This window comes from Phaethon aethereus (assembly GCF_964289735.1).
Source record: "Phaethon aethereus genome assembly, chromosome: 1".
Classification (NCBI taxonomy): domain Eukaryota; kingdom Metazoa; phylum Chordata; class Aves; order Phaethontiformes; family Phaethontidae; genus Phaethon; species Phaethon aethereus.
Window position 1 is genome coordinate 94140773 of NC_138575.1, and position 70819 is coordinate 94211591.

At 45.3% G+C, this 70819-nt stretch overlaps 5 protein-coding genes across 5 annotated transcripts; 2 read left to right on the forward strand and 3 right to left on the reverse strand.

Moving 5' to 3' along the window:
- Positions 1–1759: 1759 nt before the first annotated feature.
- On the reverse strand, positions 1760–18534 carry LOC309409516 (protein spire homolog 1-like; the record flags this gene model as incomplete). The annotated part of the gene is given in 18 exon segments (XM_082005683.1): positions 1760–1931; positions 3083–3225; positions 3661–3688; positions 4529–4593; positions 5933–6064; positions 7241–7392; positions 7944–8019; positions 9351–9475; positions 9921–10050; positions 10528–10596; positions 12696–12857; positions 15769–15834; positions 16121–16246; positions 16956–17120; positions 17609–17650; positions 17652–17687; positions 17957–18012; positions 18417–18534. Coding segments are annotated over 18 exon segments (1863 nt in total).
- A 1656-nt stretch (positions 18535–20190) lies between these two features.
- RMP64 (ribonuclease MRP subunit p64) lies at positions 20191–25766 on the forward strand. The gene is made up of 9 exons (XM_082008069.1): positions 20191–20284; positions 20497–20651; positions 21400–21476; positions 21579–21710; positions 22056–22133; positions 23070–23431; positions 24145–24206; positions 24633–24877; positions 25307–25766. The coding sequence occupies exons 1-9, from the start codon at positions 20194–20196 to the stop codon at positions 25701–25703; spliced, it is 1599 nt and encodes a 532-aa protein (XP_081864195.1). The 5' UTR covers positions 20191–20193; the 3' UTR covers positions 25704–25766.
- A 1331-nt stretch (positions 25767–27097) lies between these two features.
- On the reverse strand, positions 27098–29090 carry TAF13 (TATA-box binding protein associated factor 13; the record flags this gene model as incomplete). Its single annotated transcript, XM_082005646.1, has 4 exons — positions 27098–27268; positions 28172–28269; positions 28797–28875; positions 29064–29090. The coding sequence occupies 4 exons, from the start codon at positions 29088–29090 to the stop codon at positions 27098–27100; spliced, it is 375 nt and encodes a 124-aa protein (XP_081861772.1).
- Positions 29091–38726: 9636 nt separating this feature from the next.
- GTPBP8 (GTP binding protein 8) lies at positions 38727–41746 on the reverse strand (the record flags this gene model as incomplete). The annotated part of the gene is made up of 6 exons (XM_082014078.1): positions 41380–41746; positions 40898–40996; positions 40256–40386; positions 39823–39922; positions 39256–39374; positions 38727–38811 (listed from the first exon to the last, which is right to left on the reverse strand). Exons 1-6 carry the CDS (start codon positions 41701–41703, stop codon positions 38727–38729), a joined length of 858 nt encoding a protein of 285 aa, XP_081870204.1. The 5' UTR covers positions 41704–41746.
- A 10459-nt stretch (positions 41747–52205) lies between these two features.
- LOC309409619 (cell surface glycoprotein CD200 receptor 1-B-like) lies at positions 52206–55074 on the forward strand (the record flags this gene model as incomplete). The annotated part of the gene is made up of 4 exons (XM_082005799.1): positions 52206–52326; positions 53542–53850; positions 54471–54722; positions 54923–55074. 4 exons carry the CDS (start codon positions 52206–52208, stop codon positions 55072–55074), a joined length of 834 nt encoding a protein of 277 aa, XP_081861925.1.
- Positions 55075–70819: the final 15745 nt, after the last annotated feature.

Consider the following 70819-nt stretch of genomic DNA (forward strand, 5'->3'; position numbering starts at 1 on the left):
TCAGGGCGTAAACAGGGAAGGTCAGGCTGTCTCTTACAATCTACCCCCATCCCCCTCCCCTGTGCCTGTTTGTTCTACAGTGAGGGCATTTCCTCACCCTGCTCACAGTCACAAGGCAGGGAAAGGGGAAGCCAGTAAAAAGAGCCCATGTGACACCAGAGCAGTTGTGCAAGAGACAACCTAGAACCGCCTTTGGTCTCCAGATAGATAAACTGACATCTACCTCAGTGCGATGTAGACACCTTCTCTCCATACCACTGCTCCCAGGCTCTGAGAAGCATTTTGGACTTGCACACTAATCAGAACAGGCTGATCTCAGCTCATTTCTATCTCTGTCTAAACTACTTCACTCAGCAAAGCATCCAAGAGCACCTCATGCCCCCGGCCCCACACTGTGCCCATCCTGCCAGCAAGCGCAGCTGTGTCTTGGCTGCCATTCCCTAGAGCCTGCACAGAGCCCACCTGCCTGATATGGATGTGCCTCCCAGCAGCACCAGTGATTAGCACATGCAGGAGAGGACCTAGGCAGGCAGGCTGCACCCCTCCTAAATGACTGAAGGAAGAGCAACACTTGAACTTGCACCAAAAGGAAGCACAAGCTCCAGCTTCCCCACGTTCATTTACTTGCAGAGCTTGCCCAAACCTGCAAGCAGGCGTCAGCTTGCAGACAGGCAGTTTAGAGGAAGCAGAATTAGGCCAGCGCAAGTCAGCTGGAGGTATTCGCCCTTCTGGCAGTTTGGATGCAGACCTTGGGCTCAGCTTAAACATGCCTTATCTTCCCTGGTCCTCTATCTAGAAGAGCTGGCCCTTCCCAGCCATTATTTTCTTCAGCATGACTCATTCCAACTGCAAGTCCATTGTATGCTTCGACACTGCCTACCCAGGCCCTGTAACACACACCAGGAAGCACTCCATTAGAGCACCTACACTCCTTCCATACAGGCTGTTCCTGGGGAGAAACATATACTATCAAATAGCCTATTTTTGGTTTTAACCACACAAAGGATTTACCAAAACATTCTTTATTTTTCTAGAATGTCATATGTTGTAATTGTCCAGTTTAGCTTAGGTTTGCCCTAAGGCCAATACAAAGAGCAAGAATCTCTCAAGAACAACCAGCTGCCTCTCAGGTGATGGCATTGAGATATACTAGGTAGTTCAGTGACAGGCACCAGAGAGGTCTGGTGGCAACACATGGATAGCACACAGACAAAAACCAGAGCTAGCTCCCTAAGCAAGCAGACTGGGCAGGCTGCCTGACAGCCATCACTACAGTGTTACATGCATCAGAGCAGTGAGGTTTAAGTGCTTTTTAGTGAGTTAATCAAGAAGGAGTAAGTGTTTGCAAAATGCATAACTGAGAGCTCCACTTTCCAAGCACCTGAGAAATAGAGGTTTTAGGTTAAAACTTTCCATGTACTCATTACATAGGGCAAAGTCTGCTCAGCAATGAATGCAAACGGTGCCACAGAACAATGACAACTGCAGGTGCAAAGGAGGAAATGCTAGAGGCATGATAGTGCTTCAACATTTATTTTCCCCAAAGACACATAAAAAGAATTAAAACAGTTCTAAAAACCACAAAGCTTTATAATACTTCACAATACATAAATATTAACTGTGCTTCCTGCTTAGACTAACCAGCAGGGAGGTCTTTTATTCAGGCCTTTATGTCAGTAGGTGCATAAAGCTGTTTCATTCACTTCAGGTACAGAACAAGGTACAGGAGAAATCTATGGTAGAGTCATTCCAGTTTGGTTCAAGGCCAGGAAATTCTCCTGAGATGGGTGCTCTGCTGTTCACTGGAAGCCATATTCAACAGATACTGCTCACAGTGTGTGCAGATGTCCACAGTCAGCCAGTTTGCCATGGTCCCTGTGTAACTCCACAGAGGCTGTGCTAGGCAATGGGGTTCCAAAATAATAGGTACACTAGAGTGGGAGAGGGAAGAAGAAAAGCAGGAAAGCTGACCCAAGGTTTCTGTTAGAGGGCATGGTGCTCTTCCACCCTTCCCCCGTGGATGATCCAACACTGCTAAGTGATTTAGCTAAATGCATTAGTTCAAGAGAGCAGTCAGCTCCACTTTGGAAGCCTACTAAGCACCAGAACAGCTTCATTTACCAACACCTTCTCTCTATTGACAGTATGTCAGCCATAGGGCTAATGGATATCTGTGGTTGATCCAAGGTTATGGCTGCATCCTGATGCTGTAGGATTATTTTTTTTTTCCCCGCCCTGAAGTATAGCAGTGACACAGCCACTCAAACCTCTTCTGCGTTACAAAGCAGACCAAACCACTGCCCCACACAGTTAACTTCACTAGTGAGTACTACCCCTGATTTTTGGCAGCTGAAGTGCAAGCCTTTGAACGAGAAACTGCTGCGACTTTATTTTTGGCTACATTAAAGAATTGGTTTCAGAGAGAAAAAGATAACTGTTCCCCAGTCGAATATATAACTGATTTGGAAAGAACAGATAATGTATGTTTCTAGTCCTAGATACTGCACTTATACGCACAAAGTCTGTCTTTTCCAACCAGACCTGTCAAATGCTCTTTTTGAAATAGTTCCCTTTCTGGGGGAAAAAAAAAAAAGGAAAGGGTGTCTCTATGTGTGTGGAAGGACTGAGAAACCATTTGTGCCATTACTCTTCAGTCAGTTATACCCGAGACCATTATTTCTAGGTATAAGAGGGCTACTCCTGGGTTGTAGTGACAAACCCCCAACTGCGGGGGATAGAATATAATGGGGTCTGGAAATTTTCATACAAACAAAGCTGTTGCAAGGAACCTTCTATGCCTGAGCTAATATGGACATTTCTGAATCCATGTCGGCAACCTAATAGCTAAAAAGCAAAATAGATTTCACAGCACCTACATGTCCTCCCTTTTGGTCATCTAAAATCCACAATACTTCCAGAGAACTGTAGACTAGTTAGACCAGTGGCTAATCCAGTCATTCAGCATAACATCCAGCTGACCAGCTTAATACTACATCCTATTGTCTGCATGTTTGTAGACTTGCATATACAACTAACGGTTAACATCTTTCAAGGTAAAAACAACACCCCTGTCCTAGCTTACCCAAAACACTCCCAGTGCTCTACCGCATGCAGCAACTCTGATTTCTTCTGCTCTTGAGTAGCTGGGTCCTCCTCTCTGGAGAGTCTCAAAAATTTTAGGAAGTGAAGTGGGAGATGTACACATGTTCTGAAGGGCATGGACATCTACAATCACAACACAAATCACCTGAGTTCTCAGGGAAACACATCTTCCTCCTTAGCAGGAAAATTTGCATAGCATGCAATTGATTCATTGGTGCACTTAGAAGACAGACATTAATGCAGTGAACTTTTTGACCCTTGTATAAATAGAGCACAGAGTAATCCCAACCACTTTACAGAGGATGAAAGAAAGGAACCAGGGTTTTTTTATCCGAGTATGACAAGAATTGGTCTGTGGCACCCAGGCTGCTTTTGTACCTTGTGATATTCCCCCTTCTATTTTCTTAGAAACAAGTTAGAGTGTAGATCTGAGCTATCAATGGGATGAAGGAAAGCATCCTATGACTAGGGGAGGTCCAGGGAAAACAGAAAATGTAAAAAAAACCCCACCCAAAACCAAAACCCAAAACCGTAAGCTGTTGTAAAGACTAGACTTGCCTTGATGCAGCAGTCACAGCAGATAACACTAAGAGAAAAAAGTTCCCAGCATTATCACTTGAGTAAAGCTCAGCAGATACCAATATTGCAGCTAAAGGTGACTTTCCCAAGTAAGTCTTAATTTGTGATTGTGACACAATCACTTGATGGCAAAGCAAGCAAGCTTAGAACTCCCCTATTCAGTTTGCCAGGCCTCCTGTTTATCCTAGTTTAAATCATCTGAAATGTGTCAGCATCCATAGCTTGAAGGCTTTATCTGCAAATGCCCATTACTTTTCACCCAGCTCCACCACTAGACAGTTACTCAATTCCCAGTGGTTGTTTACTTGTTGCTTGTAATCAATCCAGTGCTTCACCACTGCTTCAAATAGATTTAAGTGAGCCTTAATGAGCCTGAAGTTCCTCTTTTCCTCTCCCACAAACAGAAAACCTCTAACAAATAAGTGGATACAAGTAGGTCCAACTGCTTTCCCAGTCACAGGGTCTGGAGTTCACTTTTTCAGTCCTCAGAAGATGATTCTGGTGAAGACCCCCTCCCAGAACCTGCTCAAGCCCTTGACTGAAGTTAAATCCAACCTTTAGAGCAAAATGCAGAGTGTGGTCTCAGAGAAATTGAGTCTAATACTTGCACAGTAAATTTGGTTATTGCTAGCTTAATACGAAGAGTTAAAATCGAGATACCACTTCAGAGGCAAGTTTTTCCTCTGCAGCTGTAGACACTTCAGCCTGGCTTGTGCAGTAAGGCAAAACTGAAGGGCTCAGCAACCTGTTCCTATCCAGTACTACAACTGTTTGAATACTGAGTATTTTCAGCACTGTTCTTTCACTCTTTTCTCCCTCCTCATTCAATCCTTTTGTACCAGCTCACCTGCTGCAGAGGTAACAGCTGTAAGGCCACTTAAGAAACATCTGCTTATGGCAGCTGAAACAGATCTGTGGAAAGGAAAGTTACTTGTGAATACAAATGGGAAATATCTTTGTACCAAGAGTATCCACTGCCTGCCAAAGAGAAAGCACATAAACCAACCTTCTAAAGGCTTTAGATCCACATACAATAACAGAGATCCAGTAAAGGATAGCAAAGACACAGGAACTAAAAGCTAAAAAGGCAAAAAAAGAGTCTTACTTGTAGGTCAGTGTTTTTATGATGCAGAGGTTTGGGGCAGCTGCCAGACAACAGGAGTTTAAAAAAAGGCTCTTGAGCAAACAATAGCTGTATTGTGCAAGAGTGTAACAGTAGCTAGTTAAGAGAGAGGGAAGAAGAGAGACATTCTTTGAGGTAGACTGCAGCAATCCCAGAGAGATTAAGTCAGGGCAAATTTGAATCCAATCCTGAAGCAAAAAAAAAAAAAGAGTCATAAGGAAGCTGATGAGTCGCTTGAACTTTATAAAAAAAGAGCACATTCATACACAGCTGGCAGTCAGAAGTGATATTATCTTGAGAAGTAGAGCTTGAGAAAGCTAAAAAAACTTCAGCAGCAAGAACACAAAGGGGGTAAGAGAGCCATTTTAGAATAGGCAGAGAACAGGCAAGTACAAGCAGGGTTGATAAGTAAAGTAAGATAACAAGGATTCATTCTCAGGAGCATCAGACAGACTGTGGAAGTAGCATAGCTCTACTGGTAAAGCCCTTTGGCTCTGTCTATACTGCTAAGTCTGTGAGGGCAAGAAGCTGACCCCTAAGCCAAGTAGCGCAGGCTTCCTCGCAACTGTCTTGCAAAGGGCTTGTACTCATGACCTCAGCTCTAGAAGGTCTGGCTGCAACACCCTCTCTAAAGGAGACTCAGTGAATAAGCCAGCAGTTAAGGAGAGTAGACAGCCAGCAGTCCTGTGCTGCAGATCACTCCCTGTCCCCCTCATCTGCCTGACCATGTCTACTCAGCAAGGTGGTTTGAGTCAGCACAATTCAGGTGTGGGAGCCTGAGTTGAGAGCCTTTGTTTCACTTTTTAGCAGTACCAAATCCCAGTTAATTACTTTGTGATTTCAGAGCTGGCCAGTCATGGCAGTCAGCTCTCCTTGCATGGAAATAACAGACAACAAGTATCAAGCAAAGGCTGGGTTACTTTCTAGGCAACTTGCAGAGTTTAAGCTTGATTAGAAGCCATCACCAGACAAGTATTTAAAGATTTTTACAGCCAAACTGGGATCAGCTGTATGAACAGGATAAGTTGACACAGAGAGCACCTCAGCAGTTCAGCTGAGGCATGAGGGCCTTGAAGCCAGCCAGCTTTTGAAAAGGCAAGGACAGCACAAAGAGGAGAGGAAACGTACCTTTGCTCTTGGAAAGACACCATCACTACCTCCTTGGAACAAGCCTTGCCCTTCCAGTACTATCATTGCATATCTGGTTCCAATCAGCTCAGCAATGGTTGGTGATGGCCACTTGGTAGGAAAGGGACAGTCCTATCAAAAGGCAGAAGTTAAGCATCAGAGAAACCTGAAGGAAGCAGATATTTGGGAAGGTCATCCTCAAAACTGGGTCCCAAAAAGCTCAAGAGCATCTGTGCCCAAAACTCAGTTTTGCCAGTGATGGGGAGTATCAGTTGACTCTTTGACAATGCTAGCAGAGAAACTACTACAGGGGTTTTAGTGGTTGCTATAGTTTTCAAGCAGCTTCCTGACACCTTATGATGGAAGCAGGTCCCTCAGTTACCACAGTAGTCAATACCATCTCCAGAGCCAGTCTCTGGGGAATTCTACCCTTTGGTACAGACCACAGCACAGATGGCACACTGGCCTCTCCTAGGTACAGGATCCCTTCCCGCAGCACAACACTCTCTTGCCTTCTCTTTCCCAAGACCCACTGGCCCCACACGAATGGCAGCTATGGGCTGGTGGTTGACCAGGAGAGACAACGGTGCTTTTATCCCCAGGCAGGGAGCCCAACCCACCTGCATCCCTCACCACTCTGCTGAACAAAGAGGTCACACAGACTTATGGTCAGTTTAAGAGACTTGCTGGCGTGGGGCAGGGAGGCATGCAGAAGGAAAGAAGGAGGCAAGGTCACAGCACAGCTTGTCAGGGCAGAACAGGGCAAGGCCATGATTCAGAAGGTTGCACAGAAGCATACAAAACCCAGCATTGCTCCCACAACTGTTATTCACAGCCTGATGACTTCAGTACCGCATATATTTAAAAGTCACTGATGCTGTGCTATCTACATTTTGTCAACCACTTGTTCATTTTACTGCAACTTAAAGGATGTTTGTGAACGTATCATAATCTAGAAAGAATGAGGGGAGACAGAGAAAGCAGGACAGTCCCATTGCCAACTATAGTCTGCTTCAGGAAGCCTTGATGGACACTTTCAAGTAATGCAGTGGTATTTTTCTCTTATATGAGGAACAACTTTATTTCACATCATTCAAACTGGCAAGCCTCCACAAGAACACTAGAGCATCCATTCTTCTCTTAAGCTGTGTCCACAGAGAGAATAATATTCCAATTTAAGATCAGTACACAATATGGCCTAAGATAAAACACAGAACATGCTTACTGCTTGCATAAAGATCAAGGTGCAAGCTCTGGTCATTACCAGATGTATCAGACCAGGCTTGCTAGTTGACATGTTGGACTTACAAGTTCCTTGCTTTGAAGGCCTCTCTCTAAAGATCCAGACCTTCGTCTGTAAGGAGGCAGCTGTTGTTGTCCAGCATTCAGGAAACCATTAGGTTTAATGTTAGCTAGTATGGATGCACTCATGGGAGGACATGTCAAATTTGCAGTGAGACCTGGAGAGGAAGAAAGTTTTAGGTTGCAGAAAACCAAGTGGCAACTTCTAAGTATTCACGCCAAAAGCTGAATGCTCAAGAGCACTACACTGCTTCCTGAAGGTAGCAAGGCTTACATCTCTCCCCCTCAACCCTCGTCAGTTCAGATCACAAAAAGCAGAGATTACAGTAATTATGCTTGTCAGTAGGCAGTGATGAGGCTTCATTAGCACCGTTTAGTTTAATAAAAAAATCAAGTGGTGCACTTTCTACTTGAACATTCAAACCACTCATTTAGCTTTTACTGTGAATTCCAGTTAGGCCTTTGGGGACATGCTATCATTGTTTTGAAGCTGCAGGAGCTATACAAGTTTCAGTCAACTGCAGAGGAATGGTTTTCCAAGGGCACCTCTGCAGACTCATTACTTAGCGTTGGAGCTTCTCCTGTAAAGTGTCTCCTGGTGATCAGAGAGAAAGTGTACAGTAAGCCCAACCTAAGGCTTTGGGAACCCAGCAGGCCACTGACTATACTTTGTCACCTGGCTTAGGTGTGCAGCTAGAAGTACACTGACCTGTGCCATTGCAGGATACCACTGATGACCTGGCTGAGGCAAGCCAGGTGCTGGAAGGCAGCTTGGGAGTAGTTTCCTATAGACCAGAGGACAGGATGTTCTTAAGCAGTACACAGGAGACACCAAGCCCACTTCCTCAGAAATGCTGCTGCTAAACAAAACCCAGGATACCCAGGACTGACCAGAAATGTTCAAGGCTCAGACAAAAGCGGAGTGGAGAGAGAAATCTACATGGTACATTTAGCAACTTCATATTCCAAGAGGTAACAGCAAGTTAATTGCCCCCGCAACCAGGAAACTTCAGCCAAATTAGTAAAATTTCAGATCTGTCTGTTCTCTCTCTCACCCAAGTTCAATGGGGATACTAGACCCGAAGTTATATCTCTTCAGGAGCCAACTTCACCAAATCCTCCCTATACAACTCACAGAGTACATTGGAACCATTTTCTTGGCTCCAGCTCACATGTAGCAACACTGGAGAACAGTTCAAGAGACTGCCCCACTACCCCAACTCCAACCCAATGCTGTATCTCAACAGCTTCTTTAGAAAAGCAGAAAAAAAATTTGATTATATTAGTCTCCATATGAAGGTCCTTCTAGTTTAGCAGTAATACATCAACCACAGGGTTCCCAAATGCTGAACATTCCTACAAGTAGCACAGACTTGTGCAAATATAGCTAAGATTTTCTGCTTTTATTAATTCATATCTGTTTTCCTCAGTTAAGCAACTGCATTTCAGACAAATGTTTACAGAAAACAGATTCCTGTTTGGATGCCAGCGCATCTGTGCTAGACACGAAGTGTTAGAGCTTAAGCTCTGTTCCACAAAATTTCTGAAGATGCTCAGAGTGAATCCCAGAATCATGCAGTCAAGCTTTTCATGACCAAGCCAGGAGTTAAAGAACCCAAAGACTATATATGGTGTTTTATTGAAGAATGGTGCTCCCAAAATTGCTCCACAAGCAGAATAGTGGAAATTCAACAGAGAAGTTCCTTCTGGAAAAAAAATCAATCATTAACTTTTCCTTCCACAAGTTCACATATCATGTGAAATGCAAATATATCAATACATCTAGCACCAAATGCCTCACCATGAGATAAGGGCAAGAATAGTTCTGGCCCATACTGGCCAAACTCCTATGCATATTAAAACTTCTGCAGGATCTAGTTTTAAGAGACCTTGGTTCTACAGGTTGAAGACATGCCACAAGAAGTGTTTAAATATGGTCTGAGCTTCTGTAGAGGAAAGGACTTCAGTGAATCCGATAGTACCACATTCGTTCGCTTTTGAGAGACAAGATTGCCCACACTAGGATTTGAACCCGACGTTCCCGGCTATGCATGTGTGCACATCTAATGCCTGAAGTATTTGTGCCTCTCCAGAGTCCTTGCATTTAAAGCCTTACCTGAACTCCTGGTCCCAGCTGCTGTGTTGTACTGTTGACAATTTCAAACTCGGTACTGTCATCTTGGAGACTTAAGAAACTATTGCTTGGAGATTTCAAGGCAATATTTGGTGTCACAAGCATTTCTGCAGGGGAGAGGGTGAACAAAACCCCCCCCACACACAGACAAGATAAGATATTGTGCTATGACAAGAAAATGACAAATTTTATATGCACACATCAGAATGTGAGATTTGCCTAGACTTTGTCCTGGTAGTGACATAATCTTTTAGTTTTAGGTGATGGTCAAAATCCTGTTCTCTCACTTAGTGGACAAACAAATTTGAACACTCATTTAAAAAAAATGTTTCAACTTACTCTTTTTTTAGTCTTAATAAACCACAGACAGATTTTCTAGAAAGAACTATTCTTATGCCATACAACCTCTATCACAGAATTTGCATTCCCACCTCCCTTGCATTATACAAACTATGGAAAAGATAAGTGGGCTTTCATTTCAAAGGCCATTCATTACTTCTAGTAAACGCTGACTTCACTTGCATGCTTGATAGGTCACTTTGTAGCAGGTACCTTTGAGCCCGCTCCCATTTTCCCTTGCTGCTGATGACCGAAGCTTCTGTGGTCGTTGTATTTCTGCCATGAGCTGTTCATGCCAGCTGGACTCCCACGGCACACACTCTTTCAGCTTCCTCTCCCCCACCTGCAGGCAAAGCATAGTTTTGAAAGAGCCAGTAGATAGAACAAGGAGACCAGTGGTGACAGAGCTACTCCTTCAGCAATGGCACTGTTTTACAAGTGCCTCTCACTCAAGAGGGCACTGGGCCCTGCATATGAGAGAACCTTTAGATAATGCATAGTAGAATACTTTATCAACTCTCAATTTTGGAACTGAGAACTCCAGGAGTACTTTCAGGACCACAAAAATGTTCCAAATGGAAGAAGCAGCAGAAGAAGTAGGGAGACTGATCATCTTCCTCCTATGAAGATATCACCTCCCACTTTCCTAACCCCATGATTTGGCAGGAGGGTTGGCCCAAAAGTTAAGGATGGTTAATATATCCCTCTCCCAAATCCAAACCAGCAGCTAAGACATTAGTTTTTTGTTCCTAGAAACTGTCCAGTCAGCTCCAGAATCATCTTGTTTTGCTATCATTAGAGACAGCACCAGGTCACCTACAGGCTTTAGATGAGGCTTGGGGGCAACTACATCAACTTTGGGGGTCTTGTGGTTTTGCTCAATGATCACATGAAAGAGCAGAAATGATATTTAAGCAACAGTTCTTTCTCTACTCCTGGTACACCCTCCCAGTCAGTGGCGCAGCTAATGACGCAAGTCAGGATTTGGGAATGGAGGAGGTGGGGAAGACATAAACAAAACTGAGCTGGGAAGCATAGAATGATGAGGTTTACTTATACAGGTTTTTGGTAGAGACAGATTTGCCTGTGGCAAACTAGAGGCAATCAGAAGTGCTGCACAGCCCTTTGAGGCTTGCACAAGAAGCATACAGCCTTCTAGCCCCAGCAGCTCGTGAACTGCTATGAGAAAGCAGAGTACACTGGAAAACGTTGTACTCTGATTTTAATGTCAGGAATGATCCTGACAAGCACCATGATCACATCACATTAATCAGTGTGAACTCAGCTCTAGGGAGGAAAGTAATTGAATGGGTTAACAAGACTGTAAGAAGAACTGTAGCAGCAGGCAGCTATATGCATAAACTAGAGTCCCAGAGACTGGTTTACAGCCCTACTTAAACTAGGAATAATAGCAAGATAGAATTGCAGGGCAGGTATTCATGCGAAGCACTGTCTCCCTCATCAAGCCCTGTGCTTGGCGCATAGGGGAGAACTGACAAAAAAGTCAGGTTGAGCATGCATGACTTTAGCTGCCTTACCCACTTATACTTACTTTGAGGCTATGCCATTTTACTTGCCCTGTGCATACAACTTCAGAACACGTGGGAGTGCAGGTAGAACACTACAGCTTCCCACACTAGCTGTGCTTTCGTTGATTTGCAAATTAGACCACTGTTTGCTAGAGAAACTTTAAAATAGCTTTGCAGATGGAAAAATCCTTGTTTAAGAGCCTTCACAAAGACCTGAGCAGGAGCACTTTCTGCTTTCTTCTAGCATTTCTGATTACTACTCTTCAAAACGTGTTTGTGCTTCTCATCGACCACAGAAAAAAAAAAAAAGAAAAAAATAAGAAAGAAAAAATCAAGACCCAGTTCATCCTGCCACCTTGAGTTACGGTTCTGTACTGCATGGTGCGTTGATACACAGTATACTGCAAGGCACTCAAGTAGTTATGATGTACTGCTTCCTTTCCACTACTATTCAATTATATATCAATCAAGATATCATCTCCAGACAAGCATCATAGCCTTATCTGAAGGCTGGAGCCACAGTTAAGACAAACAAAAGCTATGGTTTTATAGAGGTGCATGGTTTAGCTGAGGCTTTTGAACCCCCTGCACTCTATCAGCACCAAAAAGGAGAAAAAGCTGATGTCTAGTGTGGTATGCAAAGTTTTCACTTTTTAAAATATCATTCTTTATTACAAGTAGAGTTGTGTCTCATGTTCTGCCAAGACGTCTGTTTGCAAAGCACGCCAATGCCACAAAGCCTTATGCCAATGTTTTAGATCTGCTTATCATTCCCAGCTCAAGCTGCAGCAAGCCAACAGCATCACAAGCCTTTAGAGACACCCCAGACATTTTTTGTCATCTTCACCAACCATCCACATTGTTGGAAGCGCCTACCACTTGAATCAGCACAGCAGCTGGCCCTGGAAGGGGTCTCAGCTTTTTTTACCCTGACTAAACTCCTGCAGTAGCTCATGTACACTGCTCAGAGGCCTCTGCCTGAGGCTGAGTGAAATAGTCACTCAAAAGTGCTTTTGCACTTGCACACATCCCACAACACCCAGGAAGGCAAGGAAACTAGTAAGAGATGCCAGGTACAACTCAGCTTAAGGAGCCTGGGAGGACACAAGCATCCAAGGTGGAAAGCATAAGCAGGCAAGGGTCTGTTTCATGGAACTGCTGTGTGCAAGGCAGCCTAATTTCTCCAAGGAAGGGAACGTCTCACCCCTGGAAGGAGAAGTAATTTACCATCCAGCTTCATGAAAGCGTGGCTACCCCTGACTTAAAGTTACTGGAAATGAAGCATTTGTATGGACAAACAGAGTGACCTAATGTTCAGCTGCAGCTGAGAGACCCAGACACTTCTGGACTTGGAAGTACCTTTGAGACAGGCTTTTGGAGAAGAGGTTTCAACAAATACTGCTTAGAAATGAGGTAGAGCAGGTGGTTTCAAAGTCGTCCATTGACTCTAGTCACTCACCTTCCGAAGGGTGTACCTCTTGTTCTGGATATCATCCAAAAGCAACTCGTAGGGAGAACGGATACATTCTTTCGGAGGCGTGTGACGCTGTGGTCGCTCAGTGGCCTTGCGCAGCCTCACACCGTTCTGCAGTTCACAGATGATGTTGGGCCACAGGGATGCCTAGGAGAAACCAGTGAGGGCCAATTCAACAGCTGGCTAGAATGCACAGGGCATCATCCCCTCCCTCTATGTAGTGGGGCACACTTAGCAACTGAAGTCATTCAGAAACACATAAGCATGTCCTTAACAACCTCTTCAACTCACTTGCAGATCAGGGCGCAGTACCAGAACAGAGAATTGCTTCTCTTTGCATAAGTTAATTTACAATGAGGGATCTGGGAGCTGGCTCGCCAGGCTCATTCCCAAATTTTGTCATTAACTTTATGAGTGTACTTCAGCAAAACACAGCTTTGGCTGCCAGGTAGCTAGACACATTTTCTTGAATACCTACTTACTGAAAGTGCTCCAGGTGCCAGAGTTTTTTCATATTATTGGACCCTAGGAAACACTGGGAATGAAATCCCAAGTCTTACTGTTAAAATCCTCTGAACTTTCAGAAACCAAGGGTTGAAGGGCCCGCAGACAAAAGAGGAAGACAAGGGGAAAGGGATCTTATACTTCAACTTTTGCAGCAGTCTATGTTAGCAGTTTCAGCCTAGAGACACAAGCCGGTAACTCTGACATCTGCTCATCCTGTTTATCTGAGGATGCTCAGGCATGCAGTATAACCCAGCAAAAGTTAAAGACAGGGTGGGGGAAATGAAAATCAACTCAATAGCATGTTTAGACAACATTGTAATGGAAGTGCTAAGTCAACAGCTTCTCAGGATCCCAACGGCAAATTGAGTAAGAACAAGTGATTGTATTATAAACAGAGAAAGGGAAGCAAAACATTTTAGAAAACTGCCTCAGAACAAAGCTTCTGACTTAGACTCCTCTTCCTTTTCCACCTACAGTATGAAGCATCTTCTCTCAACTTAACCCTTCAGATATCTCGGTATAATATCAGAAGAGTTTTATGCAAGCTCTGACTAATGGCTGCCTTCAAGGAGACAGATTTTTTTGTTGGATTGTTTTAGCCTGGCTTCGGTACAGTCATACCTCAACTCCAGAAAACTAGAACTGTCAGAGCATGATCATATACCAACCATATCTCCTGGGCTATATTTATTTTGTAGGAGAACACACAAAGGTCTCTGGGCAAACTGATCAGTATTAGGAGACCTTTGAAATAGCTTAGCCTGAGCCATTTGCACTTTCTAGAGTTGTATTTCACATGGTGACAGAACTTGATTGAAAGATATGACCTGAAGAGAGACTTCTGTACTATAATATTGTCACATTACTTTGGGGACAAGAATTGCCTTCAGCTGGATGTTTCAGAGCAACTTGTACACCACAAACATTTTTCAGATGTGACATCATTATCACTCGTATTTTTCTTTCCCTACTGACTGGATCACTGCAATTATTCTACATGGGCCATGCCATGCATTGTCAAACTCCGCATAAAATTCCCATACCTATGCAATATAACACAAGATGCTACAACACTCCAAACCATTGCATTCAGTTCAACAGATGAGTGGTAAGACAGCTGTGTTCCTAAAAGGTCTCACTGCTTCAATTTCAAGGTGAAGATTATCTTGTGACATGTATGGATAAGCTCTACTGAAACTGTACAACCCTGCATGCTATCAGGCTGTGGTCTACGTTTCAGAAGGCCTGTTTTGTGGCAGTCAATATGAAAAAGTGCGGTCCATAGAGAGCATTAGCTGCTTGGTATGACTCAAAGCATCAGCTCTAATCTGTGGATCCCAGTGAAGTTGGCATCCTGGTTATTTTAAACTCAAGAGTTTGTCAGAGCAATGCAATCAACTGGTGCTCAGGGACTTGGAAACTAGAGGCAGAGGATTTGCAACAGACATCCTGCTTTTGGAATTCAAGTCTACTGAAGGAGCAGAGGCCAAATACACTGGCCTTCAGGCCACACGGCAAAGCCCATGTATTTATTCATGTATTCCCTGCAGAAAAGAGCTATAGCAGTTGATGAGTTTGTGGTTTGAGATAGCTTGCCAGTTTATTTTAATAGATCACAAAATTGAGAATATGCCCAAACACACATTTCACAAACATTTTCATACAAACAGTTTGAGCACGCTTCAAAGCAAGTGCTATTTAGACAAAGGGAGCAAGTCCACAAGTCTCTCGGGGCTTGCCGTTTGTCTCCACAGACTCCAGACTACAGTGCATTTGTTTATGCTGGGCAGAGCTCCAGCTCGAAGAGCTATTTGTTTCTGATTGAGCCCTGACTGTGTAGGGCCTTGAAAAGAACAGAGTAAGTTGCTTTGTCTGCCCCAAACACACAGCCCAAGGTCTATGGAAGGACAAGAAAGGCAGTGAGCAGAAAGTAGGAGCTACATCTTCCAATCTCACCCTCCTTCACCCCTTTGGAGCTGCTGGAGCTGCACAACGACAAAGATGGACAGAGCTACTGGCCTTCAGTCCCCTCCAGCCCTGAACCCAACACACCTGGAACCCTCCAGCACAGACACCACATAATAAGTCTGAATGAGTCCACCTCAGTACTACCACCAACAGAACAGTTTTCTGTGAGTTTTCAGTCGCTACAAGAAAAGAACAGATTGCTTTTGGCAGGTGTCAGTTACTGCCAAGAGCTGGAGTTTGGGGCTCATTTGCAGGAAGAAACAGCCTGAATAACTTCTTGTGGACACTTATTCCAAAGACTGCCTCCAACTTCACTTTTAGAAGTGGTTTAAGCTGAACCACAAAGACACTCTTTGTGTAGAATAAATGTCCACATGATGTTAACACATGAAATAGTTTAACTTCAAGTTCACTCCCCAGCTTGTTTTGCAGACAAATCTTAAACTCTTGAACAACCTAAGGAGTTTCGTTTGACAAACTCTACTTTTCATAGAAGAGTCAATGGAAAGCCTCAGAGAGCCACCGTAGACAAAAAACACCAACAAAAAACAACCCCCCGTAATGAAGGAATTAAATCCCTTACCCAGTGTTTTTCCTTCTTCTTAAGGGGATTTTCCACCAAATCTTCCACATGCATTTTTCTCAGACTCTGAGAAGCAAGCACATAAATTCATTACCTTGCACTGTTCAGTGACTTCCTGTCTATCTGTATAAATTACTAATGTTGATCTGAAACAATTAGAAGCCCCAAACACACAAACCTTAAAAAGCTACAATAAATTACTAATATGGTGCAGAGACAGTAGCCTTTCACATCATGAAAATAGACCTTCAGCTAGGTACCGCACTTCTTGTGCAACGGGAATGTTACTTTAGAACTAGGTCAGTGTGTGAAGGTAGAGAGAATAGCAGCTAAGGGATGATCCCAAATGTACCTCTTTGGAGGTCTGGATGATGGTCACAAGCTTCTGAAGTTCCATATATTCAGTAAACAGGCTCCTACAGGTCATTTCATAATGGATGGTAGCCTCAGAAGGCCTGGACAAGTGGTCTTCACAGGCCTGAAAGAAGTGCCGCTATTTAAAAGAGATCTTGTAATGAAAAAACATGACAGGATGGAATAAAGCAAGATACAGTTTTCTCAATCTATGGTTAAAAACCACCTTCCTCTCAGCCCCTTTCTATCTTTTTTCCTATCTTTTTTATCCTCAGATACAGAGGAAAAAAGCAGCAAACTGTCCAATCTAACATGTACAATAACATAAGTAGCTGTGTAATTTATGTATCTTGCTCTCCATAAGGTGCGCTTTGAAATAAGTACCTGGAAGGAGAAGCCTCCAGGGCAGACAAAGCACAACAAAACACAGCAGGTGGAACCGCTTGCCCTGTTCAGTGAGGCATGGGAAGTTTCTCATACCTTTAAATTACAGTTGAGAGGAAAATATTTGTTTGAGTTGAGACATTCAAATCACAGCTCTTGCAGAAACTGTACACTATGGACCAGTGACCATAGTCTTCTGGGTATCAAATTTGGAAACTATGTACAGAAGGACTTCATAGTCAGAGCTGTGAGAGCCATGCTCAGTCTTCCTTCTTAAGGATGCACCTAAGATGGTTTTGCCTTCCCCTCTGATGGTAAGGCCACATTCTCCCTCTATGTCCTCCAAGCTACCCAGCTTTTTCCTGGAAATGGTCTTGCCCATTGGTTAACAGCATTGTTCCATCAACTCCTCTAAAGCTGCTATATTTACTAAGTAGGAAGAAGGAAACCTTGATAACATCCTGCAGGGTGACTGCTGGTTTCATTGCCTCATCATCCAGTTTCAACATGAGGCACAACAGTTTCTCCAAAGGATCACTCAGTTCTCGCTCCACTTGGCTGTCGATTCCCCAGTCCAGGGCTTCATAGATCACCACTCCCAAGTACTCCAGCAGCTGCAGACAGAGACCAAGGAAGCAGCGCAGCAGAAAGTGTTGTGGAGAACTTCCCAGCCCTCACTTCCCAGCCATGTGCATAGCCTGTGCAGCCCCTTAGGGTCGAGAACATCCCTCAGGATGAGAAGTGCCCAAAAGACAGCTAGATGCATATTGGGTAGCCTGAGACACTCCCTGAATAAGCTGGTTTAAGATTTTTAAATGGCCTTATCTAGCACCTCTAAGTTATCTCTTATTAAGACAAAAAGACTGTGGGCTACTCCACAATAGGAAGCATCTGTGCACGTTGTTTCCCAGCCCCATTGTCTTGAGTTCAGTCCTAGCATTTTGTTTTCCAGACTGCAGGAAGCAGAGTCACTCTCATGGGGCACAGCAAATTTAAGCACCTCAATAGTTTCCAACACCTAGACATCTGCATCTCCTGAGCTGGCCTTCTACTACAGCAGGATTATAACTGCACGTGTATGAAGGTGAAGACACAGACTTACCTTGTCCTCTGACTGCTGAATGCTTCCAACATCTGAAGGGGTGGGGGTGGGGAAGAAGAGGGGAGGGGGAGAAAGATAACTGCAAAACAAGTAGAATGCTTGGTAATACAGAAACAAACCCTTCTGACTAAGGTCAGTCTCACCTGAGGAAAGCAGGCCTATATTGGGGTACTCCTGGGAAGCAACACAGGATACTCTCCTTATTGTACGTATTAGCCTCAGACTAAGTGCTACTGGATGCTTTTTTTTTGTTTGCCAATAGATATCTAACCACAAGGAATGCGCTGGGTCTTTGTTTTCATTCTCTATTACCCACTCTTGTCCCTGAAGAGTCAGCCCAGCACTGACCTCTGCAACAGTGCAACTAAGCAGTGCATACGACAAAGCTTGCTGTAGCTTGCTGGCTACACACAGTGACAAAAAAGGGAAACTCACTCACAGATCTGTCATGAGAGTTATTATAACAAAGGAACCACATATTCGAAGATGAACAGAGCAGGACATACAATAAAGCCTCAGACCATTTATTTCAAATAATGGTAAGTAGTAACAAACTTTCATCCCAGCTATTCCCTAATGACTCACTAGAGCTCTATTATAAAAATTGGTAGGCCATACATCTGTATTACCACTTATCTACAGGCCTTTGAAATGAAGTATAGGCAGCAGAACATCTTTGTGACAGCACACAGAGAGAGGAAGGGGGAAAAAACAAAAGGTAGGGAAAAAAAGAATTCCCCACTTTGTCACCCCCTTTCAGCCTGATATAGGAACAGCCCTTGGCAACCACAGCTACCTATGCTCTTACCAGACTTGTGGTACACCTTGAAGGAAGCAGTACCATCAGCATGGATAAAGATGCTTCCAGGACCTTTTACAAACACAGAATGGAGTGGTGGGTACATCCCCTGAGCCAACTGCTCCATTTTACGGCAACACTGAAAGCAGACAGCCCAGGCTTGCTCCTCACTTATAGGATGTCCAAAACACCTCAGAACTTCAGCTAGAGAGACCTTTGCGATCCTCTGCTCACACTGTGGAGACTCCATTATCACCTTTACCTCTCATCTCCACTCTTAGCCTAAGACACTTAACACCCTCCCTGCCCAGGACAGACAAGTGCTCATAGCAGTCTTTTAGCAGTTCTGCCTCCTAGTTTGCTCCCACCTCTCTTCCCTACAGGTGCAATCATGAATGCCAATTTTGCTCCATCTTTTTAAAGGGACACCACTTTAATCTGTATTTGTATAAGACACCTTGAAAGAAAACAGAAAGCATACAACAAAATGGACTCTAAAGAGAAGGTAATACTGTACAAGAATCATGCTCAATTTAACTCCATTGTTCCTAACAAATATATTAATTAGAATACCAGTGTTGGCAGGTAAGAAATCCAGGCAGAGAGGGAAGGAGGCAGGAAATAACGTCTTATACTCAGGGGAGAAGAACTCACAGATGACCAAAATTCAATCCATTTGACAGGAAACTATTCTGGGAGCACTAATACATTACAGCAATCAACTCCACAGGGCACCTGCATCCACCACGGCCCCCACTGCTGCCTGGCCTTGACCCTTTGGCCCTACCTCAGCAAATCCCAACAGCTGGGGCTGGGAGCAATGCACGCAAGGGCGAGGCAGGCCGGGTGGGCACCCAGGGCAGAGCCGGTAAGGCCCGCCCTTCTTCAAAACGCTGATGCGAATTGCTACTGGTGTGAAGTCAGTTACCCAGCTTTTTTTGCGCTTTGGGCTCTGTGGGCGTGCATGTGATGGGAGGGGACAGTCACACAGCTTGCGGCAGGGATCATCCCCTGAAGGACTCCATTGCTGCCGCAGTGCCTGCAGCGCATCGCAGGGGACCTCGGCTGCTGCTGTACTGACTCTCAACAGTCCAGACTCCGCCCCCCCCCGAAGAACTGCAAGGTTTAAAAAGCGTGAATAACGTAATTTGTATTTCTTTCCCTTCTCGCTCATGACATTTTGGGAATGCAGCATGTCAGTCAGGCCCTGGGCCTTGGCGAAGCATCCAGGCCAGTGTGCCTTGGCATCATCATACCATGGGTGGGTGCTTGCAGGCAACACGCCCCACTGTGGCTGGGGGGCTCACAGCTGGATGGTGTTTTCTGGGCTGCCCCACTGCCTGGACTCTACCCCAGGCATCAGCCTGGCCAAGATGCGTGGCTGGGCTCCCGAGCAGGGCTCTCCCACTCCTGCCTGCAGCGGTTCTGCCAAGTAGGAGGCTCAGAGCTCCCCTCGGCCACGGGTGGCAAGGGAAGCCCAGGGGCTCCCCTCCCGCGGCTCTGGGGTGCCAGGCACTCAGCACCGGCCGGGGTAAGCTGTGCGGGGAAGAGGTGACGGCACCCCAGGCACCGGGGACCCCAACAGCGAGCGGCAGGACGAGCAGCCGCCGCGCCGCGTGCCCGCCTCCATCAGGCCTGCCGCCTGCAGGCCCTGCCTTGGGGAGCAGCGCAGTTCCCCCGCCGAGGTGACTTGGTCTGGTCCGCCCCTCCCCGACCCGCCAACATGGTTCCACCCGCACTCGGCCTCTCTCCTGCCTTGCGCAGCACCGCCCCCGGACCGGGGAAGATGGTGGCGCCCGAGGCGGCGTGGAATCGGTTGGACGTGCCGTGGCCCGCGAGCAGCGCGACGGTGGCCTTGGCGGCCAAACACCCTGCAGGTCCCCGGCGCGCGCTTCGGACCGGGCTGGGGTGCGGCGCGGGCCCAGGGAGGGCTGCGAGGCGTTCTAGGGCGCTCCCGGGCGCCGTGCGGGACGCCGGCGTTCGGGGAGTTGGTCGGTGCTCGCGGGGGGCGGAACCGTTGGCCCGGCAGGGGCGCGCCGGGGTCCGTCGGGACGGCGGCGGGCGCTGAGGCCGCGTCTCCTGTCCGCAGTGAGGTGGCTGCCGGCGCTGCGGCGGCGGTGCGACATCGCCGGCAAGCGGCTGGCGGGGCGGGGCCTGGCCGCCGAGGGACGCGTCCTGCGGGCTGTGCTCTACGTCTACCACAGCAGGCTGCTCCGGCACCGGTCCTACCTGGCCCTGCAGCAGGTGAGGAGCGGCCCTGGCTGGTCTCTGCAACCTGGCCCCAGCCACAGCGGGGCATCTGGGTGCCTGGGCATCGTGCAAAAAGCGTTGTGGAGAAGGGGCAGTTTTGTTGTCTTTAAGCCTCCTCACAGGTTAGCTCAGTGGGCTTCCTGGCTCTGTGCAGCCAGTGCAATTTCCACTTTCCAGCCCTGTGGAATCAGTACTCAGTCTCTTATGCTCACACTAAGACCTGAAGTGGATACACTTACATACATTTCAATATACGAGTACTACAGGAATTTGATGTTAAATTAATTGTAATAATGGGAGAGGGGAAGAATAATCCTAGGCTAGTCTATTAGGCACTTTCTGTTTTAAGATGAAAAGTGAACTCCTTTTTTTTTTTCAGTAAAGGGATTGTCAGTATCTTCAAATAACTGCTTTGAAATAGAACAGGAATTGTTTTTACCTTGATTTGTTTATGCATTTTGTTCTTGAAAGCCAATACCAAAGGCCACTGTATACTGCAGGAGAAACCATGCAGCACCAATTAGTAATGGCCTACTCCAGCCCTTCACTTCATTCCATATTCACAGTAGTGTGATAGAGGCATCTTTTTCATCATAATGCAGAAATATTCATCAGGCAAACCTGCAATTTGTGTTGTTAAACCGGTAAGGGAAAAGTGTCACTTAATGCAGTGACAGTTTTTAGACCAAGGCACTCCCATCTCTTAAAATACCAGTCAAAAGAGTTTTCTTTTTTTTTCTAGGTAGAACAATGCTTGAAGCGCCTATGGAAAATGAACTTGGTGGGCTGCATTGAAACTCTGGCAGAACTGATTCCCAGGTAAATGTCATGATCCTATACATTACCCATTAACTCAGTACGCAGAGCTAAAGCAGGGGGATGCTAGATCATAACTATCTCCTTATCTTTGTATCAACACAGGAAAAATACATCTCAAGACCATGCAGAGTGCTTAGTTCCCAGCCAGCCTATGCTGGAAACAGTAGCTCTGAAGGTGTTGGGAGGTTGCAAGCTCATATTACGTCTGCTGCACTGTTGCTGTAAAGCTTTTCTGTATCCTTGTTTCTACCATGAAAACGTTCTTACAGTTCACCAGCAGCACCTCATGAGATCAAAACTAGGTCTGCTGTAGGCCCTGTATTGCCGATGGACTCAACTGAGCAATTCATATGTGCAACTTGAAGTTTCTTTGATAGCCAAATGTCTTATTTTCAAGTTGTTACGTAAGAACCTCAGGCTCTTGGCTGGCTGCTGTTCCAGCCTTGAGCAACCCAAAGTCTGGATACTCCTCTCCCAAATTATCCAGGATATTGCCTTGTGAATTGCCTCTAGTTGGTGTGTTCAGCAAGTCTCATTACATGCTGTTTATTTTTTATCCTTAACTGGTGTAATCTTCAGCTTGTCCGTTCAACATCTCTGCTCGGAAGAATTCATACTTTTGAACACTGTGGCTGCGGGGTTGTTGAGCCGGCTATGGTTTGTGTATTCAAAAGTCTGTCTTGTTTGTTGTCTGTTTGACATGCCTGTCAGGGAGAAGGGTTTGTAATTAGTCCTTGCTGCTGAGTGAGCTTTATTCAGTTGGGAGGAGGAGGGGAGACCCTCCATCCTTTTGTACTTGATTCTAGCACCTGAAGAGTTGCGTAAGTGGAGAGAGACTTCTTATGTGCTGTTTTGGAACGCTTTGTTCTTGGTTCATAGCAAACTTTGTGTAGCACTAATAAAATGACAGTATTAATGCCAGCCTGCCACAAATACTACCATCTGGTACTTGTTGCAGCAAGCCGTAAGTCCTGCCTCATTTTGAAATGGAAAGGCTGGGATAAAGTTGTTCTAGAATACTGATGAGTTTTCCAGGAAAATCATTGTTCTGGTCTCTCTCAGTATTGCAGAGCAACACCAAGAAAGTAACTGCTGTCTGTAGCTGAAGGAGTAGCAGCATTGTGTAGAAGAACTCGGTAAAACATTCCTTGGCACAAGAAACCGATCTCCCCAGTAAATGTAGAGCAAGCAAGTGTACGGTGTCAGTGCTAGCACCATTGCGTTGAGTTGGTACAGGTTGTTTTTGGGGAAAGACCTCTTGTTAAATGATTTGGATGTCACCTGGGAACCTGATGAGTCCCAGGTGTGGCACTCAGCAAAGCTCTACGGAAGTGGAGGGGGCTCCTGATTGGGGATTTACTAGTCAAGTCACTCCTACATTCTGATCTTGGAACAGTTCCTTAAAACTCATACTAATACTAAGGAAAGCATGGAGATGGAATGTAAAAAGACAAGCTTCTACTGAAGGGGAATAGGGAAAGGGAACCTTGGAATCTCTTCCATCAGCATTTTTGCTTGAAGTGAATGTAGCTGTTCTGTGAGCACAAGGTTTTGCTAGAGGAGACTACATACCTTTCTGTCTTCTCTCTTCAGGATTCAGTACAGGTGTGTATTGCAGAACCTCGTTTCCTTGTATGGCATGGTGTTGACATCACTTCATCTGGTATCTGAGACCCAACAGATGCCTTATGTCAAGGGGTTTACCTTCCCTTCTGATATCAGTAACTTCCTTGGAGTGAATGTTTCTTCTGAGGTAAAGAAGCAAAAGGCTAGAATGCTTACAACAAAAAAACATACCAGCTGGCTGAAGAAGCTCTTCCCAACGATGCCAGAGGCAGTGTCAGAGGTGGGGAAAAAGAGACATTTTCCAATCTGCATGAGTGCTGTGAAAAACTGTAGCATCCCATGCCCCGCGGACATCGGAGAGCCAGTCCTGGTGACCAGAGCCAGCAGAGGTAAAGCCTTGTTGTGCCACAGTGCTACTGGTTTCTGATGTCTCAGAGCCTGACTGCACCTTCTGTCCAACACAGCCAAGCGCTTCTACTACCCATGGAGTGCAGTTCTCCTCTCTCCTGTTCTTGGGCCGCATGTGCCCTTGCCTTTATAAAGCTGTAGATAATGTCAGTATTGTGAGGGATTTTTTTCTTTGGTTTTAAACATGATACAGCCTGGAGAGAAGTAGGTAACGAATGTGGTACACAGGTCCTATAAAGTCATTTGTATTTTCCTGCCTCTGTATAGATGGGGCCCAAGGACAGTGAGGGAAGCTAAGAGCACTGTCTGCAGTCTGTACAAGAGTATATAAAGTTGTAAGTACAGGATGCAAGTACCCCGTGCTTGCTGGTTCTGGGCTGGGCTGAAGTTTTCCCCTGCAGTCAGAGCTATGGCCAGTGACTGGAGGCATCCAGGTGTTTGCATGAAGCTTTTACCCATTAAGTTCTCCTTTGCAGCCATCTGTAAATCTCTGCATCCTCTTCATACCTTGCCAGCTGCCATGTGAGATGAGCGTAGTCCCCTTGAGTTTGCCTGGAAATGTTGAATACAGGTGTGAGCCTGCTGAAATGGCAAGAGGTCTGAGAGCTCAGCAGGGCAAAGCGTTGTCGTGTCTCTGTGCAAAGACTTAAAACCGCCTTTCCTTTGTAATGGGAACTCTCCTTTTGCTTTGTAGGGAAGCACCTGAGGTTTGATGTGAAGAGCCTACTTAGACCATCCAGACCTCCCACACAAGAGGTTTGTATGGCACCATTTTACAGCTGTTTTTTTTTTTTAAACTTTAAAGACCCTAACACTCAAAACATTATATTCCTGATTGAAAACGTCCCCTTTCCCTGCCTTACTTTTGCTTGTCTAGCAACCCAAGTTAGCATGGCAGCTTTGCACTGAAAATCACTTCTAATTTCTGCTTATGAGTTTGAGCATTTGTTGGTATGTCAAGTGAAATGACCAGAGAGCAAGTTGGTAGTAAGACAGGAATACAAATTCTAGTTATCTGCCTCCTCTCTTTGTATTCCACAAAACAAGACTGCTCTTATACTTTCTCCTTAGGAAATAAGGAATGTTCTCACAAAGACCTCAGTGTCCTGCTCCTCTCCAGCAGAGAGGATCAGGTCTGCATGTTTTTAAAAGACTAGCTATTTCTGTTATTCTTTGTTTCAGGGTATTGCATCAATGCCTTTTAAAGCAAAATTGGCACCACTTTCCTCTCGTATAGCAAAATTGCAGCATACTGGATCTCTTGTGCAGATGGTCCAAACAGCTACGTCGTTTGGGGAACTGTCAGAGGCCCTCAAAAAAGCTATTCTGTGGTGCAAAGGCAACAAATTAAAATCAGCAGCTTATTTTCTGCGTAATAAGTTGTTGAAAAGCAACCGGCTGCACCACGTGGAGGCTCAAGGATGCAGGTAATTTTGCATGGGTGTGGGGTTTCTGGATCTGACACTTTACATTTTAACATGATATATTTTGCTAGTGTAGAGAACTGCAGTGGTCTAACCCATTCTTTTAAAGTTCAAATGGGGTCACTGGACACTCCCACGTGAATATTCTGTTTAGCTTCAGTCATTTGTGAAAGGATTTAAAAGGCTAACAAATGCACAGATACTTAAGGAGGATGAAAGTGCAACTTACATCATGTGCATGTTTAATGGTAATGATTATATAATGCAAAGGGTGTAATCTGTTTTCATAATGCCCTGGCTACTATTGTACAACATGCTGTTAGATAAGGAAAATGATAGAGAGGGCTAATAATCAAATCTCTCTAAGCCCCAAATGAAATAACACTTTAGCAGCTGATAAAGTTATGTTTTGTGCACCTTTCTCCCCTTAAGCTTGAAGAAAAAACTCTGCTGTGTCAAAACATCTGTTCGTAAATACCTCCTATACGGGTCACAAAATGCACGCTGGCCAAAGCAGTACCTTGGGGCACAGTTCTGTCGAAGGAGGATCAAACCATCCTCGCGCTTGAAGAGAATTCTGAAGACTGTTCGGCAAAAACCTTCAGAGCTTTTTGGGGTCTGTGAGAACAGTACTTCGCTCAACCTCCCAGCTTACCAGGATGGGCCTCCGAGTCAGGAAGGATGTTCCAATGCTGATACAGCCTCTGTCAAACCAAGCACAGCAAGGACCCCTAAGCAGCTGCTGCTGGAAGCAAGCCCTAGCCCTGTGTGGAAAGAAGGTACTGAGAACATGGATATTGATTCTATTTTTGCAGCAATGGGTGTCTGACCCTGCACTGTAAAGAGGAAAGGTGTCAAGTAATTCCCAATTTATTTCTCCCCCATGCCTAAGTAAAGCCCTCAGAACCCTAATGTTCTCTCAGTAACTTACACCCTGAATTCTGCTAAGAACATAACTATTTTAGTTTTGTAAAACAGCTTTTTTATGAAGGAGTGTTCCAAACGGCTGCATAGTCTTCAGCCTTTCACCTAGCCTTGTCCAGGAACCGTAAATTTGAGGTACCCTTACTCAGTATCCCTTCTCTATTGCTCAGCCATATGTCAAGTGCTGCTGTCAGTTACCATCCACAGTGGAACTTTTGTGGATGCTGCCACTTTTCCAAGGAAGCAGTCTTACACCCTTTCTGGTGTGCTGCTTTTATAGGGGACAGCCTTCACTTGCAGCATTATTGCTGTTCAGCATTTGTTATCCTTGTACTTGAAATGGGGAGTTAACTGAACCTACTGCCTCTGAGCTGCTCCAGAAAGAGGGAGAAGCACAGCTGTGACCTGTAACAGTAAACTCCTGACTGGTGAACATGTTTCTCACTGTCCTGAAACCTTTTTAATGTAAGTGCAATTTCTGCCTGCTTGGCAAGGTAAGGCACAGCAACTCCAACATGTATTAATGAAGTAATGTTAAAACAATGTGGTTAGTGCTTTTTGCCCAAGATTGGGATCACCAGGAAATACTAAGAAAAGAGTCTCTCAATGAAGAACAGGACTCTGTTTTTTTTGTAGAGCACCTGCCTAACAGGGGTAGGGAAAGGCTGCAAGCGCAAGTAAATCTGGAATAGGTTAACTTCAATTTCCTAGCCTTAATATTGGTAGAAAACAAAAGAGCTCTGCCCACTGGGACAGAAGAGCCACTTAAGTGCTAAAAACCCTGTATTATGTACCTTGTGTGAACTGATCAATGTAAGTTTAGTTATAAGGAGGGGGCACAAACTTAAAACTTTTTATTCAAAGAGCACACACAGAGCAAAGAACAGAACTTCTATAGTTATTTGGGCTTGAAGACTTTATCTGGTTAAAGATCCATTTTCTAGTTTCCTGTCACAGGAATATCCAGCAATAACTGAAATAGTTGTAGAGAATCACCCATCATTATCCCTCTACAGATCTGATTCAACACAGTCCTACTTCAAACAGACTTCCTGCCATTACAAGAATCTTTAGAGCTCTCTTCTCATTTCATAAAATAGTATAAAAATACACAAGTATACCACATACAATCAGGTAACATTCAGCTGCTTGAATACTTCTCAGAAGAGGCTGGGAGCAAGGGCAGACATCCCACCAGTGATGTCCATCATGAATAACCACTCCAGACCACACACATGGCCTGCCTTCCTTCTGGGCAGCAGGTGCCCAAATAATGCCTAGTGCAGCCTGTGCACAGAATCAGGATCCGTAATTAGCTTCATCAAAAGCCTTTCTGGCTCGTTTCAGTTCTTCATTCATAGTTAGGAGGTCTTTAACTCTCGCGAACTTTCGGGGGTCCTTGCGGATTAGAAAGACAATGTCCTCAACCTGTACACGACCCTGCCGCCCAATTGACATGGCCTTGTGTGTCTGTTAGAGGAAAAGAAGAAAATCAGCAGCGTTTCTTTGCTCTTTAAATTTTTGTTAAGCTCTCAATTCCACTTTATTTCCTATCATCATATAATCAAAAAGCAAGCAATTGCAGGATCTGGGCACCATCATCCCAGTCACAAGAGAACTTTCCAGTAAACCATGGACTTACTGTCTGTCACTCTGCTGTCCCTAGCTGCCTTGTCACTTACACCTGGCACATACCACTGTACACATATAGCAGTAATAACATCAAACTAAAGCCAGATTACATGTAGGACACCCAGCCTGCAGAACGCTTGAAAATGAACAGCATCAGGCAGAACTTGGAAGCAGTGTGAGGTACCCATATCACAGAACAGCTTAGGGCACTTTGATGAGGCCAACCTTTCAAAAGAAAGGGGATCCACAAACGGTAGGAATAACTTTTCAAAAAACAAAATAAACTTTCACACAGTATCTAAATGTCTGGAAAGGGTGATGGCTTCAGGTCCCAGATGCCTGCATTTCTTTTGTAGCACAGAGCTATGTTCCCATCCATGTAAAGACACTGGGAGAACACAAAAAACTGATGACTGACTTTCAAAGCTGGGCCTTGTCTTTTGTCAGCTGCACGTATAGCGATCCCACAGTGAATCCTAAAGTCAGCTATGTATTTCCCTCCCGCCAATACTAATTTAACTGCTACTTTAGGACTTCAAACACTGCTTCTAAATCCACATGGAGCAAGATGCATGAATTTTGCCTTAATCTTGGAAGAACAGAGTCTCAGTTTAGTATTGTCCTACTAGCATCAGGGTTTTGGACCTGGGATAAGGCAGTACTTGAGTCAGAGGTATTAACCTTCAGAAGAGTTAAGTCTTTGTGAGGATGGTTTGACCATACTGTCTAGAGCTGACTTACCATTTCTGTGATAAACTCTATTACCAGGTCCTCAAGAATGTCCACTGATTCTGTGTAAGGGTTCTGGTCATCCCCGAATCCATACATCATGCATCTTACTGCAGAAAGAAACACTCAGCGTGAGGCTTCTTTCATGCATTCAGCACTCTCAGCAGCATGCGTCTCGTTAGAGCTCGCTAGCCTACGCGCTCACGCGCCGGGATGGCACACTTGTCTGTTGGGCAGGGCAATTCCTGAGCAGATGTACAGGAAATAAGGAGGTGGACAGAAACCAACAAAAGCCTAATGCTGTACATACAGAAAAGCACGTCTGATGGCAGACTCTTTAAATATGCATTTAGCCTACCAAGTACTGAACACTGACTGACAGCATGACTGACTTTTGGCACAGTTAGGTTCAGGTGATCCATTAGCAATATTTTCGGGGGGTCTATGCAAGAGCTTTCTGTGCTTTCAGCCAGGGCACAGAATGTAAGCCACTGTTTTGCTACGGAAAGCTCGTGTTTTGGAACTCCATGGCTGCCACCTCAGAGTTTCAGCTGTGTTTGGGGGGAAGAGAACAGGGAGCCCTGCAGCCAGTGACCCGCCGGCGCTGGGCAGAAGTTTCTGGCCCGGCTCGACTCACGTTCTTTGGAGAACAGCCTCTTCCTCTTGCCTTGCCCGCCGTCCAGGCCCCCGCCGGCTTCTTCCGCGTCTTCTTCAAACTAGACGGGCACAGCGGAGGAGAGACTGCCGTCAGCGCCCGGGGCGGCGGGGGGACCCCCTCACCCTCCCACTACCCCCTGGCCCCGCGGCACACCAGGGTTGCCCCGGCTGCGGCTAGAATTTGGGCCGGAGCGTCCCGCCTAGCGATCCCGGAGACACCCATCCCCCGCCCGCCGGGGGCACTCACCGGCGCATCCTCCTCCTCGTCAGCCATGGCCGCCAGAGCCCGCCGCAGGCTTCACGGGCGGGGCGGCAGGGCTTCCGCTTCCTTAATGCCGCCCCCCTCCCCCCGCCGCGGGGGCCGCCATGTTGTGGTACGGCGGATCGCGGTGCTGCTCCTGCTCCTCCTCTCTGTCAGCAGGGGATTGGGTTCCCCGGCAGATTCTCGGTGCCGGTGCCGCTCCCGCGGCCCTCCCCGCCTCGCTGGGCTCGCTACCCCGGCCGGCGCCGCCGCAGAGGCCCTGCCTGCTCTGCAGACGCGTCCCCGCGGAGCAGTGCAGCTGTCTCTGAGGTAAACGGCGGCGCTGCAGCCTCGTCCGGGCGGGGGCGGCTGGTGTTCCCTCTGAGCGAGGCCGCTGCAGTACAGAGCTGACCGCAGTTGTTGCGTGCAAGGGTGGCGTTGTTTTTCAGCTGCTTTGACTTCGGGAGGATTTTAATAATCGTGTGTCTTGGGAAAAAAAAACAAACAAACAAATTCTCCTGTATAGGTGTAGGCCTTGGTTTTTGTTTCAGTTCTCTGCCTGCAAGTCACTAGTTTGCTGTGTAGCCACTTCCCAGCGTCGACAAAGCCTTGCTCTCTTTGCCCGAGGGATGGTTTGCTGCAGGGAAAGAAACGCGGGCGTAGGGCTGGAGAGTTCTCTGCTCCCTGGCTGGGCTGCTGCCCCTGGCCCCCAGCCCGTGTCGGCGTCGGGACGCCAGTGGGGAAGCTGACCCAGCCCCCACAGCTTGGAGTGGGGTTGTACAGGCACTTGCCCCAGAAAGGGCAGGTTTGGCGATCGCAAGGAGAAGCTGGGGTACGGATAGTTTTCCTTGAATCGGTCACTGTCGCTAGTGACTGTGTAACTGTAAAGCAAATAGCTTTGCCCATAATGCAAAGATGAGCATGCTTAAGCCTGTAAAACCCTCTTCCTTTGTAAGCAGGGATGCTGTGAGCATCCTTGTAATTTTTCATTTTACAAAACCAAAAAGCTGTAATTTTTCTAGATTGAAGCTGTGGCACAAAGGAATTACTCTGAGATAGATTTGGAGACCCTTCACAAATCTGTATATGACACTTATTACTAGGCTGTCAGATCAGGAGAAGTTGGTTTGAAAGGGACCTTGGGAGGTGTCTGGTCCATTCCCCTACTTGAAAGAGGGTCAGCCGTGAGGTCAGAAAGCTGCTTTTCTCCCACACAGACAGACCATGGCCTGTGTGGTTGGCTCTTCCTTCTCTCGAGCAAGACTTGTACTTGTCCTTGTTGAATTTCCTAAGGTTGCTGACAGCCCTTTCTGCCACCTCTCCCAAGTCCCTCTAAAGGGCAGCCCTGCCCCCGAGCATGTCAACTGTTCCCCCTCAGTTTGGTGCCATATGCACATTTGGTAAGGATGTACCTCCTCCAGATGACTCGTAAAGAAATTAAACTGCATGCGTCCCAGGATAAACCCCTTACAGTGTTCCACTTGTAAGTGACGTGCAGGTAGAGTATGACCCACTAACTTCTACCCTCTGAGCCCAATTATCCAACAGTTTTTACTGATCTGGTTGTGCACCTGTCCAGACTGTAATGTCCTAATTTGGATACAATAATATTGCAGGAAACAATGGGAAACGACTCTGCATTGCAAGGACATTGGCCAGCTCTCTCAGCACCCACAGATGTAGCATGTCAGGTCTTATGGACTTGTAGGAATCCAGCTCTCTCGAGTAATCCCTAGCTAGATCCTCATTCACTGCTGGCAGCTCTCCTCTTGAACCCTTTTACATATTTCAAAGCCCTGGGAGGCCTTTTTGGTAAAGACAAGCAGAAGTATTAGGATGTATGACCTCCTGGTGTAACTGCAGAAGTTCTGGTTGCTCTTTATGTCCTTGACAAGTCTCAGTTGCAGCTGAGTTCTGGCTTTCCTCACGCCATCTCTACACACGTGAGCAAAGTTTCTAAATTCTTCTTTTGTAGCCTGTCCTTGTTTCCACCTCTTACATGCTGCCTTTTTATGCTGGAGCTCCATAATGGGTTCCCAGTGCAACCAAAGTGACTTCCTAGTACGCCTGCTTATCTTCCTGCATATGAGGATGGCCCATTCTTGCGCTTGGAAGATGTTCTAATCTTTAAAGACTGCCAGCTTTCTTGAGCTCCCTTGCCTTTCAGAGCTGCCTTCCATGTAGTCATTGCCCGAGTAAGCTGAAGTCTAGGATCTGCTACTCTCTTTTGTCAGTCCCCTCAGGATCTTCAAGTTCACTATTTCATTACTGCTACAGCCAAGTTGATTACCATGTCCCCAACGAGCTCTTCCTTTGTTAGTGAGTAGCAGATGCAGCTGTGTGTCAACCCTGGCTGGCCCATCCAGTACCTGTACCACAGTGCCATTCCTGACACCCCACAGAAATTGTGGCTGCTTGTCTCTCATCTTGTTGCCCTTCCAGCAGATGTCAGGGAGATTCAGGTCAGTTGTGAGAACCAGAGTCTGACACACAGACTTCCTCAGGTTGCTTAAAGAGCAGGGAAATGTTCATCCACTTCCTTGCCCTGGCTAGGTGGTCTGCAGTGCACTCCCACCACGCTGCCACCCTTAACTGGCCTCTCCTCCTGTCCCAAAGCTTGTGAAGGTGGCACATTTATCCTTGTAACATAATTATGGAATGTGAGAGCAACTTCTTCTTTGCCTTTGGTTGGGACCTGATTTGTAACTTAAAGCTGACAGTTCCTGTGCACTTACAATATACCAAGTATAAATCTATGTATTCTCCAAATATGAAAAATTGGATGTGCTGTATCAAAGCACAAAACACAAAATTGTATCAAAACCAATTTCAATTTCTGACTTTTTATTTTAAAAGAGTGGCTAGGGTAGCAACTAGGGTGTCATGCAGAAGTCAGTGGGCCTGTTGGGGTTTTTTTTGGTGTGGGGTTTTGGGGTTTTTTTGCTGATACTGAGAAGTTGAAAGATTGCACACCTTTGTGACAAGGTTTTATGGAAAGAGGATCTCACATGAACTCTGGATTTCCCTTTCAGATCATCCATGACTTAGGAGAGAATACGTTTTTGCTGATGCCCAGGTCTGTTCAGGAGAAACTGAAGATGAAACTTAACAATATAAGGTAAGATACGGGTGCAGTTACAGTACAGAGTTGCTTGCCCTGTCAGGTAATCTGTACGAATTCTAAATATTTAGGACTTTATAGCTCTTAGAGCATTTAAAAAAAAAGGTGAAAGTAAATTTGTGGGTTTTTTCTTCCTTTTCTGATGGCATTGGCACATGTTCTTACAGGATGCTAAGGTTTTAAATATGGGCTGAGTAAATACTGGTAGAAAGGGAGAAAAGGATGGCTTGTTTCATTGCTTGCATGTGGAACCAATTTGTCTTAGCCAAGACAAAAGACTGGGCTTTATTCTTGTCGCCATTTTTTAGCACGATGTGGGGTAAGTTCTTCCTCCTTGCTTTATAAAGGGAGCATGGAACATGCATCCATGGTTGGCAGGTGATTTGAATTTTAGCACTGTGAAGGAAGAGCATTTGCTTTCTAACATGGTAAATTATTTTAGATAATAAACTTGAGATTATGCTTTTAATAATAAATAACATACAGGAAGGGGTATGGATTTAGTCTTTTTCAGTGAAGTAACTGATGGCTCTGAGAGCTGAACTATGCGAAGGGCAAAGAGCTGGTGAGTGAAACTGTTGGTAGTTGTGAAGAGATGGAATTAGATGCTCTTGCTGTTCTTGGCAACGAGGGTGGAAATCCAGAAAGAAAGTATGTTCTTCATGAGCTCTGGAATTAAGGAAATGGGAATGGATGTGTAGCCTTTTTCAGTTAAGTTTCTCCTTTTCCCAGCTCTTGGTACTTCACAGATTGAAGCATAACTGATTATGACCAAACAACTTGGAAACTGAAGGTAATAATCCCCACAAGCATGGCAGTTTCCCATGGCCACAACTTTGAAACTAAGTTTAATTCAGAGGATGGAGTTCACTCTTTAATCAAAAGCAGGACCTAAATCAATGTGGGTGTGTTGTGGTAACTTCTTCTGTGTATGCTGCTCGCTTCCCGCTGTCACTGAGCACTCAGTGTAGGAGTCTGCATCGCTACCTAGTACTTGCTGTGGCAGTCCCTTGCTGTCGGGGCCCAACACAGCTCAGAATTACTTCCCCTAAGCCAAAGAACAAGTACTCTGTGACTCCATAAATCCTCTTTTCCTTTCTATATAACACTTGACTCCTGTCAACATCCAAATAAACAGTTCTTTTTTTTTTTTTTTGTGAGGTATGCTTCATGCTCTTAGCCTAAACTAGGTCTAAAAATTAAAGGGGCAAACAAAGGAAATGGACACAGATCAGTTGCTAAAGTAACACTCTTTTCAGCTAAAAGCTTTGACAGCTTTTATAACTAAAAGCTATAAAAGAAAGGCCTATGCACGGTGCCATTTAACTTGTATTTGTGCTTAAGTTCCCACCTGGAGCTGCAAGAACTGCGTTTCTTTGTAATTTAACATCTAAGGCTTCGACAAGATTTATCCCCATCAGCTTGGACAGTTGTTAGTGTTTCTTAATGTCTTAAAGAAACTTTAACACTGAAATGTTTCATACTGTTAAAAAAAAGTTTGTTATTTCTATTGCATTATTTTTCAGTTGCTTACTGTACTAACTTAATATTTTTGTGAAGTTCTTAGAACTACTCATTTAGAATATTAGGTTTAGAACAAATGTCTTAGTTACGCCTTGGGAATCACGTCAGAGAGCCCCTAAGGAGGGAATAAATTTTTTTTTTTTCTATTAGAATGGTCTTTAAAAATTGTGCAAAACTATTCTTTTATCCCAAATGTTGTAAATACTTTGGCCACCTGAACCCTGTCTGCTATGGGCCAAAGCTGTCAGCAGTAACTTCTGACAGTGCGCAGACTGTCAAGCATGTTTGGCTTATTTACAGATCTACCTGACAACTCTTTCCCAACATTTGCAGGGATCATTATTATTCCTTATTTTATTTTTTGCATCATCAGTTTCTAGGATTTTTGAAATGTCTCTTGTAACTGGAGGCCTGAGTACCAGGTTTCCCGTACGTATTTTTTTGAAAGAAAACGAACCTCTAAATATCAGTGCAATGTTGTTTATCATGTTCGAGTACAAAGGCAGCTGCAGTTCTGAACTACTGAATCTACATGGGCCTTGATCTGAGTGCATTTGTTTTGCCCTGTTAAATAATACTTCTGAATTGTATAATAGCTTACATCCTTCATAAATTGTTTGTGAGTGGTTAAGCAAGTTTTGCCAATGCTTGAGAAATACAAGTTTCTTGTGCCTTTTTCAGGTTTTGGTTTAAGAAAAAATTTTGCCTTAAAGCAGTTTTTCCTTATAGAGAAAAATCCATTATGTCTCCAGTAGGAGGCTCAGCCTTCTAGTGTAATAAATACCTTGCTAAGTTAAATTTGAACAAAAGTTTTTCTCGAGGAAGCTGAAGAGAAAGAAGAAAAAGGTGCAGCCAAGGTGCAGACACTGGAGCAACAAAAAGGTACTAGAGAGTGGAGTCAGAGAGTCACATTCTGTGCTTGCATCAGGGGTGAAGGCAACACTCCAGGAGTGCTGCATTTGTCACACATGAACCAGTGGAGAATAACTTCTTGGGGAACAGCATTAGCAAGAGGAGCACTAAGGTTTATTCCCTGCCCTCCACCCCCACCGTACTACTTATTGGCATAATACATTCTCCATCACTCTCAATGCGTTTTTTTCAAGGAAAATACTGGTTTAAGTAGCTATGTCTGAGAAAGTGGTGGATTTATTGTCTTGTGTAAACTTTGTAAATGTGCCACAAGATGCACAAATGCCATTGCAGATTATTACTGCAGTACAAAAATGTGGACTACCTTCCCTGAAAAAAATCTGCTGTGTATTTAACTAAACAGTTGGTGGCTGCTCAGTAATTACCTTATTGAGCAAAACAGTTCTCTGTGCTTAGATAAGAGATGCTTACAAGTAGGCTAGTTATATCTGAAGCAGTTAGAGATCAAGTATTTAGCAGGTGCTTGGACAGCATTAAATTAGTGTTAAAATAAAGCTGTGCATACAGGCTTAATGCTGTGGCTGGTTCTTAGGAGCAGATCAAATTGCAGTTACCAAACCTGTTATTAAAATCACTTGTGCAGGTAAGGAAGGGATGCTTACTTTACTTTTATTGGTGGTGCTTTTAGATGGTGGTGCTTTTTTACAGCTGGCTGTAATTGCATCAGATGAGAATAAAAGGAAGATACAGGGCTGGCTATAGCATATTGTGAAGAGGTTGGCCTCTCATATGGAGGGCTGTAGAGGTAAGTCATGCCTCTCCCATTTATTAACTAGTCATTTTTATTTTTGGATGTAACATAAGATCAGTTTGCCTTTTCTTAGTTCTGTTCCTTTCCTCTCATTGTGTGCCCAGTTTGTAGCATGGGACAAACCCCGCAACTTATTCCTCCCTCCTTTGCCTCTTCTGTAAATGGGTTCTGTTCTTACTCTGTCTGTGATAACACTTAAGCAGAAAAGTGATGTAAGAAGCTGTATGTCTCCCTGGGGTTTGTCCCTGCTTGTGCAAAACAATTTCTCCATAAAATACAGTATCATGTTGTAATCTTAGGCATGAGTAGGATTAGCCAGTGATACAGACTGGAAACATTAGCTGTGGCTAAAATTCTGTTTCCTCTCTTGACAGAAACTGTGATAGCTGAGGTCACAGTATCTTGTTTCTCATAGGCAGCCACCCCACTTAATGCAAAATGACTTGTCTGTATTCAACACTTGGCATGTTCTGTTTGGCATCTGAAATGTTTCATACTGTACCAGAGAGCTGCTACTACATCCTAGTTCTGAGCACAGTATGGAAACAATGCTAAGCCCAAGGAGCAGGACTTTTGACAAGATAGCATGAAAGCAGGTGACACCAAAACAATCTTCAAAGTGACAGTAAACAGAGCTCTTTCTGTGTTAGTGCATGTTGCCTCTCTGTGTAAATGCCTCAGAGAGGCTAAATCTAAATCTGAAATGTCTACCTGATAAAAAAAAAAAGCCAAAACAACCTCTGCTCTTTAAAATAACCCAAGAAACCTGTTTAGGTTACTTCATTAATGTTAAATAGAATTATTGACATAGTATCTGGAAAAGGTCCCTACTATAATGCATGCTATGCTATAGTGACTCTAGGGGACTGTCGCAAAAATGCTGCCTTTGTAGTGCCAGGGTTACGGTGACAGACTAGACCAGACCCAATAGAGGAAGAGAAAGGAGAAAGTACTGCTGAAAGACCAGAGAAGATGCACAAGGTGAAATCCTTTTCCATAGAAGCGAATACTCAGCATCATTTCTGTAAATGACAGGTGCAGAAAAGGCAAAGCTTTACAAGGTCATGCTGGGCGCCTACAGTGTGGTATACGCACTGCAAGCAATTTAAGACATCAAGAGCATTTAAAAGTGAACTGATCTCTACTGCTCCTGTGTGCTGCTAGGCCCACTGGTGATCACTGAGTGGGGAAAAAGAAAGGGAGAGCTTTTGTGTCTCTGGCCTGAGGAAGCGCAGTTCCTCACTCAGCAACACAGCATGTTCCTTAAGAACTTGTCAAGAAAGTCTACCTTGTGTGTCAGACACCCGTTTCCCCAAAGCATCCATGCTTCCCATGAAGGCACTTAAATGTAATTTTTAATGTTTAAATGAAGGAGAGGATTTGATTTTATTTGCTATCATCTTGCCCGTCACAGGGACACTGATTCTTGCCTGCAACAAACTGTGGTGTTCTCTCCTGGCGATGGCTGAGCAAAATGCAAGAGTTATTCCAGTATCTGAAGCACTTGCAAATGAAGAGCTTTTGACTAACACAGAAGAAAACCAAGATGTGTCCAGAGGTAAAGCTGGTTCTTCAGGATAAGACTGTATCTACTGTTTCTAGTACAGCTGTAAGAAAACCTATGACGTAGCTCCACATGACTTCCACCAAGGACACCTCAAGGTGACTGTACCCACACACAAGGATCATGGGTCCCGATTCACAGTCTGCTGCCCTTTCAAAGCACTCTTTATACAAATGGATTCACCAGACATACTTAATGTATTTAAGTGGTTAATAAAAGACTTCCTAGCACTGTAAGGGATTTTGGTCTGAAGGGGGACTAAAAACAGAACTGCACTTTTTTTACTGATACAGGCTTATTTTCAGAGGCTCTTCAGTCAAGGCTGAGGCCTTGAAAATCACAGCCTTGATAAGGTTGATGCTTTTGGAAGATACCATTTTTAAGATACTAATAAAAGATTACTCCTGAAGTGTTCGCTTGCACCTGTTCTGTCTCCTAGATGCTATGGCACTTCCCCTTAGGATCCAGTATCCCACAGGCTGGTTTGCTCTGCAGCATTTTGGGATTAGAGGTAAAATATTAAGAGAATTACAGGTTTGGTCTTTGCTAAGATGTGGAAGCTAGAGACGCACATCTTTCTACTGCATTCCTCCTGCCCCCCACTTCTTACATGTATGCTGAAAATAGACCTCACCTTGTGTCTAGTCTGAGAGTTACAAAAAATTCCATAATGAAAGAAAACACTAGAAATACCACCTTCTCACCTTCAGAGTGGTTTACAAAAGAACTGCCCTTTCTTGAGATTTAAACACTTAATGTAAGAGACTTTGACAACTAACATACTCACATTTGGCAATGTTAAGACATGATGAGACTGAGTGCCAGAGTTTGACATAGACCAAAGCTGTTAAGAGCCTAAGTTTTCCTGTACCATTACTGCTACAGTGCCCCTAAAGAGTACGGGACATCAGTACTGTGCTTCAGCTGCCAGGGTAGAACAGATGCAGATAATGGACAATGTGACTCATCTCTGGCAAGTCATCCGAGTGCAGCAGCAGAACTTCATGCTGGATGTAAAACGGAAGGTAGATGCAGCACTGACTGATGATAAAGTGCAGAAGAAAAGAGTTTCCCCAGGCTGTCAGTCTTTTATTCCACTCTGTTTCAAGACAACAGTGATCAAAAAGTAGACCCCATTAAAGATGCATCCTTCCCTTCATCCACCTGGAAGAGGGAGAACTCGACGTACGCAAGCAAGGTGTACTATCACGCTGCACCTATTGAACACACAATGCAGAAGAGTTACATAAGTAAAATATACAGGAAGTCCTAAACACACCTTCACAGACAACATGTTGGCTGTTTCCACTCTAGATCACCTCACAGCAGGCAGGTTGCACAGGTGCTAGTTTTTGGCCCCCCACTACATAAGCTAAGAGAAGTAAACCTCTGTGTATCATTCAGTTCAAAACATAGCAGAGCTTAGGCAGGCAGTAGTAGCTTTTTGAACATTTAGCTGGAGGGAGAGGAAATGCTGTATTAAAACCTAGCTTCTCTTTGGAGGTTCTCTTTGCTTTTTTCTCCTTAGCACAATCATGTAGCCTTTATAAAACAGTTTTTTAATAACCTGGATTCATTCATAGTGCAAACTTCCTGGACTGAGGCATTTATTAAACAAAAAGCTTAGCCTTACAAATATTAACTTCTCAAAGAATTTATACAAGTTTATAAAAAAAAAAATTCTAGTACCTCAGGTTATTGACAACAAAAATCCAGACTGCTAGTTTTGGTACCTTTTATTCTGGATGAGCCAAGCAGATCAGGTGCCCAGTCTTTTCAGCTGGCCTCTACAGCAGGCAGGTTTCCAGTAACATGGGCTACAAAACACCTTAGCAGGTGAACCCCCGAAAACGCCAGAGAACTGTGGAAGCAAAGGCGTGGATGTTCAGTGCCAGAGGCTGCCGTCTCTTGGAGTAATACAAGCAAGCTCAGCCACTGGCTGTATTAACTTACATCTCCCACACTGCGGTGCAACCTTGGTAAATTAAGCCCTTCACCTATGTAATCAAACAATTTCAGCCTGCTACTGTTAAGAAAATGGTGAAGCCCACTAGCATGTGGCACAGGGACTGCTGCCCCCTCGGAGAAGGGACAAAGGAAGAAGCAGCCTTGAATGCTGAACTCCACTGGCTTGCAGAGGAGCGGGAGGAAGGCAAGTGGCATTTCCCCATCAGCAGCCCAGTGCCCTCCATCCTTGGGGCACAGAGAAGTGCCCCCTCTAAAGCAGACAGAGCCATTTCAGGTAGTTTGCCGCATTGCAAATCATCCCTTAAAAGGAAATGGCAGCAATGGAGAAGAGCTTTACCTGACGAGGAATAGCTGAGGAAAGCATCCCTGAGTTTTCTCCTTCACAAAGTCCTGGATCTCCAGTACATTCTTTAACAACAGTCCCCTGGAAGCTCGGTCAATTTTTGTTAAGACCATCTACATGGATGCAGAAAGGGAAGATTAAAAGAGAACAAGATTATTTTGCTGCTAGCCTGGAACATCTGTAAAAGTCCTGGGCCATCTTGCAAGGCAGGCTGAAAGCTCTGGGTCTTATCTAGGGGGAAAAATGGTATAATACAGTTCACCAAAATACTTGTATAGCCAGCATAAGGAGTTTTCCAACTTCCTCAAGCTGAGCACTGGAAAAAAGTGTCCATTTAATATATCAAGCAAAAAATCCCTTAAATCCCCTCTGCCCCCCTCAATACATTTTAGGCCTATTTTATTAACAATAAAAGTGTATATGTGGGGTGTTACTACTTAGGTAGGTCAACCTGCATAAGATCAGGTAGAGGGTACACACCTTTATAGATTATCTGTAGCTTATAACCAACACAAGTATTTTATGTTGCTTCCGCCTGTTCAAGAATGAAGCATTACCTACCACATAAGGAATCCCAAACTCTTCCAGCATCTCTACTGCAACATGATCTGTTTTCTGTAGTCCTACTACACCATCAACTAATAGAAAAGTCCTCTTCAAGCTGCCAGAAATACAAGCAACAGTCATCACATCCATTATTTCATGCCTCCTCTGCTACTTCCAAACTCATAAGCAAGAACAAGTGAGACGGGACCAGGGGCTAGGGATAGCCAAGAAAAGTCACTCAGGGGACTCAGTATGCAGCAGCACCTCAATCTTTTCTGCTGCTTTGATCTGTCTAAGCATGAAGAAGTGACACCACAGAGGTTCCCAGGGAAATGACGCTGGAACTAATCAACACTACCACTGGAAGGAGCTACCTCTCCTGCATTTTTTCACCCAATACGGGTGTCTGGCTTTCATCGCTCTGTGGAGGTACAGTTAAGCCCCTTACTTGCGCCGTTCCTGCAGATAGGCCTCCACCATCTCCACAAAGTCTTGCGGGGCACGGTAGCCGTACCCCGGCATATCCACCAGAGTGAAGTACTTCCCTACTTTGAAGAAATTCATCTTCTTGGTGTGGCCCTGGGGAGAGGATTTTTAAAAAATAATTTAAAAAAAAGTTAAGGTGAAGGACAGTGTTGATTTTTAAAAGTTGCTTTAAGCAGTGGACTAGATCCCTCTACCTTACCCTGTCCTCCCCAGAGAAGGCTGCAGAAATGCTGCTGTTGCTTTAAGCTGCCTAGTCTCCTACCCATCTGGCAATCCCGTGTGGCTCGGTGACCCTCAAAACAGACTAAAACTACCGTGCTTAGCTCTTCCCAAAGGCCTTTACGCTGGGTCTGCTGGGCTTGCACGGCTCTCCCGCCTGAGGCCTGTGCCAGCCCTAGCTGAAGAGCTCAGCTGGGCTCTTTCCTCCTCATCCTCAGCTAGAGCCAGGCCTGCGCCAGCCGCGAGCAGCTGGTGACCACCGTGGCTGGCAGGCGGTCCTGCAAGTTACCCCAGGGCTTGTCTCCTCCCGCCCGTCTCGGCCCTGTCCTCTGGGCTGGCACCGGCTTCTGAGCGCGGCGGGGGGCAAGTCCAAAATGTCACTTACCGGAGTTTTTGACACTCTGACCTCCACTTCTGGAGACAGTGAAAACAAGGCCCGGATTAAAGATGACTTCCCCACATTGCTTCGCCCGATGAAGCACACCTGCGGCGGGAGAGGCAGAGAGCGTCATTTAGCGTTGCCGCGCCTGTCCCTCACCCAGCGTGTCGGGGTGGGGGGGGCCGCTCCTGCTTGCCACTGCCAGCCCCGGTCACCTGTCGGCCCTTGCCGCCAAAGCCCGGGGACGGCGATACCCCGGGCCACGGCCTGCCCTCCCGGGCGCGCCAGACTGCCCGGTGGTACAACGCGGGGCGCGGAAACAAATACACGATTCAAACCAAAACAAGGAAAAAAAAAAAAAAAAACGGAAAAAAAACCCCAACCCAATCAAAACGGAAAACGGCCACAAGCGCTGCCGGCCCGTCCCGGCACAGCCGCGGCCCCCGTGGAAGGGCGCGGGCGGGCGGCGGGGCCGGGCTCGCCCTGACCTCGGGCAGGGCCGGCCGCGGGGCATGGTCCATGCGGACGGCGGAGCTCACGTAGTCGATGGTGTGGTCGCGGCCGGCGCTGAAGAGCGCCTCGGCGCGCAGCAGGGCGGCCAGGCCGGGCTGGAAATGGCGGAACGGCGCCGTGTCCACTCCCGGGGCCAGGTAGCGCTCCAGCTTCTGCAGCGGGAACACGACGCCGCTGCGGCGGCTCCGCTCCAGCCGCAGCACCTGGGACAGGGCGGCCAACGGCGGCGGGGACCATCCCGCCGCGCCGCCGCCCCGGCCCCACGCCGCCCTGGCCGCCCGCGGCAGCGGCAGCCGCATCCCGGCGTAGGCCCGGCCCCGCCCCGGAAGGCCAGCAAACCGCTCGTCTCCATCGGAGAGCGGCAAGTTTTCCCTAGCCTCGGGTTTTTGTTTCGTTGTAATTAACCATTCGGTCCCCCTGGGGCGACGGTCCATGTTCCAAGAGCTGTTCCGGTGTTAGACCTTACGTCCAGGCAGGCTTGAAGGTCCCGGGGAAAGCTGCTTTCCAGACAGACGCCCATCTGCCTTCTTGCAGCTTCTCTTCAAAGCCCTGCGAGTCCGGGCAGGGTCGTTTTTACAATGAATAGCTTTTAAGGCCCTTTTGAAGGACCATCAGGAGATAACAGAGGCCATCTCCTGCTTTCCTGCTGTGCAGCCCAGTTACGCAGCTATAGGGAGGGAACTTATATCCCCGAAGAAAAGGCCAGCCAGCACCCATGTGTTTCTCGGAGAGAGCCCGAAATCTTTTGTAATAGGACAAGCCTCTGCTGATGTGCATGAGCTGCTTCTCCAACCTATGATCAGTGAAAGCAGTTGCTGACCAGAGTCAGAGCTAATGGTGGAAACCTAGGGAGAAAAGCCCGTGTTCTACTTTAGTCCTGTAAATTAAGTCCTCTTAAAATCTGCTTTGTTTCACAGCGAGACAGAGCTCAGGTATGCGTAGCTCAAGACAGACCACCATCACTGCCTGCTGGGTGCATACTTAGGAGAGTGCTCCCAAATAAATATATAAATAACCTTTACTTGGTTCAAAACCCACAGATCAGGCCTCTCCTCTCACCCCCAGTGGTGCATAGCCATAGGTAAACGTAGAGAGGGAAAAAAAGCAAAAGAATAAACCTTTCAAGAATTACTTCAGGAACACTGCTATTATTTTGGGTTTTTTTTTAGTAATGCAGCAACCTAATTTAATTGAAATCTGTGGTGAATCTAGTAACAGAAAAACCACGCTGGCCAGAGATGGTGCTCGTAACCACCCCTGTAGGCAGATTTCCACATTTCTATGCCAAATCGTGACGCGTGACCCAGAGCAAGTGCTCTTAGGTACTTCTGCCTCAGCGTCCCACGCAGCTCACCGCTGCCGGCAGCTGACTTGCCTGCTTGAGATTACCCCGCAGCAGTTACCCATAGCAAGCACGTGTTCTCCAGCACATTACTCCCAGAACAGCCGGCCAGGGACAGAAGGGAAGGCAGCGGGGAAGTTGACTGGCCCGTGTAACGGTATGTCTGCAGGCGCAATGGTGTGAGCAGGGGTGCCCAGTTCACAGACTGGTGCCCTAGCCGCTAATTAAATCTCCCTTTTTAATGTGCCTACATAGGCAACGGGAACAAATTAAAATGGCACAGGACCATCTGAATACTTCTAATTTTAGCAAAGGGCTGGATAAACAAGAGCATCTGGTAGACCCACATCTAAAATCTGAGGTTCAGCATCATGCATTTCAGAAGAAGGTGGTTTTTTTTCTTCCCCGGACTAAACTGCAGTCTAGGTTCTCTAGAACCTCTAGACCGTACAGAGGCTGGAAGAGGCAGGTTACTGTGGACAGAGCTGGTAAAATATCAGCATTTAAGCCTGCTCTGTATCTCCACTGAAAGACTCTACTTTCTATTCTGTATTTTATTGCCAAACATTAGGCATTTGGACTAAAATTGCCTATGGCTCACGTCTGTGGCAGCAGATGTCTCTTCAGTTGCAGGCTATGTAGTTCAGATATTAGGGAACGACTACAAAAATAAGTTAGTCCACATTAAAAACTCTGACAATCATTCCTTTGGAGTATGAGAGAGGGATCTGTAACCATTGACACTCACCTGAATCCCAAAGAATGGTCAAAAGCATGGAGCTGGAAGGAAGTAGTGACACCAGTTGTCTGGTCTGGTCTGATCTCATCTCTTGCAGCATCATGGACTTGTCAAACCATCATTCATTTCAGACACCTCTCAGAGAAAAGTAGCTGTGAGACCAGCTGGTGATGGAGTTCTGGGGAGAGCAGAGGGCTCCTTTTGTGTTTGGAGCAGTTGTTTTGGTCCTGTGAGCCAAAGCCAACTGGGCTTTTGAGCTTCATTTCCAAGAAGAGGAAAAAGAGACCAAATATTGTCACCAGGAAGCATGCCAGGAAGGACAGAGTACATGCACCAACCTTCCTGCTTTTTTTGTGGCATTAAGAGCACTACTGACTTTGTCCAAAACTGTGCTTTCTTCTAAAGCACAGCCTATGTTCTTTCCACTTCAAAGGTGGTTTAGGAACTAGAGTTAGTAGGAGAGACAGTTTTAAAGGCTGAATTACTTGTATAAAGAACTAAGAAGCGCTGCATTTTCCTCTATGGAAACTATTATTTGGGGGGGGGAAGGGGGGGAAGTGCCTCTTTCCTCCAGACGGAATTCGAAGCTGGAAACCCCTTAATGGCTGAACATTCTAAGACAAAAAAAAATTTAAAAGTAAAAAAATGAAATAAAATAATAATACTCATTAGTGGGAAAGTTTTTGAAAAGTTCTTGAGTAAAGTAGTGGAAGAGAGAGGCATCATTGTTCATGTGGCAGCAAATACTTATAGCTGAAGAATAGTTTCCACTGTCTGCACAAAACTGAAATTCTTTTTTTGATATTAATCTCAAATTTGATGAATCTCTTCCATTTGTGTACCTGGTCTGACCTCTGCTGCAGAGTTTGGTTTTGCACTTCAGCCTTTGAGGAGAGGCAAAGAGCAGAAGGCAGAACTACTCCATCCATTTTCTCAGAGTTGGCCTTGGTCATTAGCACAAGAAACTGTGCTGTGAATATGCAGACAAGGAGGAAATTCTGTGTCTTAGGGGTGCTAAATCAGTTAGAAACCCCTTGAATCTGGGCTGAAAAAATAGAAGTAGTGCCAATGACTGGTGAGGTCACTGACAAATGGAAAAGCTCCCCATGATCGGTGCCAGTGGGATGGAGAACCATATAATCAAGAACTGACCTGAGATAAACTTTTGTTTCCTTACTGCCCGTTGCTGTGGCCATGACCATGGTAGCAGCAGGGAAATCCTGAAATAGAGGAATTGGTAAAGAAGGAAGGCAACGTCATGTGTTTCCCCAGTCTGGCTGTGCCTCGCGTCATACGGTGATGTTATTGCAGAGACATTCAGAATATCACAAAGCTACGTGAGGACACTTCTGTACTCCACATCCTTAATCAGGTTTATCAGCAGAGCTCCTGCCTTCATACAATCCATATCTGTGCTAAAACAGTGCAGTGGCATGAAAAAAAAAGCTTGAACAATAGCAATCCCGCTACAAATTTCCAAGCAAAGTACCAGCTTATGTAAGAACCTGGTGTTGCATGTCTGAGTTCCCACGACATACCATTGTTTTGTTTATAATAATCACCATCACAAGAGGATAATTTTTCATAATGAGAACAATCAGCCATTGGAATAATTTCCCCAGGGAAGTGATGGATTCCCCAGCATTGGACACTTTTAACATTCAGCTGGACAGGGTGCTGGGCCATCTTGTCTAGACGTGCTTTTGCCAAGAAAGGTTGGACCAGATGATCCTTGAGGTCCCTTCCAACCTGGTATTCTATGATTCTGTGATCTAGAAATGTAATCTTATTACCTCATCAGTTTGAGGTTGCCCTTTTAGCATACCTTAGTTTTTGTGGGAGTAGCATCCAAAGGCTGTCACGTGCCATGATTCAGGGGTGCAGGGTGGCTCACGTAGCCCACAGTTCTGAGTTTTATGTTGTAAGAGCTGGTAGGGATGATCTTGTTCTGTCCCTTACAGATCTACAACATGTTTGCTCAGATTACCATATTCTCTAATGATCTGGCCCAAAATCATTGCTGATGCAGGCAAAATATTTTTTTGATAATTTATAAATCCAGTAATAGCTTCAGAAAATGCCTTCCTCTCTGCTCCCAAAAGGAAATTACTGGCAAGTTCAATTACAAACGCTCCATTTACTTACTTAAAAGTTAACCCAAAATTACCAAAGCAACACTAGAAAGCAACAGTGAACACCCCAAAAGTAAACTGTTTGTTTTGAATGTGATACAGTCAATCATTCAAAAAAATTGAACTTTTCAAGGTGAACGCTGTTGCTTGCTTTGACCATGAAATGGAGAGGAAAGTGCAACTAGAGCCTGGGCCCTGACAAAAGCCCTGACAGAGGGACTGCACAGCACCAGCAGCGTGAGGCCAATGTTTGCGAAACTGTCCTCTCCCGGGGGCTGAGTCACTAATAAACATTGAGCACCCACATAGGAGCATGCTCTGAAACACAGCGGGTGTGATCAGTGCGACCCGCTTACTCCACGTAGCATCAGTTGCATGATGCGTAGAGGGGACCCTCCCTTTGAACATCCAGCCCAGCACCAGCAGTCGGGGTGCCAGGAGGAGCTGTGCTTCAGTACCAGCCACTTCCGAAGAAGCTCGAACCCCTTCATATGCTGCCAATGCCTCTTTTTCAGGTGGAGTACAGTGGGCCTCGGATCCTCTGTATCCTTGACTGCAAAACCCTAGGGGTCGACCTCAAGCCTCCCCTGATGCTTTCTGCCAGAGGCTCCAGGTAGGGCCATTCTCCCCTGGCTGTAGTGTAGAGCACATTTTTAACACTGTGTCCTGCCTGCACTGGCCCAAGGGCTACTGCATGAACTATTTCCTGGCTAACTTGTTCAAAGGCGTGTCGTTGCTCAGGGCCCCATTTGAAATTGTTCTTCTTCTGTGTCACTTGATAGAGAGTCCAATTTTTACAATTGGACTGTAATTTGGAATACGCATTCTCCAAAAACCCACAACGCCTAAGAAAGTTAGTGTTTCCTTTTTGCTAGTTGGTGGAGACATAGCTGTTATTTTGTTGATCACATCCATTGGGATCTGACAACGTCCATCTTGCCATTTTATTCCTAAAAGCTGGATCTCCTGTGCAGGTCCCTTGACCTTACTCTGTTTTATGGAAAAACTGTCTTTCAGAAGGATTTGGACTACTCTCAAAAACTTCTTTTGCTGTGTTGCCCAATACAATGATGTCATCAATGTATTGCAGGTGTTCCAGAGCTTCACCCCATTCCAGTGCACTCTGTATCAGCCCATGGCAAATGGTAGGGCTGTGTTTCCACCCCTGGGGCAGTTGGTTCCAGGTGTATTGGACACCCCTCCAAGTGCAAGCAAATTGTGGCCTGCACTCTTCTGCCAAAGGGATTGAGAAAGACGCGTTAGCACTATCAATTGTGCGTACCACTTGCCTGCTTTTGACTCCAGTTCATATCGAAGTTCTAGCACATCCAATGCGGCAGCACTCAGCGGTGGCGTGACTTCATTGTCAGTCTCCACTCATCATTAGACTTTCGCATGGGCCATATGGGACTGTTAAAGAGTCAGCGAGTCTTGCTGATCATTCCTTGGCTCTCCAGCCAATGAATCAGCTTAGGGATGGGAATTAGGGAGTTTCAGTTGGTGTGATATTGCTGCCGGTGCACTGTTGTGGTAGCAATTGGTACCCGTTGTTCTTTGACCCTCAGCAACCCACAACAGAAGGGTCCTCCGAGAGACCAGGCAAGGTAGACAGCTGTTTAATTTCCTCTGTTTCCAAGGCAGCTATACCAAAAGCCCACCAGTACCCTTTTGGATCTTTGTGATACATCTCCTGAGGCAGTCTATGCCAAGGATGCACAGAGCCTCTGGGCCAGTCACAGTAGGGTGCTTCTGCCACTCGTGCCCATTTAAGCTCACTTCAGCCACCAGTAGAGTCAGCTGTTGGGATCCCCCTGTAACTCCAGAAATACAGGTGGGTTCTGCCCCTTTACAGCTTGATGGCATCAGGGTACACTGTGCACTGGTGTCCACTGGAGCCTTATGCTCCTGTGGGTCTGGCATGCCAGGCCATCAAATCCACACCGTCCAATAAACTCGGTTGTCCCTTTCCTCCGCCTGACTGGAGGCAGGGCCCCTCTAGTCCTGGTCATAGTATCCGTTACACATTTCTTGTGAATAGAAATCAGAAGTCCCTTTATTAAGATCGGAATTCAGACCAGCCCTTCTACTCTGTCTGGGAAACTGCTCACTGGAAACTGGAGCAGCAATTTTCCTGGAAAAAAACCCTTTTGTGATTGTTTCTTCTTGCAGCACACGTACCTGTACCTCTAGGGTCCAGGTGGACTTTCCATCCCACTTCCTCATGTCCTCTCTGTGGTCATGCGGATGAAACCACCAGGTGGCCTGAGGTGTGTATCCCATATATCCTCTCTCTTGAGCAGAGGAGCATTTACTCCTAACAGCTGAGATGCTAGTCTGTACAGGTAGGGTGTAGGACATATCCTCTTTGAGTTGCTGGAACTCCTGGAACAGGTTCTCAAACAAGATTTCAGAATTTTTGGATAGTTTTTCCACATCTGAAACGCAGGCCCATAGGGAGGAGGAGAGATTTTCTTTGTATTGCCAGAGCTGGCCAGCCAGTTCATCCACTGTTGGTTCCTCTTTGTCTTTCCAGGTCATTACTGACAAAAGAGCTGGCATACGACGATGGTGCGCTTCATATAAACTTTGGCCACATGGGTTGCGTGCACTGGACTTCGTCTGGATCTGTGTTGTCCAGGTCATTATAAATCACCTCCACCACAGCTAATTCCCTCAGGTACTGGATACCTCTTTCCGTGGTGGTCCACTTGCCTGGGTGACATATAACATCTTCCTTGAAGGGATACCTTTCCTTCACGCCAAACAGGAGTCACCTCCAGACACTGAGTGCTTATGTCTTTTTTCCAATCTCCTTGTCCATGCCCCCTTCCCTAGACAGGCACCCCAGCTGCTTGGTCCCCTACCCTCTAATTCCAGGCTACTGGCCCCATTACCCCAGCATCAGAGCAGCCAGGTGAAAATGTGCTCACCTGGACGACAGCTGAAGTCTTTTCACATATCTCGCATCTCACTCGGGGGTAGGGATTGGGTGGTTATCTTTGTTCTGCCTCTTCCTCCTCCTGTTCTTGTGATGGCCCTTCTTCATCAGCCTTTACTAAATAAGCTGACTTTCATGTCCATTTCTTCTTGTGTATGGGGGCAACTGATACTGGCACAGGTTGGTTCTCTGTTTCATCTTCAGTGTCTATTGCCGGGGTTGGAATAGCTGCAGTGCCCGTTGCAGGAGTTGGGAGCAGCCGCAGTGCGCCCGCATCCACACCGAGTACCAGTAGCAGATGGAGCGGTATTTTTAAATAATTGTTCAACTTTAAACAAGACCTGAAACACATCCAGGAGTAGGAGCAACAGGAACATGCCAGTTGGAACATCCCAAGGATATTAAAAATTTTCAAGAGCTGTTGTAACTAGCCTGGAGGAGAATGGGAAGGAAGGTGTCTACCCTGTAAATTTCCTCTCTGAGGAGAAAAGGTTAAAAGTGTAATTATTAATAATTTCCAAGAGATGGCTCCCGAAGTACAGAGATGCCGGCAACACTGAGTACAAATACCAGTTTCATGACCAGCCATTTTATCATGTCATAAGCCAGTGTTACAAAGTACAGCACAATAACCTTGACCCAGCTCCCTGAGATGATAAAGAGCACAACAGGGAATATATACTGGAGGTGAGGTGTTACATAACACAACCCTGAGAACAAGCACAACAACTTTGAGAGCAAGTGAATTGACATTGTGACCAGCAACTATCAAACTAATATAATGAATGCTTATAAAAAATCTGTTCTATCATGCTTTGTCATTATCTCAACCCATCACACCCCACATTGGGTGCCAAAAAGGGCTGTTGTGGTTTAAACCCAGCTGGCACTAAGCACCACACAGCCACTTGCTCACTGCTCCCCCCATCTCAGTGGGATGGGGAGGAGAATTGAAAAAAAAAAAAAGGTAAAACTCCTACGTTGAGATAAAGACAGTTTTATAGGACAGCAAGAGAAGAGAAAATTATTATTATTATTATTATTATTAATAATAATAATAATAGAGAAGAACAAAGAATATACAAAATGAGTGGTGCACAATATAATTACTCACCACCTGCTGACCAATGCCCAGCCAGTTCCCGAGCCACAGTCACCACCCCTCTGCCAGCCCACCCGAGTTTATATACTGAGCATGACATTATGTGGTAGGGAGTACCCCTTTGGCCACTTTGGGTCAGCTGTCCTGGCTGTGCTCCCTCCCAGCCTCTTGTGTGCACCTCCTCATTGGCAGAATATGGGAAGCAGAAAAGTCCTTGACTGAATATAAATACTGCTTAGCAACAACTAAAACATCAGTGTGTTATCAACATTATTCTCATACTAAGTCCAAAACACAGCACTATACCAGCTACTAGGAAGAAAATTAACTCTATTCCAGCCGAAACCACGACAGCAAGTGAGAAATGACACAAAGGAAACAGGATATCATGCAGTTGTTCATGGTACTCTGTGACTTCAAGTAAAACCGGGTCTCAAAATCTGAGTCTTCTGAAGTCTTCTGAAATGAGGAGGAAACAATCTAACTCTGAAGGACACTTAAAACCAGCTCCAGGGCCGTGCTGGAGGTGGATGGAGGACCACCAGGTCCAGCAGCTCAGTTGTTTGGATCAGCTGCCTGGGGCACCACAGTGGTGCTCTCGCCATGATATTAGCACGCTCTCTGGTTCCAGTTCTAGTGTCAAACTGAGAGTTTGCGTTTCTAAAAATAAAAACTAACCATCAATCCTCCCCCTGCCAAATCACCCATATACAACCTTCCCACTCTTCAGTCATGCAGTAAGTTGTGCTGTGGCCAGACTGTAACCCAAAGACTCAAAAACCAAAAGGCTAATTAAAGAAATATGAACATGATTTTTCAGCCATCACCTTCACTATCAGGGAGCAAGCAGAATCTTTAGCAAATAAAAACCCCAAGCCCCAAAACATTAGGCCTCACCCCAAAGATAACTGGACTGGGTTGCATCACATGCTGTAGGGAATGCTCCCTTTCCATTTATCAGGAGTTTTCCTTGGTTTCTAAACGACCCTAGATCATTCCAGGTGCCTGGGTGCATTGCTCCCAATTAAACACCAAGTGATTAGGACCCTGAAAGCTTCTGATTTTCATGAAGCTACGTCACCCACAGATTCTATGAACCTATGGTGTGTCTCACACTGCAGGGATCTAAATGTGATCTTTGCATCTTGGATCTGTCTCTAAACATGAGAAATGGTTGTTGCACTTAACCACCAAACCACACAGCACTTAAGCAGAAGCTGCATTGACCAAGGTAGTTGTCTGAAATTGTTTGACAGAGTGACTTTCAGAAAGTGTAACTGCAGCAACAACAGCCAGCAGAGATGAAGATTTCATTATATTGCTGCTGTTGGCTTTTCTGAATATAAGAACTGTGAACACAGGTTGCCTAACTTTCTTTTTGATCTTACCCAGCTTTTCCTTTGAGTCACTAATGGGTGCTATGCCTCTTCTCAGTTAAATGGCACCCACTATTTGGGGGGTAGTGGGGGAGACACGGTTGCCTGCCTGCCAGTGAATCCCTCCATTTGTGGATGTCTTGCATCTGCCTAACTGTGGAACTGAAGACCTTCCAGGAACCCTTCAGCCCAGCCATGGAAATACATAAATCTGCTGTGACAGTAATTGTGGGGGCAGAGTTTCATTCTTAGAACAGGCAAATAGTCACTAACTCATTTCAGCCTAGTGGCTTCAAATTTTGGGGAAGCTAACATTTTTCTGATAAAACTAAATTCAGTGCATCAGTTTCCAGGGAAGCTCATCTTATATCTAGGGAAGCTGTCTTTGCTGGTATAAGACAGCAGTCTTAATCACATGGGAAGACAGGCAGTAGTAGCTTGGGGAAATGTCTTGTAAAAATTAAGGGACTTTTATCATAAGTCACTGATACCTAAGAGTAAAGCTTGATATCTTGCAAAATAATATCCTGCAGCTCAGAACTGGAGCATCCTTCAGTGTTCACTTGTGTATGTATGGGGGGAATACAGTACCAGAACAGCTTGAAAAACAAACAAAACAGTGCTGCAAAAAAAGCAACCTTGGCCTGTCTGTAGATGTGCTTTTATCAGAGAAACAGAACTGTAAAATAAATGTACAATGTACCTACCTACCTGCCCTCCCTGCAGGGGAGAAGTGACTGCCAGTGCCTTTTAGAGAAAAGGTCTTGGGCTGTTAGGTATGTGGGGAAGGATAGAGTGGGGAGGAAGAGGAATTTAGGAAATTTTTTGGAATATGTTGAGCATCCTTTAAGCGGTAAGCTAAGAATATCCTTCCCCCAATTCCCAATGATAAAATTTTCACTGCGAGATCAGAACCAGACATGAAAAATCACACTGCTTAGACTTTGTGCAAGTTCTGCTATAGAGTTTGTCTTCCCACAGTAACACTGTACCGAAGGCCAGTGGTCAGAAAGAAAATACCAATACCATTTCCTCTATGTTCACCAATTTTCAGCACAGGAAGCTTCATGCTAGCAAGAAGAAGAACCACCTCTTTGTGGCTGCACCTCAGGGCCCTCAGGAGCACAGGAGGAGCAGTGACTCCGGCTGCTGAGGATCACTGGCAGGGGAGGATGGGGAGCTCACAGCAAGCTGGATGGTGCAAGAAACCCTCAGCACCCACAAACGCAAGAGCTACTTTGAAAGTTGCCAGAAAGACCACGTACACCATCACTGTGGTCACAGAAGCTACAGGTACTTCTGACAGTACTTTGGTACCAGCTCTCTGTTAAGGGCAGAGGAGAAAAAGGCAGTGTATCAGAGTGATGTTTACTCAGTTCTTCTTTGAGAAAGAAAAAAATCTAGGGATTGGATCTTTGCAAATTTTCAAAAGGAATTTTTGGTGCAAAACCAATAACCTGCAAATCAAAACGTTTCTAGCTGCAACTTGATCTTTTCAGTCGTCAACAAATAAGATGTTGAACTTGGACTTTTCAATGATTTGATGAAAACTGGTAAGGATTTTTTCGAAGTGTGATTTTTTTCATGATAATTAACAGATTTATTAAAAACATGTTTGATGGGAGGTTTTCTGATCAGTCTGAGCACCCTATCAAGCTTTACTCTTAGGTATCAGTGACTTATGATAAAAGAAGTATACTGGGATTTTAGGACACTACATTCAGATGAAAATTTTAATAAGACTTAATGGGAAAGTTCTTTCCCTTTTCCAAACTTAGTTAAATACTTAGAAAAACAAATTCAAAAATGTGGGATCTGAAAATGCAGCTATAAAGCTTCTCCTCCCTACCCTACATTAATTATGCACATTTTTGTTTGGGGTTTTTCTGTTTGTTTTTGTTAGGAGAGCTGATGCAGGTCACAAGACAGTGATCTTGAGTCTGTCAGGGACGTCTGCATCTACAGCAAGCAGGAATGTGTTTTCTTTCCAGTTAAATGTCATACTCCTCTACTATTTCATCTGTCACCACTATAACCAGGGAAATTGGTTCATATAAGCTTTGCAGCGGCAGGGCAGAAATTGCCACCTGTGCTTGACCTGATAAGCACAGAAGTGGGGTGAATGTCTCCAAACATTCATTTTTCTGCTGTACTGGGCAGTGATGCTGAGGGAAAAGCAACCTGAGAGATCTCCCCACACAGATGGGCTCTGCAGCTCATTCGGATTCTGCTTCACAGTCATGTTATTTATCCACTGTCCTAGGGAGAGTACCTTATGGAGAGAGTGAGTGAAACAAGGACCAATGTATGCGAGCACAGCCATGAATTTGGAGATCTATTCCCACCTAAGAAGAGAGACGCAGCTCTTGGGCTGGCACTGACAGGGCCTGATGCTGGTGTGTGACAGTGCAGACGTTTCTCTGTGAAGCACAGACCAGAACTCCAAGGCTATGAGCGACATCCCTGGGCACCTTCTCACACGTCCTTCTCCTTCTTTCTCTCCTTCAGGGAACAACAGAGTGTCAGCGACAGTAGGTAACAACTCTGTGCTCTCCTGCCCCCCCAAATCCAATGCAACTATGGTAACATGGAAAATAAGCCCCAAGGTTGGAGGCCCCTGCGCCTTGGGATACAGGGCTGATCAGAACAAGACGGACAGAACAAACTGCAGTGACAGCATGAACTGGAAATTCAGACCAGATCGGGACCCTGCCCTTGAGATACGGCGAGTGGCAATAGCCCATGAGGGAAATTACACCTGCGAAGTGGTAGCGACAGAAGGGAATTTCCACAAGACGTACGACCTGACCGTGCTGGGTAAGGGACTCCCTCCTCATTTTACAGCTCTCCAAAGGCTGGTGTCTGGGCCTGGACATACAAAGCCTCCTCTCCCCATGCACCGGGGGATATACTAATCCAATATACTAACAGGATTCTGCATGTGCTTCCGGCTGTCCTGTAGAAACAAATCATTAATACAGTAACTTAAGAGAACTAAAGCCTGTGAGAGCAACACTTCCAGGGGCTGAGATATTCTACCAAACATGGGGTGTTTTTATCCAGACAGTAAGAACAGACCCATTTCCTCTTATGCTGGCATTCCAATATGTTTTAAACCACCTGTACGATGGCCACATAGTACGAAAGTCTAGTTCAGCCCTGTATTTGGGATAATTCCCTACCACAGTGTGCAGGGATACCTCCTCTGTCGGTACGTGGCTGTGGTAACTCACCTGAATGAGGGAGAGCTGTCCAAACGGAAAAAAGAGGCACGATCTTTGTCTCTTGAGACTTTGTCCCATGTCGCTGTAATGGGAGAGCACCTCCAACCTTATTCTCCTCTTTTCACTGTGTTCATGTTGGGCAGAGAGCAAGAACATCCTATCCCAACTGCGGCAAACTAACTCCATGCATCTCCCCTTCCTGACGCTTTGCAGTGCCCCCCAGGCTGACCCTGTACTGTGATGACCACGGGAACCCTGTGTGCGAGGCAGCAGCAGGGAAGCCGGCTGCTCAGATCTCTTGGGTCCGAGAGAGCAACTCCACTCCCAAGGAAGAAGGCCATGACAACGGGACAGTGACTGTTCTCAGCAAGTTCACAGCATACAGCACCAACGTGACTAATACAACCTGCATTGCGTCCCACCCAGCTGGGAACCAGAGCAAGTCCATAGCCTGTTATCCCTCAGGTACGCTTGCCTTTGTGCCTTCGGCATTCAAAACCCCGTTTAGCCTTCTGTTCATGCACAAAGACAATCGTCAGTGGCACTGGCAAGATTGCAGCAGGAACCATGCAGCTGAGCTGAAGTTTCCAGTGAGAAATTTGTCAGGAGGGAGAAGGATAAACAAAAGTGCTGTCAGAACTGCAAAGTCCTTTGTGAAATTCTAGGAGAGGAGATGGATGTAGTGGTCTTCCCTTCCACAGACAGGACTAAATTGAAAGGCAAAATTATTCAGAAGTTCATGACACACAAAGATGTCAATGGTGTGATCACCCAGATCTATGTATTGCAATCCAGTGGTACCATTGCATCTTGCTAATTGTTGGGTTACACATAGGTTGTGACAGGAAGACTGAAAGCCAGTTTACACCTTCCAAAGACTGGCTGGTAGGTGAAGGCTCTAGGTGGTGAAGTTGAAGATGTTGCTGGGACATTGTATGCAACCGTATGTACTTCACTGAAGTGCTTGGCTGTGTTATAAATGATTTAGTCCCAAACAGGATTCCAATTCAAATTTACAATTTATTAAGCGAATAGAGGCAAGCAAAACAGCGCTGGGTGCGCCGGGAGTCTCTGCTCCACCAAGACGCACGCGGTTCAGTTCCTGTTCCTGGTTTATATCCTGTCTGTTAATACATATTCATGAATAGGCATGTCTTCTTCGGCGCATGCCCTCTTCTCCTTCTAGAATCTTCTCGACTCTTCCTCAGCGTGATCCTGTTCGCTAATACATATTCATGAATAGGCGTGTCTTCTAATACATATTAATGATCAGGCATGTCTTCTTCAGCGCATGGCCTCTTCTCCTGCTAGAGTCTTCTCGAATCTTCCTCGGCGTGCCCCCAGGATGACCCCAAACCTTATGCATGCGCTTTCTTTACACAATACTATGCGGTCAGTGGTCAAACTGGTTTGAGCTGATATACCAGCAAAGTAGTTTAACTTTCTCCTGTAAAATACCCCTTTTTATGGTGCAGGAGAAATCCATGAAAGTACAGAAGATTACACTTCATCACACGAATCAGATAAACATATTTCACAGCTGGAAGAGAATCAGAGCTGAAATTTGCTGGGATGCGCAGGCAAGACCTGCAGCTGGACTACGGAAAGTGGTGGGGAGGAGGATCTAATTAGTGCCCATACAGCAAAAGACACAGCTTCTCCATCAAGGGCAGGGCGGGGGGCTTGCTTATACCCAGTTCTGTGCCCGGTGCTGTATTCCAGCTACCTTAGCTCATCCTCCAAAGTACAGCACAAAGAGAGCATTGTCTAGAAGATGCCATCCTGACAGAGGCACAGGGTAAACAAACGGTCTGTGAGATTTACCTAAAAGATCAATTGTTTCTCTTTAGAGAATAGTACATGGTTTCTTCACTGTGTCATCAGCCTTGCTAGTCTCCTGGGACTCCTCATCCTGCTTGCTGTTCTTCATCTCTACACCTTCTGTGATAGCAGGTATGTATGGAACATGATACACACAAACCCCTTTGTCTAGTTCTGGGGAGCAGATTCTGGAACTGTTTCATGTCATGCGTGGACACCTCAGTCTGTCACAAACATGCCAGTTCAGCACATGTTCATGGAGGTTTGTCCAAGGTCTATAACACCACAGTTGGGGCAGAGAGGGAGGGCATCCGTACATGAATATTAGAGACCTTCTTCCTGCTGCCATACTTCAGAAGCAAAAATACAAAGGGAATGGTTAGTTTTTTCTACCTGACTGAGGGATCTGAACAAAGATTGCCAGGCTATGAAGGTTGAAGAGGCAGCAAAATAGCTTTTTGAGCTTGGAGCCAGACTTTGGGTCCATTTTGTTCTACTCAAAGGAAGCCAGGGAAGCCAGGGCCAATGTAGAAATGCAGGAAGCGTTGCATGAGAGCAGAACACGTTTGCTGTTGTAACTGCTTAGGAGTTCTGACAGGAGTCTGGCAGCTTGGCCGATTACTCTATCTGAGCTAGCGTCTCTGTGACAAGGTGCAATTGCTGCCCAGAATTACAGTACAAACACCACAGAGGCAGAACTAACTGCTGTGTTCAAGTCACGCGAGCTCCACACTTTGATGGGGCTCTTGGCAGCTCTCTGGTGCTGGCTGGAGCATGGCCAGCTCTGGTCATGTTCATGTGAGATTACAGACATAAAGCCCTATGTTCTTTTGCTTCTCTACCAAACAGAGGGGAGGAGTTCTGTTCTTACATTCCTAGAGCCCAAAATCACATTCCCAAAACGTTCCTCACACTTACAGTATTGGTGTCTTGCTTCCCAGGACAATGAGAAACCAGTACAAGCCAAGGTATTTTCCATCTGCAAAGCTGTCTGGGCCTATTCCTAACTTAGCACTTCAGCAGAGATGAAAGAAACACCCAGAACCCTTCAGCCAGCAATATGACATGCAGCAGGAACTCACCAGCACCAACGTGTTCAGGAGGAAGAAGCAAACATCTGCAATGCAGCCTGTGTAACTGAAAAAACATGGCATGCAGGGCAGATCCTACTTGACCCTCAGCTCTGTCTTCCATCATCTCTCTAGTGCAACTATAGATGCTCTTATCACTCTTGCAAGTATCAATCTTTTTTTTATAAAACCAAATCTGAGAGACATGCAATAGGAAGTTCATTCATGTTGTATAAAATGAGGTCACTCCATTTCAAATAAACTGTATCCTAGTATATAGGTATCATGTCTTACAGGATGAAATAAATCAGAAGAAATTTTCTCTCATACTAATAAGCGACAACCTTCCTAGGATGATCACACAGAACTGAAGCTAAATTTGAGCAACTTTCATTTTCACTGTAAGAATTTTAAAGTGTTCCACCAAGAGCTACAAAAAAAGGAGAAAGACAAAATATTTGAGCTTGAGCAGTTATTGCTACTTGAAGCATAGAAGTTATTACAAACCTGAGATCTAAGCCTCACACTCATTTACCTCTTTGCATAATCCAGAGAGCACAGCCCACAGAACACAGCTCTATAATATTAAGCTCTTTAAACACATCTTACTGGTCCCGTCACACGGGAGGCCTTGAGTTTAATCTTTCATTTGATGACATACTGCCAGTATTAGGACACTAAACATAACTGTGTCTCTTCACCATTTCTTAATTTATATTCTGAATAGACTGAATACTATCTATTCTATATATACACTATACTACTATACATAGTAGCTGAATAACTACTATGCACCCAAAATTTCAAAGGAACCACAGGTATTGCAGACCCACCTCACTCCTCCACGCTCAGCAGAAATTCACGTCTCAAAATTGTTCCTGTACAGAAGATGCTATTCCAAACTGTAATAACATCTGGAGACCTTTTCCAGTTACTACAGTCATTCAATTTGGTAAATGTCCGCAATGAGATGTTAATGATATTCCTGTGAGACGTCAGCTGACATAAGGGCAGAAGGTAGTGCAGGAGCACCTTTGCTAGGCACGCTACCCTGTGCTTGTGCGTTTCATGTGCCCAGGTTACCGAGCTGTTAGGCCTCTCTATACTCTTCACAACGCTTCCAGTCCCAAACTAAGTTGTTTGTTTGGGGTTTTTTCTTTTTCTTTTTTTTCTCCCCATTAGCTATTCAAACTTTTATTCGTTTTGGATATCGGTTACACAGATCTCTATCTCTCAGCCAGCAAGCTGGGCTTAGAATTGGGGCATTAATACATTACGGAGAAGGTAAAACACAGAAGCCAATGTACAAAACTCCTCTGGGGGTTGGGGGCCTTTTTTGGGGCCGCGGTTAAGCCTGCACAAGTGTCCACAAACCTCAGCTGTTCTGAGGGCACCAATGAATCTCAGCCAGATTTATTAGCTTTGTTCTAGTGCCTTGTGCACACAGACCAGGTTTAAGGTTGACAAAATAGAGGGATTGCCCAGACCCCAGGCCAGAAGAATACCTGTCTAAGGCTGAGTTAGACAGCTTTGCAAGTACAGGGAGGAAGAGAGGGTAGAGAACAGGGAAGTCCACGGCTTCCACAAAGCTGGAACATGATCCTGATCTTTGTTGTTCATTCACTGCTTCTACCCATGACTGACGACATCTCAAGCTTTTGTGAGCCTCATTTCTCATCTGAACCAGCTATTGAAGGAGCCAGGGCCAAACCCTCACATAAACTTCAGTAATAAAAAAAATCAAGCTTTTCAGTCTGATCACACTGGCATATAGAATGTTATATTTCTAACATAGACATAGAACAATAGAATGTTATATATTCTGCACAAAGCTAGAAGTTATCTAGCTTTACGCAGAAAAGGAAATGCCATGTCACCGCACTCCCTCCCTTGTGCAGCTTTTCTACTACTACCTTGCTGCTCCTCGCCCTTTCCTGGTGCAGGAGATGAACTCCTGTAAACCACTGCCTGGGGTGGTTTCTGCAAAATGACACCTGCAGGGTGCAGGCAGTGATTCTGCTGGCACAGCGCCGTGAAACTGCTCCCGTCATGTTTACAGACACAGCCCCTTTCCTTCCATCTGTTGTCATGTTTGGTCACAACAGAGTCTGGACTCTGCAGAGCTGACACACAACGCGAATGAACTCGGAGACAAGAGCTGGAAGAATAAGCAATTTGGAGGCTAACAGAATTACTTCTAATTCATTGTGGTAACCCAGCTGCTTTATCAAAAGACCAGCGAGCAGAGAACCATACTGACTTTAGCTGGTGTTTGTAGCTATCATGATAACTGAGTTTCCACAGTGCACATCAGCTGACTGCATGCAAGTTGTACTCAGCTAAATCTCGCCTCTGCAGCAGCTAAGCAAGTGTCGAGCACCTACACATACAAACCTACATGCAAGCACACAGCTTCTCCACCAGTGGTCTCATTTTATGTTAAGACTATCTGCAAAGCTGCAACTCTGCTTATCTCTTACTAAGTATATTACAGCCACAGGGGTAACCAGAGAAGACTTATCTTCCTTTCCTCTCTTCACAAACTCAGGCCAAGTCAAAATTTCAGAGATGTCAAGAAAGATATGCCCTAGGTTAGCAACAGCCCACCGGTGTCAGCGGTATTCAGGACGCGTTCTCCTTGAGCTCTATTTACTACATTTCTTTTTGTTTTCTCCAGATTGGTCAGGGCTCCAGCCAGAAAGAAAGGTATCTCACATCCTTTGTTGCAGTTTCCATTCAAATGGCTCAGAGTCTCTCTATCCTCCATCAGATAAAAAAGACTCACATACCAGAGTCCACAGGGTTCTGTAACCAGTTTTGTCCCTACTCCTTGATCTATTTACTCTCAAAGCCATAACAAATCCTTCTGCAGCAGGGAGGATAAAGCAGCCTAAGCTTTCTACAGTCAGAGTTTCAGCCCAGTATCCTGGGCAACTACTGGAGCAACTAAGAACAATTCTTCCTTTCTCTCACTGGACACCTCATCTTCTCACTGTTGTGTTCACCACATGATTTCAACAGATTTGATTGGAATGTGGTAGATTTAATTTACAGCTGTTATTGCTGTTTAGCTATTAATCGGCAAGCTCCTGTGCTTACCACAGGGCTTGCTTGCCTTACTGTATATTAGAGTCTAGTGCTCATTAGTGGCTGCTTCTTGCTTTTGCTGCTTGCTGCATTGGTTATCATCTTACTCTGCTGTGCCTGGGAACATTTAGGTAACAGCAGTGGTGATGCGCCTGGGCTCCCAGATGGCCAGGGCATTGCTGCTGTTTCTGTGCTGCTGTACTGGACAATCTAGAACTCCAGTGTGAATTCGAATCGAAGGGACTGTGACCTGTGGATGAATCCACATGGAAACAGGACACCCCGAAGCGTCTGGGACCGTGCATAAGCCCATGCCAGAGCAGGTACACCTCAAAGTGTCTATTGGCCATGGTTATATCTGTGCTGCAGCAGGTATACCTCTGAAGGGACTGTGGCCCAAGGATAAGTCCATGTAGGAGATGGTACACCTCAAAGCATCTGTGGCTATGGATAAGTCTATGCTGCAGCAGGTACACCTTGAAGTGTCAGTGGCTGTGCATGAGGCCATGCTGGAACACCTTGAAGCGTCTGTGGCTGTGGATAAGTCCATAACACAGCAGGTACACCCCTGAAGGGACTGTGGCCATGGGTAGGGCCTTGTTGGAGCAGATATGCTCCTGAAGGGCCACTGGCCGGGTCATGCTGGAGCAGGTACATCTCTGAAGGGATTGTGACCCATGGAGAAGGCCATGCTGGAGCAGAAGCACCTCAAAGCTACTGTGGATAAGTCAATGCCACAGCAGGTATATCCCTGGTGAGACTGTGGCTCATAGCTAAGGCTCTAGTTGGAGCAGGTACTCCCCTACGGGACTGCAGTCCATGGTTAAGCCCATTACCAGAACAGGGTAATGGGAAGGAGTTCATTGCAGTGTAAAACCCTATGGTCTGATCCAAAGAGACCAGGAGTGGAGATTGTAATGGAAATACCTTTAAAGTGTTGTAACCCATGACTGGAGTTGCATGTTACAGGAAGTACTATAGCAGGAACCACCTGAACCAATGGAGGATGAGCCTTACAAGAAGCAGTGCAAGTGCGGCAGTGACCCAACCTGAGCTGGCTTTGGTGCCCAATAACTCTATGCAACACACCACCTCTCCGGTCCTGAGTGACCACCGTAACAGAGCCCAAAGTTGTAAACTAAATAAACTCAGTGAACATTTTATGGACATTTTACAAGGGGAATGGTCAACAAACTAAGGGAATGATATCTGTGTGTATATCTCAAAGGTTGGGAAGAGGGGTGGTGGTTAATAAGGACGTATTGTGTGTGACCTGAGTGTGACATAAATGGTAGGGAATAAGGGGTGGAGAATGTGCTGATTTGGGCTGGGGTAGAGTTAATTTTCTTCGTAGTAGCTGATATGGTGCTATGTTTTGGATTTGTGCTGAAAATACTGTTGATAACACAGCGATGTTTTAGTTACTGCTGAGCAGTGCTTACACAGTGTCAAGGCCTTTTTGGTTTCTCACCCTGCCCCACCAGCGAGTAGGCTGGGGGTGCACCAGAAGTTAAGAGGGGAGGCAGCTGGGACAGCTGATCCCCATTAACCAAAGGGATATCCCACACCATATGGCATTATGCTCAGCAAAAAAAGCTGGGGAAGATGGAGGGGGAAATTTGGAGTTACGGCATCTGTCTTCCCAAGTAACCATTACACGTGATGGAGCCCTGCTTTCCTGGAGATGGCTGAACACCTGCCTGCCATGGGAATTAGCAAATTTATTCCTTACTTTGCTTTGCTTATGTGAGCAGCTTTTGCTTTACCTATTAAACTGTCTATCTCAGCCCATGAGTTTTCTCACTTTTACCCTTCCAATTCTCTCCCCCATCCCACCAGGGGAAGTGAGCGAGCAGCTGGGGGGACTTAGTTGCTGGCCGAGGTGATGGCAGGAAAAGATTCCTTACCTTTCTATGGATTTTTTTTTTTTAATATATCAGTTTTTAACTATTATTCTCCTTTTCAAAAAAACCCCACATCCCAAGCCCTTGTAGGGCAGAAAAGTTCTAACAAATTCAGAGACTGCACTAACTTTTCTCCCTCTACCTCCATCCCTAAATAAGAGCTGACTCTTGTGTTTCAGTCCTTCCCCAGCAGGCATGCAAAACTGACAGCAGACTGACCACAGGCTCATCTTTTTGTCACTTGGTGAGCCTGCCCCAAAGGATTACCCAAAACCCTTCTCGCATCCTGTTCCCTTGCCAAATGATCTGAGACACTGCTCCAGCGTCCCCAGCTGTGTCTCTTCCATGTTACCACTATTTTGGTGTTACAAGTCTCTAACACAAGTCTCTTCATATCCCTACTGCTGCTGTTTGAGCATGATGAATGGGAACACTGGGAGACCCCAAAAGATGCTGTCTCTTCACAGAGTATTTCTGGAGCTTGGTACGAGGGTACAAAACCCATGTTATCCCACTGACAAGCTGTCACACCAACGTGTGCATCCTGCTTTTCCTCTACATGCTATGATTCCTGCAAGTGGAAAGGGCAAGAGAAAATGAACAGGAAAATGTGTTTCTCACAATGACTTCTCATGTCATGTGCAGAAACACATGGACAAAGATGCAGAAAGTGGCACATATTTGTCTCCCTAAATCTACCTGCTCTAGGCAGAACAAGACTGTGTTACTTCAGAAACCCTTGTGAAGTTTGCATCTTTTTGCTTCTATGTATGTCCCCTGATGTACATGAAGAAGTAACATGCGTGCTAAAGTGCCCAAAGTGGCAGAGCACTGGCAAAAATAGGCCTGTCCTGGCAGCTGTTATTGGAGTGGGTGGCAAAAATCCTCTTAAGTCAAGGGTGTGGTTCAAAGGGAAAAAGGTATTACAGCACCCAGAGCTAAAGATGAAAGCAGGAGAAATCCCAGCCTCCCCCTTGATCTGTAGTTTGTTGTATCAGCAGGATTTGTACGTAACAAAATGCTGTTGCTCCTTGGGCATTTTGTGCCCTAAGAAGCTGGCCTCAAAGTCCCCCCTACCCAGCCCACTGCTAGCAGCTTGTTCCCACCACCACAATGTCTCTGTCACTGACATTGGCACAACTTTATGCAGCTGCTCATGGAGTGGAGATAAGGAACTTGGCAGGCAAGAATGAGTCAACTTTGTGGTCTGATTTACCACAAGACTGCCATAAGGGGGGGACCACAAGGGTGGCAAGGAAGGGACAGGGACAGGGCAGGTGAGGACATCTGCTTAAACAGCACTGCCTGCTTAGTCCTCTCAAGTGCTGGTGGTGGTCCGGTGTGAGAGTGCAGTTGTGTTCCAGTTAGAGGCAATATCTCTATAGGAGATAGATGGGAGAGAAACCATGGAGCAGACTGCAAGGGAAGACAGAGATACTCAATTTTAGGAGGTCCTCATATCTAAAGATGATTAAACAACAGACATTTCTACTTAACCCTGCTATTCACTGTTTCCCCCGTGCTGGCACAGCAACTTTCTGCAAAAGCAGGTTTAGAGCCCTGTTACTTTTCTGTCCTGGGACATGTTCAGGCATTGGCATTTAAAGAAAAGGTTGCAGATTATTAGTTTTTTCAGGGGGAAGAGCTGCGGTCATGTCCGACAGTGCTAGCACCCTGCCAGTACTGGAGGCAGAACGTGTTTCCTCCAGCTCCCTAAAATCTAATGTGAATTTTATCTTCACCCAGCTGTGTGAGAAGTGAAAAACAGAAGGCATAGTCACTATATCTATTTCCCCATGCTTTCCCAGGCTGACAGCACAGGAAGCTTGGTGCTGTGGAGAAGGACCACCATCTCCAAGAAGCTAATCATGCAGGGACAGGCAGGTCAGGGTGCACTGGCCCAGCAAAATAGCAATGCTGACTACGGAGAGCACAGCGATGAGGTCCTCCTCAGAGGAGCAAGACAGCCACTTTTGCAGTAAAAATAAGTGCTGCTGGCAAGAGTTTTGTTGGAAGGATCGCGTGAGCCTTCGTGCTGCTTGCTATTGGAGCAATGGCCAAGGCAGACTACCCCTTAGGAGCAAGCAGCTGTCAAAGCTGGAGGTCAGGTAATGCGCACCCATTGCTTCTTAGCTTTGTTGTACTCACGGCTGGATGGCACGCTCACACCAGGAACAGGGTGCTAATCAGCAGCTGGATGGAAAAATGAAGGATGAGCATTCACTGCAGGAGCAACAATATAATTGCATTAGCCTGTGTTCCCCAAGAATTGGAAGTCTTCCAGAAAAGCAAGACCAGACAGGTAGCTGCTCCCCAGATTTCCTTAGCGTGAGGTCACACAGCAAACTCACAGCAGAGAAAGCATCAGAATGACCTTTCCTGGTCCATGCTGGATGGAAAGAGAGGGAAAAAACAAGTGAATGTTGTGGAGTTTGGGTTTTTTGGGGAGGAGGTGTGTGGGAGGGGGGTGGCAGCTTAAGAAAATGTTCAGCTTTTGTTAGGAAAATTACAAACCCCAAACAAGAGGTTTCCAACTACACATCAACACAGGCCAGTTGCTTTTGTGGGGCTTTTTGGTGTTTGATGTAAACTGATATTTTCCCAGTGTTCAGGTGCTCATCAAAAGATTTTCCTCCAAAAAAAAAATTTTAAATAAAAAGATTTTAGGGAAAAAACATTTTATTAAAAGCTCACAACTGAACCTACTCAGAGGAGCGTGTATCAAACTGTGCTTGTTACTGACATGTAAGGCTGAGGACAGGAGGTTGTTTTGGAGCAGACTGCTGATTCAAGTGGCTGCTTGGGGCCTCTGCCCATGGAGATGCAGGCCAAGGCACAGCCATCGAGGCACATGCCTTCAACAAGGCATACCAGAGTTGGACATCATCCAGAAGAACAAAAGCATTTTCTGTGGAAGACAAGGAGCACATTTTAAGTGAGGACAGTTGTGCACTCCAGAAGTTTAACTGAGTTTATTTCCATGAGGTTTTTTTTAGTGTTTCATGCTGTCACTGCAGCATGTCCGCGAGTGATAACGTAAACTTGAGCAGTGACCACGTAACCGAGGTGGTGACTAGTGCTGCTCTGTGCAGCAGGGAGAGCAGTGGATGTTGTGTGACTCAACTTCAAGACTTTTGGCACGGTCTCCTAAAATATTCTTATAGACAAGTTGAAGATGTATGGGCTAGATAAGTGCACAGTGACATTGATTTAAAACTGCCTGAGCAGCAGGTCCCAGGAGGAAGTGATCGGTGGCACAAAGGCACAAGTCTCTAGTGGCGTGCCCCAGTGGTTGTTACCTCTTCTTTAATGGCCTTGACACTGGGACAGAGTGCACCCTCAGCAAATTTGCAGACAGTACAAAACTGGGTGGAGTGGCTGATACACTGGAGGGTTGTGCTGCCATTCAGGGGGACCTAACCAGGCTGGAAAATTAGGATGAGGGAAACCTCATGAAGTTCAACAAGGGAAAAATGCGAACTCCTGCATCTGGGTAGGAATAACCCCAAGCACCAGTACAGGCTGGGAGCCCACCAGCTGGAAAGCAGCTCTAGAGAGGACCTTGGGATCCTGGTGGACCCCAAGCTGACCATGAGCCAGCAATGCACCCACAGGACAAAGGTGGCCAACAGCATCCTGGGCTGCATTAGGAGGAACATTGCCAAAAGGTCGAGGGAGGTGATTTACTCAGGTAAATAAGCCCTCAGATCAAGGGCTTTACTCAGCCCTGGTAAGACCACATCTGCAACACTGTGTCCAGTGTTGGGCTCCCCAGTACAAGGAAGACATGGACTTACTGGAGGGACTCTAGCAGAGAGCCACAAGGATGATTTAGAGACTGGAGCATCTTTCATATGATGAGGGGCTGAGAAAGCTGAGACTGTTCAGCCTGGAGAAGAGAAGGCTCAGTGGGGACAAGGTTAGTGAGCCCATCCAGGCCAGAAAAGCCAGCAACAGCAGATCAAGAAAACAGTTTTCCTTGACTTGTCAAGTTTGACACAGCGTAAGAGTTCTGGATACTACTGATGTGAGCACACACAGAAGCCTGAATCTAAGCATTATGCTTAACTGGCAAAAGAGGAGAAGAAATGCCATCTGATATTTTTTTAATAGCACTACTAACAGGATGCTGTTAATAACACAGTATTCTGTATTTTCAAGATAAGAACAGCTCCTCGAAAGCACTGAATGGAGTACTTAGGAAAAGGAACACATATAAGAAAGGCCTTTATGGCTCATCTCCATAGCATTTCTCGTTTCACTGTAAACAAGCTGCATTTCACCTTCAGTCAGCTGAGGATGCCAATTGCTGCTGCCTCTACCAATAACTACATGTATGCCTTCTGGCATAATTCCCCTTCACCCTTTCCAGAGCTAACTACAAAGATCCAGAAAAGTATCTCATTATCGTACTTGAAGCACTTGACCTACTTGTCACCATGATTTCCAAACAACGGCAAAACAAAAGAATCCACCACCGAACCCCATATATTTAGGAGCTGGATTGTTCTTCTGTTTTGAGGGGACTGGCTAAAAAGAAGCTGTGTGCACTGTGGTTTCCACAGCGATGCTTATGTCTGTTGCAATGCTCCATCCTTGCACAAAAACGCAGGGCACCAGATACAGCAGATATTCAAACCCCTTCAAACCCATCCAGGGTTACAACTGAAAATGCAGTGCAGAGGAGACCAGACAAGAATCCTGTACCAAAGGCAGATCTGTGAATATATTTATGATGGTTGTTGAATTTCTGAATGCCTTGATTTGCCTCAGCCAAAAAAGCCTTAGAATTAAACATTCAGATTCAACATCTAGAAACCTTTAAGTCTTCCCTGATGTCTAATAACAATTAAAAATGCACAGAAAATCCCCACAATGAAACAAGTGCTGTTTTGGCTCAGTTAAAACTCTCATTCCAACCTAAAAGTTAAGTGTTATTACTTGCTTGACATATAAGATGAAGATTAAAGAGCAGATAGTATATTTCAGAACTGTTACTTTGGTTTTAGACACAACAAATGCAAAAGAACATTAGCAAGTCTATGTAGTCTTATGCACTGAGATATGAATAACCAGATAAAAAAACATGTGGAGGCATATCAATAAATGTATTCTCATGGGAATATGTAAGAAATAGCATTTTCAGTCCACATGTGAATCAGAGCAAAAGCTGGAGCAAAGAGAAGAGTGGTTCTCCCCCCTGGATGCTTAATTATTCTGCAAGACTGCTCTGAGAGACTGCTATGATGGATGAAGCCCAGAGTCATGGACCAAATGAACTCCACAGACCTTTTAAAGTGATGGCCCATGGACTAAGAAAGTGATATCTGTGTGTATATATTAAAAGACAGAAAGAGTAATAATGAATAATTGGAATGTATTGAAAAGCGTAGGACCCAAGCATGACGTAAATGGTATGGAATAAGGGGTGGATACTGTCCTGGTTTTAGCCAGGATAGAGCTGGTTTTCTTCACAGAAGCCAGTGTGAGACTGTGTTTTGGATTTGGGATGAGAAACTGTTGATAATGTGCTGGTGTTTTGGGTTGTTGCTGAGCAGTCGAGGACAGTCCAGCTTCTTGTGCTGGCCTGCTAGCAAGGAGGCTGGGGATGCACGGGAAGCTGGGAGGGGACACAGCTGGGACAGCTGACCCAGACTGGCCAAAGAGATATTCCCCACCATCCGACGTCATGCCCAGTACATAAACTGGAGTTGGCCGGGGGGTGGAAATCGCTGCTTGGGGACGGGCTGTCGATCACTGGGTGGTGAGCAATTGCTGTATTGGGCATCACTTGTTCTTGTACATTCCTTTGTTGGTATTATCATTGTTGTTTCCTTCTCTCTTTCTGGCCTATTAAACCGTGTTTATCTCAACCCACGAGGTTTTTTTTTCTAATTCTCTCCCCTGTCCCACTGCAGGAGGGGCAGTGAGCGAGCGGCTGCGTAGTGCTTAGTTGCCGGCTGGGGCTAAACCACGACAATGACATAGCAGCAAAATATTGTATTAATGTAGCATTAGTCGTTATGCCGGTGAATGCAGTCCTGGGTGAATTGCTGCTTTATGTTCACAGTAATTCCCAATACTGTTCTGAAGAATAGTACAGCCTCTGAGACTTGAGTCAACTGAAATTACCATGTAACACTAGAATCTGGGAGTTTATTTTAATCTGATCTTTAATTTTGTTCCTTCTTCTTCAAACATGAAACCAAGTTTTACCTTGCTGTTATTTGCAGAAATGAAACAATAGTTCATATTCTAGAAAGCAAGTAAATTTTCCCTAGTTCATGTATTTTAACTACAATTCTTTGTTATCGTGTTAGCTAACAAAACATGTTAGCATGTTTAGAAACATTTTCTTGAAAGAAAAGTATGAATTTTGCCATAGGTCCTCCTGGAGTAGGGATAGTAGATATTTTCCTTCATGACAGAAGAGACCAAGCCTGTCCTCTTCAGAGAGTCTGTGGGAGCAGTTCTCACCAGATGGACTGTTGGAAAACACTAATACTAGAACTAGCTTTAGCCTTACTGTAGAAATAAAGAGAAAAACAAATGTGTGCCTGCTTTCCTGTTTGAATTTGTTTGGCTATGCCTTGCAGCCATTAATGGGCAGTATACCTTTCACAGAGAAGACAGGATCCTTTAGCATCCAGTGTTTCTTCTTGGGTGGCTTCGAAAGGTTATTTGTTTGCCAAAAGAACTAGTTTTCTGACAAGAGTTTTTCAACAGATTTAAGGAAATAAACTAGTGCCCAGCCATGATGAAAGTTAGTGGGAGGCAAACTTTTGTTCCCTAGAAGACTGGGGAAGACAGGTAACTTTTTATTCATAAACGGACCTTCAAGATTTCTGGACCAAAGTTTTTCTGACAAGTCACCCTTACATTGGGTTGACCACATTCAATCATTAACATCAGCAGAAAGTTTATCTATACGTGCCTCAGTTTCTGAGATGGGTTGAGCTGAAAGCAGTCGTCAGGGGAAGAAAAGTTTTATATCGCATAAATATATTGGTGTCCGCAAAAGCTTGCTGTATATACCACCAGAAAATATCTTGTTAAACTCATACAACTTAAGACTGACTACAAGCATGGATTTCTATGCAAGGATATTTGTGCACAGTTACACAGTTAGTTGAGTCACTGTATTATTTCAGTCCTGCAGAACAGGGATGATATGCAAATAAATCACAGGCATGAGAAAGGACTTCATTTCAGAAAACTCTTTTATGGTTGCTGCTATTGCTTCATGATAAGCAATCTCTATTATTGAAAGCCACAAGAAGTCTAGGCACAGCAAACCACACTGACCCAGCTCACATTCATACTTGCACTGGTGAGTGAGTTTCCACAGTCAAACAGACCTATCACAATGGAAGGCACTCAACTGATTTGAATCAGTTGAGCTTTGCACGCATGTATCAGGACACACCTCACCAACAAGCATAGTTAGATTTCCTTCAACTTTGAGTCCAAGCAACAGGCGACAGCTACATGCCACCGCTAGGCTGGGTCAAAATTTCACAAGTGCCACAGAAAAGTGGCACTCACCTTTCCCCAGTAGTGCCTGGCAGGCTTAGATGGAAGCAGTTACCTTATTGCACAGTTGCAGGTATCCAGCCAGAGCACAAGAGGAAAGAAAGAGCGTCTTTAATAACTCCTTTCTACATACCCAGCCACAGGTTTTGCTTCTTTCGGGGACAATAAGGCTCAGCATTGCACTCTGGACACCACAGGATCACAGGCTTCTCCACAATTTGTGAAGCTTCTCCACAATTTACAGATGATTCATTCTTTAACTCCCTTGGAGGGGGAAAGAGGGCAGAATCCAGACCAGCAGAAGACACTACTCTGAGTTCCAGCATGATGTCTGTGTCAAGCAAGTGAAAAACAACCTTATTAAGCTATCACTGGTACTTCTAACAAAGCTGTTTCCCCTGCAGTTTCTTTTTTCCCACAGACCCAGTTTGCCCCTGCCGCAGGCCATTCCAGCAAATGCCCAGCCACAGCTGGGCAAAGTAATGAAGCCCTCATTAATTCTTTCTGCTAGTCTTTCCCTGTGGCCTGTGTACACTGTCACATCGTGATTAATTACAGACTGTAAAATAATGCACAAATGCTATGCAATGTTTGTACCTTTCCTTACTACTTCTTATTGCTTCATTTTCAAGCCTTTAATAATGTGCATTTAACATATTATTTTTGTTGCCTTTTTTCTTTTTCTTTTTCTTCTATCATCTTCTTGATGTAGTATGTTTACACTAATGGTACAAAGTGAGCAAGAAGTAGGTGGAGCTTCTGGTGAGAAAACCAGTCATTAGTTCCAACTTTCCATTACCAAAACAAACCAAGATCAGTAAGTTTCAAGTCTTCATCTGCCACACATGCTTACTTGCAAGACAGCAAATCTGTGACCACAGGTTCTTTATTTTTTTACTCAGTGTATCTGTCTATCAGAGGATTATGAAAAATCCACCCACATCTTCTCAGCATGTGGGGTCCCCAGTGACCTCCGTTCTACCTACCTCAAGCTACCAATACCTTCCTAGGTAAGCTCCTCTTAATCTCCACTACGTTTACTCACACAATAGCACTTTTAATACGCATGTGGTTATAGTCAGAAAAATACATGCAACTACCTGCTTAACAGCAAACAGGAAGTCTGAAATCTGGAACAAGGTTGATC

Coding starts and splice junctions, on each gene's coding strand:
- RMP64 (XM_082008069.1), top strand. CDS start 20,194: ATGGTGGCGCCCGAGGCGGCGTGGAATCGGTTGGACGTGCCGTGGCCC. Junction 20,285..20,496: donor GGCGGCCAAACACCCTGCAG/GTCCCCGGCGCG, acceptor TCCTGTCCGCAG/TGAGGTGGCTGCCGGCGCTG. Junction 21,477..21,578: donor CTGGCAGAACTGATTCCCAG/GTAAATGTCATG, acceptor GTATCAACACAG/GAAAAATACATCTCAAGACC.